Below are 60,948 nucleotides of genomic sequence, written 5' to 3'. Positions count from 1 at the left end.
GAGCTTGAATTTAACCCCTTCAAGCCAACGAATGAAGTGAACTGTGGATCTTGCAGTAGCAAGAGGCACCCGCAGTTCTTCAGCGCACGCATCGCCTCTTTCACTGCCTCCCGCGCCCCAGGCTTGGTTTTTCAAAAGTCGTACCAGTCGTCGTAACGGGCACTGAAAAACACTTTCAATAATCTCCGTTGATATTAACGGGAGAAATTCAAGGTGTCATTTACCGCTCTGTCTATCAGCACGTCCGAGAGCCCTGTTATTTGCACGGAAGCCGATCGAGTTCGGCGGGGACTCGATCGACTTGGAATCGAGCACTTCGGCCAAAGCGGGCCGGCTTGACGAAGAGCCGTTCTAAGGATGATGCCCAGCGGACAGTGCCGCGCTGCCACCAGCACCGGCCGAGGAAAGGGAACGTCTCGGCACCCGGTTGCTGCGTTGAAAAGCCTCGCCAACGTTTTCTCAAGACCGGGCGTAAGGAGGAGAGATCTGGAGAGCAATCGGCTTAAAGCAACGGGATATGGGAGGAGGAGGAGGAGAAGAGGGGTATTGCTTTCAACCCGATAGTCCCAGCCGCCCTTCGCCTCCGAAGTGTCTTTTTCCTCGGAGCAGCAGGAGAACTAAGGCAACCTAATCTGCAGCCGATCAGCCCGGTGGCCGAGGGACTGCTGCCTTTTCAACACTGCTCGCCTAGCTGCCGTCCCCTCCTGCGGTCGTTGCTCCCCCCCCCAGCAGCCCAGCAACACTTTGCCCAGACGCGCAGTCCCCGCGCTCGGTATCTCTCTCGTAAGCATGAGTGAGTTGCCCGTCTCCGTCTCGCTGGCTCCCGTTTTCCTGTCACGCACACGCACCCTTCGCTCCCCTGACGCCTTTCTCCCCCCCCCCGCAATAAAGCCCAACAATGGAAAGAAAGAGAGATGGAAAAGACGACGAGGGGGAAGAGGCGTCCCAGCAGCGACTCTGACTCCCGGCTATCTTGATCCCCTGCAGGGCATCAAGAGGGCTCCCCTGAGGTGGGAAGCCAAAAACTCCGCTCCAGAGCTGCTGTTGGCTGTAAATCCATCATCCGCTGAGACAGGTTGCGAACTCTGGAAGGGAGCTGGCCGAATGCATTCCTGCGCCAGTGCGCAGGCGCGGGCAGGTAGCACCCTGCTCTTTATGACCAGGTGAGCAGTTCCTCTGGCAGGTAAAAGAAGGATTTGCCTAAAGAGATCGCAGGAACGGCAAGCGGGCGGATCACGCATTCCATGACCAGCAGGGACCTGGCGATAGGCAGCCCGAAGCCAGAATGTCACTCCTTGCAAAAATGGGGGACTGGCAGGTAATACTATTTCCCCTCCCCCCGCTCAGTCTCTTTTCCTTTCTTCCTGATTTTGTTTGGAATTTATGAATGGGAAAAAAGGGGGGAGGGAGACCTGGATCCAACCCCAAGAGAGGAAGAGCAAGTTGTGGATTCTCTCAGGGCATTGCACCAAAAGGGGGGGAGGGAAGTCAAGTCAAACCAAGTCAAGTCAGACCATCTGATAGGAACAATTTACAGCACTTTAAGGGAGACTTTGGGTGACCGTTCAACAGGTTGGGGAAGAGCCTGCTTTCTAAAGAAAGGCCCGCTGAACTAGAATCGCCGCCACGGGCACTGGAAAAGAAACTTTCTGTGTAATAGCCAGAGCTGTTGATTTGAAACAACCAATGATCTGGCGGATCGCAAAGAGGCGGCGGCGGCGAGGCAAGGCTGTTCGGCGAAATAGTTCTTCTTCTGTTGATCGCCGGGGTTGGTTGGCAGGAAGGCCTGTTGCGAGAGCTGAGCCCGCGTTGCGTGGGCATCCTCAGCCTTTAAGGCGCGGCAGCAGCGAGCCTTGTGGCGTTTGGAAAGGCGACAGCCGTGCCCCCGAGGCCTAGGCCTGGAAGCGCCTTCCTTTCGAAAGCGGAGCCGAGTTGGGAAGCTCAGCAGCGGGCTTCCAGAGTCGATCTGCGGTCCGGAGCATCGAGGTCTCTCTGGCCTTTCTGTCGGATTGCGGGAAGCATTCTTCTGGGCCCCAGCAACACGAAAAGTGAACTTCGCACTCTGTGGGAAATAGGTGGCTTTTCTTTCTGGTGTAAACCAGCCGGAGGAAGCTTCGATAAATCTCGCTCTTTCCCTCGCCAAGTTCCTTTTGTTTCAGAAGCGGTCTGAACACCCCAAGCTCTAAACATCTCGGGCACCACCCCAAACAAAAGCCCCCCCACCCGATTTCCATGGGAGGGTTTATTGGGTGCTTAAATCTCTTCAACTGGAACCTCTCCAGGGGACTTCAAAGTGCTTAACTTTGGCTGAGGGAGCAACCCTACATCTCTGAGGCGGGGGGGAGGGGAACTGTCATTGGATTTAATGGAGCAAAATTTAACCTATAAAAAGGCTGACTCTTAAGTCTATGTGTGTAAATGAGGCTGGATCGGAGTCAAAAATAAAGCAACATTTTTATTTTTGCTGTTTTGTCCCTATTTAACGGAGTGACATCATTTTAAGAATACAGACATTGAGGAACTGATCGGGTTGCAAGTATGTATGGCAGTCTGAGCTCTATTTTTTCCCCGGGGGCTGGGGAAGTAGGGAGGTATTAAGGAACATCGCAATCCCAATCCCTGACTCGACCCAGGTTTAGCCGAATCCTGCCTCCCGCCGTAGCCTTCTAAACACAGTAACTAAGGGAACCGTCGCAGAAAGTGTGGTCTCTGCTCACTCCCCTCCCCGTCATTCGAGTACTGCTCTGGTTTAGAAGGAAAAAAGGAAGCCCCATAGATTTCAGCTGAAGGAGACATACGACCCAAGAAGATGGCTTAGGATCCGCGCTTTCCTTACATTCCTGGGCCGAATCGACATTCCACTTACTCCCGAGTAGTTGCATCGAAGTCAGGGCTACTGGTCTGTGGATCACAAGTCAGCTTGGGCTATTACGGCTGCTATAACGCGGGAAAGAATCTACCGGCAATATAAGGAAATCGGGAAGGGACGGACAACCGCGCTTCTCCTAGAGGCACCGGTCTTTATGTACAAGCCGCGGAGTGCGTGCGTCTTGACGCCGGTTTCCCAAGCTAGCTAGACATCATCTATGACCAGCCTCGGTTCCCGTACGTGCTTTAAGCTCCGCGCGAGGAAAGCAATTCCCGGTTCTTGCAAAATCTCCGCACCTTTATAACTCTGTCGGGTTTCGTAATTCCCGAAGGCTCCGTGGCCCATCCAAAGCTTTGCAAAGTTCCTCCTCAGCTCGGCCACCAGGGAGGCCGGTTTAGCCGAGAGAAAAACGAGCGTCCCCTTCACCTTCCCCGCAATTGTATCACTGAGCTGTGTGTGTGTGAAAAAGCTTCCACTCCCCTTAGAGCCTGGAAGCCTAGTGGCGCAATCGCCGCTGGAAGGCGCAGGGGGCGCGCGTGTTGATCTGCATCGGAAGGCTTCGGCATCAAAGTGGTGGGCGTTTAGACGAACCTGGAGCTGCTACGTGTTGGAGGGGTGACTGCGGGGGAAAGATCGCCTTAGGCGGAGTGGCCTCTTTCTTGCCACCTCCCCACAATTCCATTGGAATCTCGATGGGGATGACACCCCACCCGGAGGTGGGGAGGAAGCCAGGCGAGGGTGGTCCTCCAGAATCTGGGAAAGAACTCACCGTTCCTTGATCGTCCAGAATCTCTGGCTTCCTCGCGTGGACTTGTAGGGTTTTTTTTAAATTCTCTAACATCCCGATATACCAGCTGCTTAATCCGGAACAAACCTGGGTTGGTGCCAAGTAAACACTCAAATGGACTTTAGTCCAGTTTCATCCGGCTTCACTGGTTTATGCTTGGTTCTCAGGGAAACTTCATAGTCTTCCAGACGGGCGAATTGCAGTCAGTTTTCCCTGCAAAAGATGCTTCTGCCTTCTTGGACCTGTAGATCTCGCTGTGGTTCAACAATAGGAGCGCTTTACTGAAGATTGGTTCCATTCAGAAAGAAGCCTGCTCTCGAATTGCAGTTATAGGTAGCCTGTTTACCCAGAAATGTACTCCTTGAGAATGCACGCATGCCAGTTTAAGAAGCAGCGACATGCAGCGGTTCCCTAACAAACGGGCCAGCAAGTGCACCTGTCTTGACAGGACACCCGGTGCGTGTTCATCCCCTTAACTTGCAAAGGTGGAAGAAGGTGAAAGAAAGCGGTTTAAAGGGCGATCCGAAATTAATTCGGATTGAAATAAAAAGACGATGTCTCAACCGTGTAAAATAAATGGCTTTGAAGGACTGAATGAATCGAATCAGCGTTTGAGTTGTAGGCGGCAAATCTAAGAAAGGAATCAGCTGTGGCCATTGGGAGCTGGAGAGAAATGGGGTGCAACCCTTCCCATCATTAGAGCCCAAGAATGTAGTCCTCATTATCTTTAGGTGGAAGTGACTGCCATTCAAATATGTAACTGTGTCCCTGATCAAAAGAGCGAAACCGGGACTCAGGTGAAGCTAGCTGGAAATGCTTTGCTATCTCACGTTAAAAGCCCTGCGGCGTAATCCTGAGTGGACAGGGTACTGTTGAGAGAAAAGCACTCTGCACATGCTTAATACGGATTTTCCTTTCGATTTTTTACTTCACATGTTCTGTCGCACAAAAGGTGAGAGCAAGGGCAACTGAAGCTGGATCTCCCTGCCCACAGTTTAAGCCAAGATGCCATTGACTCTAATGGTACCCCTGACCACCTCATCCGGAAGCATTGCAGTCACTCGGACGTAAAACTTGATACTTGTATTCCTCTGAACGCGATCTGCTTAAGATCGCCTGCACTCCAAGCACTCCTGCCAAGAAATCCTTCCTAAATGCCTTTCGGGGGGGGATCGAGAGCCCCCCCAGACAGCAAGGCTGGCTTACCACATTTTAAGGTAAATGAAGTAATGACCCCTCACCCCGACCATTACGTCCAATTCCTACAGTTCCCAAAGTGCTCCACTGCTTTCTTTGGTGTTACAGATCCCCTTGATTTCGGCGGAACCCACTCCGAAGTCATTGCTCTCAAGATCCCACCCTTAGAGAATTGTGGAACAGACTTATTTCTCTCGGATTAGTTGCACAAGTATATCATTCAGCCCAAATGTCGCATGTTCTTGGACCAAACACAACCCCCCCCAATACAAATACGTAATAGACCACAAACTTTCGGTTGTCCCCACGGGTCTTTCGAAGAACTCTTATTTAAGAATTGGAGCCTGAGTTTTCTTTTTTCCTCTTTCCTCCCTGTCCCTTTCTCCTTGTGTGCGACGTATTTTAGATCGTAAGCTTCAGGGCAGGGACCTCTTGTGTTAACTGATTGTATGTAAGCCACTCTGAGAGGCTTTTGCCTGAAGACTGGGGTTCCATCAAAATAAATAAATAATTTCGTGTTCAAAACAGCAGGAAATGGGTCCTCTTGTTTTCGTCCCCTAAAAGGAGCCGATATTTCAATGCTTGGACACACGATGTAGGGCAATAGGCCTCTGCTTGGCAAAACAAATCACAAAAGGAGGAGAAAACAGCGTCCTTAAGTCAAAGAACGGGCCTTCCCTATTGCAATCCTATCCAAAGTGACTTGGAAAGGAATCCCATTGAACTCGGTAGGACAGGGCTCACTTCTGAGTAAACACGGGCCGGATAGGGCTGCGCGGCTAAAACCCTACCATAATTGTCAGTAAAGTCCCTTTGAAACTAGCGCTACTCCCCCCCTCCCCCAGTACACGTGCATAGGATCGGGTTGCACATTGCGATTCAGTCAAACGATGGGAATGCTCCTTTTGACTGGCACACTCACAGCGTTGCGTCGGTGGGGTTATTGCTTTGATTTCAATGTTATTTTCAAAAGAATGCCCCCGGGAAATAGCGCGGGAGGCGGAGAGGGCAAAAAACAGGCACAAGATAAAGAACAGGTGAGTGTGAGTTTTTGGGAAAGTAAAAGTAAATGGAATTAACGGAGAGGATCGCAAGGATCTTGACTTTAAAAAAACACAGCCTCACGCATTTCCATCATAATAAGCCCCTCCTCTTCTCTGCCCACCCCCGCCAGCCAAGAGTTTTAAAGTAGTTGAACCAAACCCGACCCAAGCCCCAAGGTAACGGGCGGCTTCTTGGCTACCCGTGTCCATTCGCGCGCAGGTTGCTGCGCTGCCGAGCAATTGGCTTATTGCTGCTATGCTAATGATGCGATTAGGCGGCTGGTGAAAGACTCGCCTGGAAAAGCGAAAAGTTTCGACCATTAGAGGGAGATCTCCGAGCGGGCACGGGAGATCTCCTCCTCTTCCTCCTCCTCCTCCTGCTGCTCTAGCACTCCAGCGGGCGCTCTCTGCATGCCAGAGGAGAGCGCAAGGCAGGCAGGCAGGCAGGGCAAAAGAGCCTCCTCTCTTCCTCTCTCTCTCTCTCTCTCTCTCTCTCTCTCTCTCTCTCTCTCTCTCTCTCTCTCACTCACTCTCGGTCTGTCTGTCTGTCTCTCTCTCTCGCCCCGCCAATCCATGAAAATGCTTTGGAAACTGACGGATAATATCAAGTATGAGGAATGTGAGGTAAGCGCTTTCCCGGGGCTGGGGCATACTTCAGAGAGGCTCTCCCCAGTCCACCCCACAACCCAAGCCACCCGGCCTCCCCCTCCCCCTCCCCTTCCCTCTCAAAAAGACCCCAAAGCCTAGCTGCCTTTGGGAAGCCCCTGGCGGCAGCCAGCCATGCTTCGGAAGCCCCACTTCGGCCCCAGGCTCTGTGGCACTTCTTCCTGCTGGAGACGACGGCGTGTGCGGGATTGTCCCGGGGGCCGGGCGGAGGCGACCCGATTTGTGGGCAGGAAGGGGTGTTTAGAAAACTCGGCGGATCCGAAGGCGAAGGAAACGAGCATTCCTGGCCAAACAGTTAGTGGGGAGGAGGGAAGAGGAGAAGGCGATGGAATGAATGAGTCGAAGGAGTGAATGAGAAGGAGAAAAGGCGACGACGAGGGTGCTGAGTCAGCAGAGGGATCCCCAAGCTGCCCTCAAGAGGTCTGCGCCACGGAGGTCTTGGAGCCAGAGGTCGGCTGAGCCACACAGAGGGACCTCCCTCTGGCTTGGACCATTGTCACTTCTGCGTCAAAGGTCGCTGGCTGCTGTTCTCCTGGCTCTTCTCAGCCACTTGACTGGAGTTTGAGGGCTTGCGGGGCTTGCAAGCACGCTTTTCAGCTCAAAAGCCGCCTCAGAGGCGCTGCTCTTGGGAGATGCTTCTTGGGCGGCGGAGAAGCAGGGACAGGACACTGTACACCGTGCCAGAGCAGATGCTTACTGGTCCACTCACTTACTGTCATCTTAGAGGTATATCATGCAATTATATAGGGTGTAAGGGGTTGATAAAAGAGATGGAGAGATACATGTATCTGATGTTAAGAGGCTGATTTTAGAAAGAAGGATAGGTACGTGCATAGATAGGCATGGATGGACCGCTAGGGTGAACTCAAGGATGCTTCTTAAATGAACGCATCTCATAGTTGTTGTGCGTAGGGGCTGTCCTGTTCAACACTTTAAAGGAGTTTCCGGCTGGTGGGATCTGGTGCTTCAAAACTCTGTTTTGTGCATCTTCCTTTCCCATCTCTGTCCAAAGGCTTGGTGTGCCACATAGTCTCTCCCTCTCATGAACACACAAACACACACTTCCTTAATGCTGTGCGCAGAATAGAATCCGACAAGCGCCGGTCTGGAAGGTTAATTAAGAAAACAAATGTGGGTTGGATTTATGGCTCCTTTGGAGAGGCAAGTCTGTCTTCAAACGTCAGAAACTGAGAGTAGGCGGCGTGCAGGACCAGATCACCTTCTCATTTACCCCAAAGAATGGGAAAAGACGCATGGTTCTCTCTCCCTCCCTCCCTCTTTTCCACCTACCCTCCGAAACAGTCGTTTTAGGGCGAAAGTCACTCATTTCTCCGTGTTGAGGCGTGGTACACGTGCGGCTGTGGATTTGCTTGCAAATGCCTTTTGTTGCTTTCTCGCTTTTGCGGCTTCACACCGAGTTGATAAACAAGCAAATCCAGCGGCGAGGGTTCCAAAGCCGGCTGCGTTGGTGTTTGGAGTGGTTTGTGTGCTTCGGCGCGATTTCTCCAGTTAAGGGAAGATATCGCTGCGGTTACGGTGGTTGCAGAACGCTTGAAACTGACGAGCAGATCTTGAAACTGACGAATAATACAATCCCATTCAGTTAAACCCAGATACGTGGGCACAGAATTGCAGTTTAAGACTGTAGTGCCATCCTCACACTTAAGTGGGAGTAATTTCCCTTGATCCTAATGGGATTTACTTCAAGTAAACATACATAATGTCTCAGTGCTCGAGAGCTTGGAGGATATTGCCTTTTATGAAACGTTTATTTCTAAAGTCTGACAGCTTTTAGAACTTGGATATTAGTGCTCTTGACTTGGAATGAATTCGCTTCAGCGTTTGCTTAATGAGACTGGCCTTGAATGGTAGCTTAAATCGCCCCCACTCTCAATATTTGCAACAGCTTCGGGATTTGGAGAGAGAGAGAGAATAATTCCGTGTTTCGGCAGTGAAGCTATAGTTCTCCTGCGTGTCTGTGAAAATACAAAGTCGGAAGGCAACCACTCTGCATAGCTGAAGGTGCTTGCTTCTCTCTCCGCCCCCCCCCACCCTTTTTCTTCTTCTCATTTGGTTAGGTGTGCTCTGGGAGTTTTGCAGGGACATGCTCGGTCGGCGGCAGAGCGCCTGTTGTTATGATAAGCCGGCAGGAGGAAAAGTGGAGCATGCCTGTCATCTCACAGGATTCGCTGGCTGCGAGTTGCCCAGCCAGTTGGACGGGTTGGGCCGAGTCTGGGAGCCCCAGCTTGTCAGGGCCAGCAAAGCGTCAGTCGCCTCCCTTTTTTACCCTTCCCTCCCCCCACATTCCTCGCCACCCCTTTCCCCGATCCTCAGCCCCAGAGGGGGGGAAAGGCTCCGCGGGGCTCCCGAGACGCGGAGAGTAGCTGCACAGCCCCGATCCCCTGGGGACTGAGCGCCGAGGGGCGACGGAGATCCCACGCGCCGAACAGGAAGGGCCCTTTTCCTCCAGCCCGGGGCTCCGGCGAGGCCCTGCCGCCGCCGCCGCCGCTGCCGGGCCCTCGAGTCATGGACGTGACGCAGCAGGACGCCGCTGGAGCCGAGCGGCCGGGCCCAGCCGAGCAGGGGCAGCGGAAAAGCGGGGGCCCCGAGCCTGGCGCTGAGAGGGCCTCCTCCGGGACCGAGAGGGGAGCCGGAGCCCAGCAACTCTTGGCCCTGCCTTTCGAGGCGCCTGCCTTCCCGCCGCCGGAGGTGCGCCCTTTGCTTCCCCCCGCGTCTCGGCCTTCGCCTGCCTTCCGGCTCCCAGTCGCCATCGCGCGCGCCTCAGCCGCCCCAGTCTCGGGCCCGGCTCTCTGTTTTGTCCCTCCGCCTCCCTCTGCGCCTCGGCTCGCCTCTCGGCCTTTTCCGCCTTTCCCTTCTTTCTCCCCCTTCCCCATTTTCTGTAGCGTTGCCTGGGACCCACCACAGCCTCCTTTCCCCCCTCTCTTCCCCTTCCCACATGCCCCCTCCCCTCCTTTGCCATTCCTGCCGTCTCCCCTCCCTCCTTCACACCTCTGCCCTTCTCTCCCCTGTCCATTTCTTCCTTCGCTCTCCGCGACCCCTCCCCGCCTGCCTGCCTGGGCTCGCTCCCACCCTCTCGCTTCTCCCTGGCTCTCTTTCTCTTTCACTTCTGCATGCCCTGCAACCTTTTAAAATGTTGCCCCTTCCCTGTGATTCGTCAGACGCAGCAGCGGCATGGCGCTCTCTCGCTCCCCCCCCAGCTCTCCCTCTCTCTTTTTGTCTCCCTCTCGCTTCCCCCCCCCGATTAGATACACTGGGTCTTCCTTCAATGGACGTCATTTAGAACAGGCTCTGCCTTGAGTTGCCTCCTCGCTTCACGCTCGATTTCCAGCCATTCTTCCCTTATTAAGTAGTCGTGTAATATTAACAGTCATGAATATCTGCTATTAGGATTCTCAAGGAAAGCGAGCCGCGGATCTCTCTCTCTCTCTCTTATTAGGAGCTCGCGTGAAGCAGTCAGAGGGAGGGGGAGAGAGAGAGAGGGGGGGGAGGGAGGGAGGGAGGGAGGTGGGGGCGACACACACACACGGATTAAGGAACACACACATACACATACAACTTTGAATCGTGATATCACGACCGGATCCGGTTCTCGCCGTTGCAGCTGCAGATCGTCGGGCGTTTGGTCAAGTTCTGATGGATTATAGGCGCGCTTCCCCAGAGCTCGCGGACCAGCCTGGGCGCTGGGGACTTGGTGTAGTCACAGTCTAGACCTCGGCTTCTCCTTTTGTGCGTGTGCGTGTGCGTGTGTGTGAGCGAGAGCGCTCGTGTGCAAGAGGGGGAGAGAGGCAGAGAAAGAGACAGACAGACAGAGCGAGAGCGAGAGCCAGCTAAAGAGCCTACTTTTCTCTGCCTTTTTTTTTTCCTGTGCCCTGACTTGGTCCCCGCGCATCCGCGCAGATGTTAGTTCACAGTTTCTCAGCGATGGTGAGTGGCTTTAGCATTCTCTACCAGGGGATTGAGGGGTGGGAGGATTGTGCCTGTTTATGCCTTTTCTCGGTCTTGCGGGGGGGGGGGGAGGGAGAAGGAGGTTCCCCATCCTGCGAGGATCTGTCCTCTCTCCCTTGCTTTCCCCTTTTTATTTTGAAGAAGAAGAAAAACTTCTTTATGATTGCGTGGGCTGCTTCAAGTTTCCTACAAAATCCTAGCTGGTGCTTCTACACCCGTCTATTGTTTTGTTTTGTCCGTTCCTGCTCCCTTTTTCTATTGGATTTAACATCTTTCCCCTCCTGTCCTTTCCGGGGGTAATAACGCTCATTGTGAGATTGAAGTCGAAGGCATTTAACGTCTTTCTTATAACCCCCCCCAACCTTCCATTTGTGTGGCTGTTAATTTCGTTTAGACGTACCTGTGGGCTATAATTTCATAACCTTCCAAGCCCCAATGGTACACCGGCAAAATCATTTACATTTTTGTTCCTCTTCCCCCGCACGCTTTATCTTTTATTTCTGCGTCTTAATAGTTCCATTATTTTATGAAGAATATGTGTGTGTGTGTGTGTGTGTGCGTGCGTGCACGCCTTGTGTGTGTCTGTGTATTTTGTTTTACAATATAGCACCGTTCCAACTAACAAAGCTGCACATTTTTAGGAGTCGTCAGGTTTTTTTGCTTGCCGGATTTGTAAATGACTGTCTTGCTCAAAAATCATATTTTGATCATATTTCTGGGCACGCTTTAAAATGAATAGCCGCTCTTTTTGGTGACGTTTTCCTGGAAATGTGTAGGACAAATGCAACGATGATGAGGTTTACTTCCTCACCCCTCCTTTTTTGGAGGGGAAAATGTTTATCTGCATTCATTCCCATTTAAAAGTTCAACCTAAAACGTGTGTCTTTTCCGTGAATCGTGCCAGCGCGTTCTCCTCCTTTTTAAAGAATGGCTGAGTTCAATTTTTGAAGGAAAAAACACATTCCCCGTAAGACTGACGGATCTGCCGTCAGTGTACTGATTATCTCCGTTTTTATATCTCAAATTTTGTTGTTAAAAGTTAGCAATACATTTCCATTTTGAAGATGCCGATGGCCTCTAGACAGGAATGTCTCGACGGCTGTTTCCCCCTTCTTTGCTTTGAACCAAATGTTTGCAAATTGCACAGGGTTTTTTGGGGGGTGGGGGTGGGAGCGATGTGCAAGGCCTGCCAAACGTCTCGATTTTGATCTTTCTTTCTCCCCCCCCTTCTTTTCTTATTCACCAGGACCGTCACGATGGTACCAGCAACGGGACAGCCCGGCTACCCCAGTTGGGGAGTGTAGGTCAATCCCCCTACACTAGCGCCCCTCCGCTCTCCCACACGCCCAACGCTGACTTCCAGCCCCCTTATTTCCCTCCGCCGTATCAGCCCATTTACCCTCAGTCCCAAGATCCCTATTCCCACGTCAACGACCCCTACAGCCTGAACCCTCTTCACGCCCAGCCCCAACCCCAACACCCAGGCTGGCCAGGACAGAGACAGAACCAGGACACGGGGCTTTTACACACACACCGAGGACTTCCCCATCAGCTCTCCGGCTTGGATCCACGAAGGGATTACCGGCGGCACGAAGATCTATTGCACGGACCTCACGGCTTGAGCTCAGGACTAGGAGACATCCCCATTCATTCGATACCTCACTCTCTAGAAGATGTACCGGTAAGGCGAACGTCTATGATCCGTTCAGGGACGGCCACCGACAGCCTGCCTTCTCTGCTACACTTCCACGACCCCCACCCCCCACCCCGGGCTGGTAGATGGGACCTGGCGATGGGCAGCCCAAGCCAAATGACCTCCAGCGTTCAGTGAAAGGTAGCGAGGCGATTGGCTCCATCCGCTGGCAACCAGGGGGCCCGAGCTTGTATAATCACACGCCACCCTGCAAAAACCCCAACACATCATGCCGGCTCTCTGCCTCTATTTCCTCCTCTGCATTAATGGGGAGTGGAGGGCGAGACCCACCAATAGGGAAATAAAGCCAACGAATGTCATTGTTCACAATGTCTTTTTCTTGCCGGGTGACAATGGGTGGTAACTACTGAGAAGGCCGTGTCGTCGTCCTCGTCGTCATCATACTAATACTAATATGGTCCGGAAGGCTTTGCTTTCTTCAGTAGGATCCTCGACCTATCGGGAAATGAAGCATTGGCCCTAAACATGCCTAAGGCTCAAGAAACGCCTTTCACCGTCTGGAGGAGGGGGAAGACAGGGAGCTAGCCAAAGGAGTTGCAAAGCAACCCCAAATCAAAGTAAATTAAAACAAATGTTATTCAGGACTGAACTGCTGGCATAGTGGGTATCGGAAGCGGGTTAGGATGGAAGGAGAATAATACATTTAAAAAAAATGAACATGGTTTATTGGAGGGGGGGAACTAGTCTGTAATAACTGATAGCCAATATTCTAGGTTGAAATTCTCACCAAGACCTTTTCAGCACCCGAAATGGTTCTTGTCTGGAGTTGAACTGTATTACTCCTGAACAGAGTGCGAAAAGGTTTCTAATGAAAGCATGGCCTTAGTGCAACCTGGGGGGGGGGCGTTGTCCACGGGGAAGCGCCTTATGTGCTTGAATCCAAAGGACAACTCGCCAGCAAAGGTCCCTCCTGTCCTTCTGGATTTCCTGCTCAAAACAGGATGCCAAGAGGCCAGGAAAGCCATGCAAGTGTTGGTTATCCCAGGAAGAAAGCATTTGGGGCGGTGGGGGGAGGAAGGGAGAGGTGGCTTGTGGTGCCTGGATGTCGTCGCGGTTGTCATTGTTGCTAAAACGCCATCCCAAATTACAGGATCAAATATTATCACCATGTATCGTTGACAGTTTGAATGGTTTACAGTTTCATGTTGCAAAGACAATGTTCCGATGGGTTGGCTTATTTGGGGGTCATTTTGAAGCCTTTTATTTCTTTCCCTTTTAGTAAATCATACTGGGGGTCGGGTGGGGTGGAAATAGGGGATAGCATTACATGCCGGCTCTGACTTTGTCCTGCCTACGAAATTGCTGCTCATGTTTAGTTGTTTTGCAACCAACGTTTGTATTAGTGTGGTGGGGAATTTAGGAAACAGTGGAAGGGAGCGAGGAGGCGGGTGAAAAGAAAAGAACAATATGCAAGCTATATTTAGGTCCAGTTGCGGTTCTAAACGCACTTATTTGGAAGAAAACTCCGTGTAAATGTTCGGGATCTACTTTCAAGCGAAAGTAATCCAGTTGAAACAACTGGGACTTCCCACAGCATGGGGTTAGGTATCATTTAAACGAATTTGATGCTAGCGGGGGGTTCGGTTACTGCAAGAAACCGGATCTAAAATATTCCTATTTATTGCAATTTCATTTTGGTAATGTGTATTGCAAGCACAAATTACCTTAGAATGATAAATACATCCCATTGTATTCCCTTCTCTGGCAACAATTGACTTATCACTGGTACCTTTTCAGAAAAATCAGCTGCCAGCTGGTTTAAATTTTTAAGCAACCCCCCCGTCCTCACGCTGGCCCTTCAACTAGGCCGGATCCACAACCCTGTTCAGCTGAAGCGCCCTGCTTTAAGGCGTTGTGGTGCCATTCCGTAGAGGCAACAGGCATGAAACGAGCAACTACCTTTTAAGAGTATTTTTTTTACGGGAGGAGTGTGAGGTTGGTAGTGAAGTTCCTTCTGAAGGAATTTGGGTCATGGAAAAGGGTCATTTTCAATGTTCCCCTTGCTGCCGCAGTTAACCTTTCATAGAAGCGACTCCTCGGTATTGAAGACATGCTAAGTCGAGGGCGAGAATTATTTAAGCATAAATATCTCGGCGGGATTTTAAAACGTAGCAGTCGGTGGTTGGCGTGGACTCTGTAGAGGTAGAGGAATCAGACAAATAAAAACGTTTCGCCCCACTACATTTACTTTATGGTTTGGGGGCCGCCTGCTTGAAGAGATCATGTTTCCCCTTATAGTTTTAAAAAAACCAAAGAAAACTGCAGCGGTAGTCATTTCTGAACATTTCTCAATTTAATTATGCTCAAATCCAGAAGCACTTTAGGCAAGTTACAAATGAGAGCATTGAGTACAATAAAACCTGTAATAAAGCAACTTCCTACCATCCACCCGGAATCATTGAGATCAGGCACAATTAACAGGAGCATAAATTCATGGCAGAATGGAAAATGTTAGACTCGGTATTATTGTTGGACAGAGACTAGAGAGGGAAGGGGGAAAGGGGGTTTGGGGGTATCTCTGTGCTTGAGCCTTCAACGGCGGTGGCCTGCATTTTGTAACGCAACTGCGAAATTTTCTATCACGGCAGCGCTGGTGCTAATTTGTAAACACAGACAGACACATTAGATCGACTCTCAGGTTGGGAATTAGAAGACGTGATCTTCATTTTACTTTCCAATCACGTTTGGAAGTCGAGGGCGCGCCTCGGGGGCGCGCGCAAGCACACTCACACACGTAACAAATCCATCTGCAGGAGAATTAAAACAGCAGCAACAGAACCTGCTAGGGAACAATAAACCTACGAGCAGGCCTTTAGGTTCAGTGGGTTTTTCAGCTAATATAAAGCCATTTTCCTCTCCCTCCAGTCCCTGTTTTCCCCACAAAAACGGGCAACTGGGTTGCCTTTTCCTCACCACTGTGCCTCCTTCTGAACGGATTATTCCTGCTTCTTCTCCTGTTACTCGCTCTGGCTTCCATTGTATTTTTCTCTGCTCTCCGTGCCCAGTGGAGGCACAAGATAATTATTCTGGACTCTCGTGATCACTTTAATCGTCTTTAAAAAAAAAGAAAAAAAGACGGAGGGACCGCCACACTAAGGCACTAGTCCTGTGTACACTTACTCGGGAGTAAATTCTACTGACATAATTGCGACTTGTTTTCGAGTAAACGTGGATAGGACAAAGTTGCAATGCTGATACTGTATATAGGCACATTTGCACGCAAAGGGTGTTACCTGTGAGTAAATACGTTCAGAATTGCCCTGCAGGGCTGTATTTCAATGCATGCTTTTTTGGAAGTCAGTTGTGTTGAAACAGATGGGACTTACTTCCGAGTAAACATAGCTAAGATTGAACTATTAACTGTGTGGCTCCAACAGGATTGCTACACCCCCCTCTCCTATTAGACCTGGGTGTGTAGCTAAAATATTGCCCCCCGTTGTTAAACCCGAGCATGTTAATACACCGAAAGGAAACATTTCCGCAATATGTGTATATGTTCCAAGTACGGCATGGCGGAAATAACAGACGGGAAAGAGAGAGAAAAGCAAGCAGCAGCTTTGTAACGTGTTTCTTGTGGTATGTTTAAATATTCACATCCCTATGTATTCCTTTTGTTGCAGCACGTAGAGGACCCGGGTATTAACATCCCAGATCAAACTGTAATTAAGAAAGGTAAGCCATTTCCTTTAGCATTCCAAGCATGTCCTCACAAGCTTGGTACTGTTGCGGAGAGAACTTGATAAAGCCATTGTTCCCCACCCCACCGGCCAATGTAATTTACAACAGGCTTGAAAGTGGACAATGAAATTGATAATCCGGGTTGAAAACACCCTTCTAGGTAATCCCAACCACTGTGATTTTGTATGCGCGCGATTATATTATCTAGCTAAATGGATACAGTCTTAATTTTTTCCTAATCCCATTCGGGGTTCGAAACGGACTTCTAATTTCTCCAGATGCCCTGAAATTATTTCTCATCACCAAAGAGAACACCAATCTCCTCCAGCTCCTAGTTCTCTCTCCTCCACCCCCGGTCACCGCCGATTTAGGTTTATGAGATTGTTCTGAACTGTTTGCATCAGTAGGCTTTGCTTTAATACGCGAGCAAGGATGGCGGAAGGGTCTTTGCTTGGGGTACTCTCGCTGGAGGTGGTTTCTGCTTGTTTCTCGAACAGTAGCGCCTGGGTTGTTGTTACTAGCTCCTAATGGTGCGCTGTAGTTGTGTGTCTAGAGGACAAAGTGTTCTCATTCCCATCCTCTTTCAAACGACTGTGCAAGGGGATTATGGAAAAACGCTACGCGGCTTCGGTATTTCTTCTTCTTCTTTTAGAGGTGGTTTCCGTGTTGGCAAGAGAACAAAACAATTGGTTCCCCCTTTGAGTTCTGCTCGGAGAACCGTTGTTGGAGTGAAGCTCGTTGGTTTGAGCGCTTGGCTATTATTCGCTGGGAAAGGGCGCGTGTTTGCATTCACTCTAGCGGAGTGTTTGGGTATTTTAGGCACCGCCAGGGTCTGATGCTCTACAAAGCTGTTCTTTGGAAACCTCAGCACTGCAGTGGGAAAGCTAAAGTTTCAACCATCCCCCTTCTCAATCTGGGGAGCTTTTGTCATGTCAAATTAGATGTGCAAGGAATAAATCTTAAAGAGATGCTCTTTCCGAGTCGACATGATAATTGGCTCTTTTATTAGTAATCTCAAGAGTTCGTTTAACTCCTATTGTCTCTATTAGCCTCCCCAGAGCTATTAATGTCACAAGTGATCTATCCAAAACCTAGATATCCCCCCTCCTCGCTCCACCCTTTAACATTTGGATTAGGCCCACTAAAATGAGAATGTGAAACGGGAGTGGGATTGGAACGAGGGGAATAAGCAGATGATGGCAAAAGAGTAAATATTTATAGTGTAGCCGGGCTGGAACGTGAACGTAGCGTTCATCGCATGCAAACAAGGCTGTCCTTATTTTATTCACTTATGTTTAGCCAAGTTGGGAAATGCAGAGAAGGGGGGTGGAGAGTTTTGTGCTGATCCTGGATATCTTCTAACAATGCCCTAGATCTTTCTGCCTTTTTGGGAAAGAGAAAGATTAAAGATATGAGGAATGGCAGGGACGAGTTCTTTTTTTTCCTTTCCATTTTGGGAAGCAGCTCTATGAGGAAGTATGCAAAGGCTTTTCGGTTTGCTTCCCTATTTTGTTTTGGGCGTGTGCTTCTTTTTAAAACAAAACACTTCACTGTCACTTTCTTTTGATGGTGAAAACTGTCTCCCTAATTTCACGCTCTCCAGTGTAAAAAGTTGTACACACAGAGAGTGCAACACTCGACCTAATTCTTCTGAAATACTTGAAGACACTGAGGCTACTCTAGAACAATTGTATCATGAAATTTTTCAGAACAGGCGAAGTTGCATTATTTGAACGCCTTCTTTTTAGCTCTAAAAATATTGTCAGGGAATAAATGGGTGTGTGATTTGTCTCTCTCTCTGCGTGTATGGGATATATTGAGTATGCTAAATGTTCCTAAGACTGCCAACTTGAGAACACTATTTTGGCTATACGTTCCAGAGAAATCAATAAGACTTAGTTGCCACTGGAACCGTTTAGGAACGAAGTGGCAGTTCCCTGTAAACTCCACCTCTTCTCCCCGCTTGACACAACCCGCGTTTTAGATTGGCTCTTCAACGGAAGGGGCGGGCGGGCGGAGAACAAATCAACCCAGACACCAGTCTTGTTTGTGTCTCTGCCTCATGCCAGCTTCTTTTGAAAAGCTTAATTTTGTTCAAGAAATAGTCAATATACATCTGGATAGATCAGACTTTTAAGAAAGAGATTGCAACCCCCTTGGGCTTTTACCTCCCCCCTCTCTCCTCCCGCAAAAAAAAAGGGGGGGGAAGAGCCATACAGAAACGTGATGTGTCCTGGAAACATCATCTTTGGCTGAATCATGTGGTACAGCTGTTTGTATGTTTATTTGGTGGCATTTAAGAACAGGAGGAGAGTCTGTGGTTCTGGGTCGTCCTCCCCCCCTTCCTTGTCGCCTTGGATTGGTGTCGATTTGCGGGAAAGGGGGGGGAGGAGAAAACTACAGTTTAAGCCTTGGGGAAAAGCCTCTCTCAGTCTTCGGCCTTCAAAACAAAATCTCGCCTGGGGGGGTGCGTTTGGAGCTGGGGGAGAAAGAAAGAAAGAAAGAAAGAAAGCCGCGGCTAGCCAGCCTGCCTTGGTTTAGCTAGGCTGTTCTTTGGCGCTGAGGAGTGCCCGGGGCGGTCCGCTTCTTGCCCGCCGGAGTTCTAGAATAAGCGCCCCCGCCTCCCTTCTCCTTTTCATCCCTGTTGTCTTCCATCTGCCAGCTTTCCTAGCTTGTTGTCCTCCCCTTCCCCCACTCCTGTCATCGCCGAGTCCCCTTCCCCCCTCCCTACTTTTATCCCAAGGCAGCCCCTCCCGCGACCCTCCCCCTTCCAGGCGTTCCCCCCGCAGACTGCCGGCAGCTGCTAATCCCCTCAGCATTTGTGCACTAACGCGGCTCTCCCTCCCCTCGCCCTCCCTCCCCGACTCTGCAGGCCCCGTGTCCCTCTCCAAGTCTAACGCCAACGCCGTCTCCTCCATCCCCATCAACAAGGACACGCTCTTCGGCGGCGTGGTGAACCCCAACGAGGTCTTCTGTTCTGTGCCCGGCCGCCTGTCCCTCCTCAGCTCCACCTCCAAATACAAGGTCACGGTGTCAGAAGTGCAGAGGCGCCTGTCCCCGCCGGAGTGCCTCAACGCGTCTCTGCTGGGCGGAGTGCTTCGGAGGTGAGAGGCGGGGCTTGTCAGCAACACTTTTGAAGGGGAACCGGGATGGCGAGGAGGTGGAATTCTCGGGTCTTTCCCTGGCTAGCGCCTGCTGACACCAAGGTGCATTGTGTGTGTGGGTGTGGAGGGAAGGGAGCCCATTGGAAGGGCCTGCGGGCGTGATTGAGGTGATAACGCTCAGCCAATCACTGGCTCCCGAAAAGGCGGCCACTTTCCCACAGTTCCACCTCCTGTCCAGTGTGCTTAATTTCTTATGCGTAAGACTTCAGAGGTCTGGCTATACTTTCCTGGGCTGGGACCCAGGGCAGTTCCTCCTCTCTGCTTGTGGTTAGGCAGAAGTGAAGGAAAATTAATTCTTGCATATACCCAAAGACAGTTTCCTTTTCATTATAATATACAAGGGCTCAGAGTTCAGAGCTACCATTAAAAACAGGTACTGCCACCCTGGTGATTTTAAGCCAACCTCCACAGTTATTTCAATCACAAGGAAACATTTCAGCACATTTGCTTGGTCTGCATTTCACTCTGCCTTTGTGGCCTGCTTTCATGCCTAGCTTTTCCTGAAGTGCAGCTTCACTCTTTCATAACAAGGAATTTTAATAGATTTTTGGAGGGAAATGTATTTATTTATTTTTCTCATATTTATGTCCCTCCGTTTTTCCAACATGGAGCCCAACCACCAATGTGGTTGCAAGGCAGTCACCCTATCCAGGCACTAACCAGACCCAGACTTGCATATTTTCAGCAAAGTGGTGGCCTCATCTGCCTTCAGACCACTGCAGACCTTATATGAGTAATGAGCGGTTTTATTTTCACCTCAGTGCAACTGCAAAGCCCAGTGTCTTATGTTATTATTTATTCAGGGTTAACAACTGTAAAAAGTTATCCCTTTTGAGTGTGCATGTAGGGGGTTTTGCATGGGAACATGAGGGGAGAATATTTAACTTCAGAACATTTTGAGATCAGAATCTTAGCCCAATAATGCCTTTTTAAAATAGTGAGCTGTGTCTTTAATGAGCTGGCTTCACTTGCTTTCAAGCCATTGAGCCTGGAAATTGTGAAGCAAGTCACAGTTCCTCAACCTTAGTTTTGCACCTGAAGAAAAGACAGTACAACACGAATCATCCGTCTTACAGAGTTAATAATGAGATAATGCTGCAGATCATTTTATAGGCTACAGATACAGAAGGGCTTACTGAAAGTACAGAGATATTTACCATAAATATTAATTAGCATTCATTATATCATTGTTATTATTTGTAGCATGTGTTGATGTTATTGTTATTTGTAGCCTGTGCTATCATCATACAACACAGAGTCACAGTTCTGCAACATTTAGGTTGCCACACTAATCAAATCACCCTTTGTGTCCTTATAATGCCAGTGCATTTAGTCAGCACCAGCAACCACAGCAAGGGACACTGTCCCTTCATCATAGAAAGGCACACATCACAGCAAGGCTTCTTGAAAGCTAACACACACCAGCTGAGGGCAGTGCCACCATTATTTACTGAGTAATGCTGCAGCAAGGGAATAATGCTGAGCTATGCTACAGGAAGGGATTTTAAAAAGATAATTTAAAAAAGAAAACCACACCTGAACATGAACAAACTAGTAGGTATCCTTTCAACTTAGTCTACTCTAGAGCAAATTGAATGCAATTTCCATAATAAAATACAAATGAAAACTCTTTACTGTTGTGAATTAGGCTTGTTAATAATGCAAAGAGGTTTGGCTTAAACAAGTCATCCTTGGATTGCTAATGTGTGAAAGCACTGATTGTGGTTATGACTTTGGTCAAGAACATGTTGTCCTTGTAAGGACCACCTAAGTGCCCATTTATGGCTTGCGGTAGATACAGTAAGAACGTAAAGGGCTTAACTTTGACTGTTTTATCTCCATAACTTCAGACACAAGGAAATATTGCAGGATATTTTCCTGTTTTGCGTTTAATTGTCCCTTCATGGCCTATCTTCCCACTTAACATTTCCTGGAATGAAACTTCGCTATATCCTTTATAATGAGGATTTGTAAAATAGCTTCAAAGGAAAATATTTGAAAGACTTATAATGCAATATGATGTGGTGGATATTAGTCATGTGTTAAGTGTTGCTTTTTTTAAAATGTGTGGAACAGGGCAAAATCAAAAAATGGAGGGAGATCTTTGAGAGAAAAACTGGACAAAATAGGATTAAATTTGCCAGCTGGGAGACGTAAAGCTGCTAATGTTACCCTGCTGACATCACTAGTAGAGGGTAAGTGACGGCTTTGGATCTGGCAATGGGAAGGACATTCTTGGGGAAATGTGTATTTTTTTATAATTTGTTTTTAATCACTGAACAAAACCAGAACCTTTTGGAGGTCTGTGCTGAAATGTTTATGGGTATTGTTTAATTTAAATCATTATGTCTGAGGAAAATGCTCATTTTGACCTTTTTGCTTTGCACTTTGTCAGAAGGTGAACTGAAACTGTCAGCCCAGTCCAAAACACATTTATGTAAAAAAAAAAAAAAAAATTGGAGGTGGGCTCCACTGAAATCTATTTGGACTTAAACCCTTGTATTACAGTTAGGATCTGGGTGCCATGTTTCAGTGAAATGAATGAAACAAAGTTGGCTTAAATGCTAAAAGTTCACTTTAACTGGGTTGCTCACTGTTCACTTGTATTAAAGTAGGGCTGAAAACATTAATTGAATAAGCATAATTAATGGATTAGTTTATTAATCACTGATTGACATGGTGGATTTTAATTGGATTTTCATCAGTGCAGTCTCCAGTGAAAAGGAATATAGTAGAGATGTGTACAGTCATTGTATATATTTTAATTCACACCACAGGGACTGAGGTTATGGTGATTTTCTAAACAATATATGACTTGGCTTAGTCAAAATAAGTTTGTTTTCAACAGAAAACTTACTATTGATTAATGAACTGGTTAATTATGCTAAAACAGATAATTGGATTGCAATTCACAAATCAGTAGAGCTAGAACATTTTGTTTTAAACTGATATGTAAAACTACAATCCAGTTGTAGTTAAGCCCATTTAGGTAATTTACTTCAGTAGAATGAAGGCTGGTCTATAAAGGTATTCCTCTATAAATGTGTTATTAAGATCTGTTTATTATTTTATTTATAACAGAATCATCCTGTGTATTTCTTCTCAGAAGTAAATCCCATTGAGTTCAATGAGATTTACTCCTAGGTAGATGTGTATATGATTGCAGCCTAAATGTGTTTGGGATCTGGGTATAAATTTGTTTAAAGCCCAATATTTCAGTTCATCTGTATTGTAGGGCCAGTTATAAGTCCTTGAATTCATTCTGTTTTAAAATCAGGTTAATATTCTGGTTTTGTTAGTTTGTGGATCAAGATGACAATCAAGTACAAATAATATTCATTGAAATATTGGGATGAAAGTATATTGGTATTACTGCTGAAGCCTGTGGTCCTGCTATGTTAATTCTGCTGAAGTGAATGGATCTTAAGACTCTCAAAATGACTCCTAATTGTTTAAGTGCTGTTTGTGTAAAGCTAGACCCATGTTACTGTTTGCTGCTTATATGAGTATATGCTTGTGAAAAGGGTGTTATAAGAAGTTATAAATGTTAATATGTTGCATTAATTGTTTGCCACTTCCAATCTCAAAGAAGTCTCATAATAAATGAAGATATTATAAACGGAACAAGTACAGAGCTGGACAGAATATTTATTTATCAGATTTTATATCCCACGTTTCTGCCAATGAGTTTAAGGTGGCATATATGTTCTCTCCAGCCCCATTTTATCCTCAGAGCAGCCCTGTGAGATAGGGTAGCCTGAGAGAGGGTGACAAGCCAGTGAGCTTTGTGGCTGAGAGAGGATTTGAACCTGGGTCTCCCTGGTCCTAGCCCAATGCTTTAACCGACATACCACACTGGCTCCAAGACATATACAAGAACATGGCAAACAATATTGGCCTATCCATCTGAGGGGGATTACCATTGCTCAGGGTGAAGTAACTTTTAAAAAGTTTTCTAGCAGGCCAGATCTCACATTCTATATAAATGTTCAGAATGCACTTCACTAGAAAGAGCCCATCATTGCTAGTTACCTTACAAAAAAATACCACCACCTGAGTAATTTTATGTCTCAAACCAACATTCTAATTTCTGTGAGGCTGGGTGGAAAAAGGAACTCTGTTTAGAAATGAGGCCAAGCATGTATTTATTTTTATTTGGCATTAACTAAAGTGCTACACTCATGCAATCTAACAGGTAGATAAGAACATAAGAACATAGGAACATAAGAAGAGCCTGCTGGATCAGGCCAGTGGCCCATCTAGTCCAGCATCCTGTTCTCACAGTGGCCAACCAGGTGCCTGGGGGAAGCCCGCAAGCAGGGCCCGAGTGCAAGAACACTCTCCCCTCCTGAGGCTTCCGGCAACTGGTTTTCAGAAGCATGCTGCCTCTGACTAGGGTGGCAGAGCACAGCCATCATGGCTAGTAGCCATTGATAGCCCTGTCCTCCATGAATTTGTCTAATCTTCTTTTAAAACCATCCAAGCTGGTGGCCATTACTGCATCTTGTGGGAGCAAATTCCATAGTTTAACTATGCGCTGAGTAAAGAAGTACTTCCTTTTGTCTGTCCTGAATCTTCCAACATTCAGCTTCTTTGAATGTCCACGAGTTCTAGTATTATGAGAGAGGGAGAAGAACTTTTCTCTATCCACTTTCTCAATGCCATGCATAATTTTATACACTTCTATCATGTCTCCTCTGACCCGCCTTTTCTCTAAACTAAAAAGCCCCAAATGCTGCAACCTTTCCTCATAAGGGAGTCGCTCCATCCCCTTGATCATTCTGGTTGCCCTCTTCTGAACCTTTTCCAACTCTATAATATCCTTTTTGAGATGAGGCGACCAGAACTGTACGCAGTATTCCAAATGCGGCCGCACCATAGATTTATACAACGGCATTATGATATCGGCTGTTTTATTTTCAATACCTTTCCTAATTATTGCTAGCATGGAATTTGCCTTTTTCACAGCTGCCGCACACTGGGTCGACATTTTCATCGTGCTGTCCAATACAACCCCGAGGTCTCTCTCCTGGTCGTTCACCGCCAGTTCAGACCCCATGAGCGTATATGTGAAATTAAGATTTTTTGCTCCAATATGCATAATTTTACACTTGTTTATATTGAATTGCATTTGCCATTTTTCCGCCCATTCACTCAGTTTGGAGAGGTCTTTTTGGAGCTCTTCGCAATCCCTTTTTGTTTTAACAACCCTGAACAATTTAGTGTCGTCAGCAAACTTGGCCACTTCACTGCTCACTCCTAATTCTAGGTCATTAATGAACAAGTTGAAAAGTACAGGTCCCAATACCGATCCTTGAGGGACTCCACTTTCTACAGCCCTCCATTGGGAGATCTATCTGAGCAGACCATCTTTTAACGCAGGTTTCCACCCTTCCTCCTTTCATTCTCAGTTCATCACTGAGCAGTTTTATATATTAGGTGCTGCAGCCACCTGAAGATAAGTAAGCCTCTGCTGCTTAAACTACATACGAGTAAATAATTTAAGTTATTCAGACATCTGCATTTGAGAAATGCGTGACCATTACTTCCTGAATTAGTTTGGGAATCCTTGACCTAAGTCATGATTTAATGGTGTCCTGAAAGCTTTGCCGCCAGCCTCTGAACTCCTCTTTGTTCCCAACTGCTGAAGCACCTTCTTTGATATCTTTTCCAGTTGTAAAGGGGAAAAGTGGATGCACTATTCTAACATTAAGAGGAGAGCAAGGAGTAGGAAGATTCATTTGACCACATACTTTGTAATGTGGAAAGAAATGTAATGGTCTGGCTTTAAAGGGGGTTAGTTTGTCACAGCTGTTGACACAAGCAAGTTGATTAGGGTTGATACTCGTTCAATCTTTCTTCTCCAGCTTTTAATTTTTGAAGTCTTTAACTCTGATTTTGATAACTGTCTGTAGCTTTTTAAACTGCTCTGGGCCTTCAGGTTAGCTTTCATTTTTGCTTACAATCAGCTAATAGTTGTCCTTTCTTTATGGCCTTTTTTAAAAATATTGAATGGTTCAGATAAGTGAAGCTAAAGCATTTTAAGAATGCCAGCCACAATTGAAAGAGTATCAAGGAGATTTTCATTGTCATTAGTAGCTAAAGTATATTTACATGGCATGAGTAACTGATGTGTAACCAAGCAAAGCAAAGTTTACAAGCAGCTGAAAATAAGATATTAAATATACACTAAAGAAAACAGCAAAACAGAAAACTTGCAGAAAGAATTAGAAAAAAAGCTGGCTAATGATATTGAGATGTTAAGTAACATGTAGAAGTTTTAATAGGGTCTATTTTCTGCCATATCTTTCTTTATAAACTGATTAGGGTTTGATCCACTTAAATTAGAGGAAAAACAAAGGACTCAGGGCTAATGTGTGGATAAACAGATAATAGTGGCTAGTTCCCCCCCCCTTGATATACAGTTGTTTCGGCTGTGGGTCCCTGTGCGATGAGGCAGTTTCTAAAGCACTGTTATTGTTTATTATCTGCTCCATTTTATGGAAACAAGCTCACTGGACTGAGGCTTTGAAGCTCTAATTGGCGCATGCGTTCTTCCGGACCTAGAGCTAATGGCAGGAAGCCCTGCAGTAAAAACCAACTGGTTCAGGAAATTAAAACCAAAGATTTGAAAATCAACAAAACAGACTCAGCAGAATGACCCTAAAATTCCTATGGTTAATCGTTTGAAGGCGAGGGGGAAGGGAAGTATGGATAATTGTATGCGATCAAGTTAAATTTTAAACACTTAACTGTTTAATGCAGTCCATTTAGGGGAGTTCTAGAAGTAATGATGATTAATAATCAATATTAATCTCTCGTATTTACTAAAAGAAAAGAAGAAATATATATTTAACATGTATTTTTGAATAGGCATTTTTTCTTTATATATGACATGAATGGATCATCTTCAGTGCACAAATACAAGCTCACTATTAACTTTACTCAGTATTCATTTTAGAGAAAATAAGTATTCTAGAAAATGTTGTGCATTTTAGAACAAATATATATTATTGCATTTATTTAGGACTGAAAGCATTTAGTTGATTAATCAGTAGTTAGATCAATGTGTGTGTTAATCACAGTCCTCTCATCCAGCAAATTTTAACATGTTTTAATCTGATCTGTGAAGAGATAGTGTTTAGTGCTGATGTTCATCATGTAAATAATGCCCATTGCTTGATTTTAAAACAATGTGTTAAAAAGCCACATTCTCCATCTGCCTCCAGCAACTAACAAGAAGCTGATGGTTACCTTTTGGAAACCCTCACAAAATATCTCTTTCACTGAAATTTTACATTTATAGCAATCAGTGTTCTTTTTTTTAAAATTAATCTTATACTAAGATACTCATAGCACTTTTTCTAAACCAGCCTTTTACTTATGAATTAATGATATGCAAATTTTAGTAGATTGGAGTCTGCATTGTCTGGAGTGTATGTTAAAAGTCTAGAGATGCAATTCTGCACCTACTGAAGTCAAATAGGAAGCTCCCATTGATTGTAATGGAGTGGGTTACTTGCTCAACCATGTTACCAAGTTCTCCCTCTTACCCCTGCTTGAGCTTTGTGTATTGATTAGTTTTGTCTTCCCACTCCACCCATCCCTCATTTCAGGAGAAGCAGTTCATCTAGCTAGAGATTTTGGTTACGTCTGTGAAACAGAATTTCCTGCCAAAGCAGTAGCTGAATTTCTCAACCGACAACATTCCGATCCAAATGAGCAAGTCACAAGAAAAAACATGCTTCTAGCTACAAAGTAAGACATTTACCTTTGTGGAACATAACTGAACTGTAAGGAAGGGTTTTGTTTGCTTGTTTGTTTTGATATTGTGTGACAATTAGCTTTTAAATTTATTAATTGTGGAGTTTTTGCCATACATACAAGATTTCCCTTGGATGATGAACCTTAACGAGCATGTATTAATTGTAGAGGAGAAGGATATGATCACCATTACTATCAAAACCATGTTTATGCAAAGGAATAAGAAGGATCCTTCCTTTTCCCCAATGAAAGTAGATCTTGATGGCTGCAAAACATTTATTTTATTTAAGGACAACATTTGTGGGTGGATCTCAGCTTATAAATTCAAAGAGGAGGGACTGTCCATCTTTTAGCAGTGTGGTAAAAATTAAGACTGTAAGCCTGCGTATATTTACCTGGAAGAAAGCCCCTTCAAGACAGTGGGACTTACTCCCAAATAAGCATGCACAGAATTGTACTGCACAACTGCAGTCCTATGCTCACTTGGAAGTAAATAGAATTAATCAATGGCATATTGAATAAACATGTGCAAATCAGGCTGCAACATTTCCCACCTTTTCCATGAGTTTATTTAGTCCATGAATATTGAAACATATTTTAACCTGTAAGCAGCAAAAATGGCAGTCGGTTGTTTTAGAAGGATGTGTGTCTGTCTGTGTGTTTAAGAGTGGATAGGGAAAGCAACTAGACTTTCAGGTTGGCTGGAGGGTGGTGGGAGGAAGAGAGAGAAGCTCTGACTGTTGTGAATGATGTGTTTTCTGGAAATTAAAAGACTTGTTTAGTAGCCCTTACTTACTGGTGGCAATGTCACCAAAGGGCACTATGCCAGAGGGCACCCACCCACTAAAGATGAAGACAGTTTACAGCTGGGAGATGTTTAATATTGCTCTTTAGAGAGCCAAGTGTTTCAATATGCCACTTATTTTTTTGCAATATTCCCCTCCCACCCAACCCCAAATTGCTCAGATATTGTTCTGACTGTAACTTCTGTGCAGCCCCACTCCTAATTTCACCTCCAGACAGAGCAACTCTTTCAGAGGGGAAGTCCTAGGATTGACAGGTGTAGCAGAAATCTCAAATTATTCAATCTCTTAAAAATCCAGCTTCCATACTAGAGTGTAAGTGCTACTGCAATCAATGCAACTTACTTCCAACAAATAATGGTTTATGATCATGCTACAAGCTAACCGTTGACTTACACCAGAGGGCTACTTGGAGAGAGATAGAATATGTTTAAAAATGTTTGTAAGAGATGTATATCTATGTGGTATGTGTGTGAGAGAGGGGGAGGGGGAGGGGGAGGGGGAGAGGACACAGGGAGGAAGTGAAGGAGAAATGAATGTGTCTGTATGATTTCTACTGTATTTCACTGAAGTCTTTGGTGTGCTTATAAAGATATCCATGTGGGTGTATGAAAGTGAGGGACTGTGTTAAAGGGAGAGAGTCATGTATTGTGTGTGAGAGGTCTTGTGTATTTAAAGTCAACCTGAATGACCGAAGATGGAGGAATAAATGCCAGAGAGGTTATATTTTACAGTTGCGGGGGAGAAGAGTTAAGATTATTTTAGTTATTCATTTATTTATTTACAATGAAATAAAGGCACAGGACCTGCCTGCAGGCATACACCCTAAGAGACTAATAGAAACACAAAGGAAGAGGAGTAAAGGAGGAAGACAGTGTGTGTATATTTCATATATATATATATATATATATTAAAAAATTCTTCAGTTTAAAAATGCATTGATGTGGTAGAAAGAATGGAAAATATTGCTCCTAGAAAATATATGTGTACCTGGAGGCATGTGTGTGTGTGTGTGTGTGTGTGTCTACTGGTCTCTGCTCTGAAGGCTTGGCTTCTCTGCTTGCTGACAAGGCTGGTTCATTTTCCTCCTCTTCGCCTTCTCTCTGCTCCATTTGTGCTGCAGACAGATCTGCAAGGAGTTCACCGACCTGCTGGCTCAGGACCGATCTCCTCTGGGGAACTCTCGGCCCACCCCTATTCTGGAGCCAGGCATTCAGAGCTGCCTGACGCACTTCAACCTCATCTCACACGGCTTCGGCAGCCCTGCTGTGTGTGCTGCAGTCACCGCCCTGCAGAACTATCTCACCGAGGCACTCAAGGCCATGGACAAAATGTACCTCAGCAACAATCCTAATAGCCACACAGACAACAGCACCAAAAGTGGAGACAAAGAAGAGAAGCACAGAAAATGAGGATTTTCCTTCTCCACCCCCTGCCCAACTAGCCAGCCTAGCTCTCTCTTCATTTCTCTTTCCCTCCTTCCCTCCCACATCACCTCAAGGCTACAGCAACAGAAGCCCACAGATCTTCTACCCCAGCCTATTAACACAGTAGGACTGGAAACCTACGTACCCCACCCCCACCCACAAGCTCTCCTCCTTTCCTCCCTCCGGCACTTCCCAGTTCACCCTCAGTTGCTGCCCAGTCTGGAGCCTAAGAAAATGAACAAGGCAATGGAGCCAGCCTAGGATTTTTATTTTTATTTTTGGTCATCTCAGTTTGTGTGAACTTTTCATTTTTTAAAAAAGATAAAAACAAATAACGACAAAAAAAAATAAAAAATAGAACTTTTTTCTAAAAAAAAGAGAAAGTACTAAAATAAAAGATTAATAAACAATTAAATAAATGTGGAGAAAATAAATGAGCTTCATCGGACTGAATCACCACCTCCCCTTACACAAACCTCCGTTTAAGATTGTAGCCATATTTAAAAGAGAGAGAGAGAGAGTAAAAAAAGGATGATGATGACATTTTATCAGTATTGTGAATAAACTTGAACACAAACCACATGCAGTTCCATGTCATGTCTTCAGTTGTAGAACCTTTCTTCTGCCCAAGGTAAAGCAACCAATTTGAACTTTCTTATGGTGACACCAATTCACAGTTCTTCTATAAGGGGATCAGTGTTCATGTATGTATATATTTATTTATGTGTAATTTAATGGGAATTGTAAATATGGTGAGTCTGTTTGAAACTTTTTTTATTTATCTGGTGATCTCGTTTACCTCTTGTTTAGTGGGTTTTTAAATCTTCCCCTTTCTTAGTTCCATCACTGTGGTTCATGGTTACTTATTTAGAAATTGGGGGAGGAGTTTTTTGGAGGGAGGGGGTGGTATTTTTCTGGGATTCATCACTTCAGCCCTGTTGTAGCATGTTTTTAAAAGGCAACAATAAAGCAGCTAAACAAATAAAATAACCTGGATTTTAATAATATATTATTAGTATGACCTTTAGCTTTTCATTGATAAAGGGACCCCTCCCCCTGCACCACCACCACCTGAAATGATGTTTGATCCCCTTCAGGAGAGATCCCCACCCCCAAGTATTAGTAGTTTCTAACAATCCCTTACATTTTGTGGCTTAAAAAAGGAAGAAAAGAAACAAAAAGTGTATATCCAGTGTCCTACTGAAAGCATCATCAGAGCAATAAATTGGTATTGTCTATTCAGATAAAGGATTAGGGATCTTCTCCCCCCCCCCTTCATTTTGCTTTCCCCCCAAAGAACTTCCTTACATTTGGGACCACCTGGTATCCACTATTTCCACTGGCCATATTGGAAGCAGTTATAGTTGTATTGTATTGAGTTGTGCTGGCAGTAGTTTCCATGCCTGTCAATGTATCATAGTCCTTTGTTGCCCAGATAAATAAATATTTGATACGCTTTATGTCGATTTTTTTTTATTCAGTGGCTGTCTTTACCCAGGCGTATTTTTGTTCTTGGCAGTATTTTTTATTCAGTATGGTTACAGTAATTGAGTTTAACTCTCCCTTGACAATTGCTCCTTGCAATAAGCAGCTGAACCCATTGTTTCCCTCAAGTATAATAAAAACTTACTTTCAAGTTGGAGTTCAGAGCAGGGTATCATTTAGATATTCCACTGAGTCTGTATTCAGACAAATTACACAATAAAACACAATGTACTCTTTTGGATAAAAAAAAATGTACTGTTAAAGAAATGGCATACTTTTCTTTAACTGAAAGGTACTTTTATTTTTTTAAAAATAAAGTTTTATTTTATTTATTTGATCTTTAGGTTTTTATTCCTGCTTCATAATTAATTGTCAGTATTACTGATCATAAATGTCTTTCATAATCTTAATTTGCATTGCTTTTTTAATCCCTATTAGTCATTTGGGGAGTGGAGGGAAATTTATACCTAGTTAAGGATAACTGCAAGTATATACATGCAAATGCTCACACAAAACTTTTAAATAATTGATTTTGTGTGTATCTATAAGTATGCTCACTGTGGAAAGAGGTGATCTATGGGTGATTGATATATAGATATACTAATGTTTTATTATAAGTATTTGATAATTGTATTTCTGTGAATATATCAAAACCAACGTATATATTATTCTTAGCATATTTTTTCAATATTTTGGATGAGGGAGAATGAGAAAGTTATGATGTGCCAGTAATAAATGTTTTAAATTATGACCAGTGCAAAGTAACTATTGAATATAGAACATTCTCATATTGTTCATATCTCAGATCCAGTAAAAATAGGTATTCAGTTGAAACAGATACTTGTTTGTTTTTGACAACTAAAATTGACTCAAAATGTATTGTAAAAATTGCATTAAGCCTCATTGTTTCAGTTCCTCTGTGGTGTTTTGTGGTGCAGGGCTGGCTTATGCAAAGGTGGCTTTAATAGAAAAGAAGTGGGGAGGGTACTCTAGAATTGACCTTAAGATGTTCTCCCTGTGGAAACTTTAAAAAACAACAAAGCAATTTGCTTACAACGCTTATTTGGAATGCTAAACCTGAAGCATCTGAGGAAAACATTGTGAAATTTACTTCCAGTGCATTCTGGTTGGCTCCAGTACAGATTAATTGGCTCCATCTTGTATTCTGTTAACTATTGCAAAATAGGTGAATATATGATTGTGTTTCTGAGGAGACTTTATACAGTGTTTTGAAGATTTTATATTTCTAAGGCAGAAAGGAAAGAGGTTAAAAAGCTTGATATATTTTCAGTGAATCTTCAAAGAGAATTAGGCCTGCTGCTTCTGTGATTTTATTGTTGGTAGATGTGTGAAGCAAATGTATAATAAGAAAGGGCCCAAGATGTTCCATTTCCCCTGTGTGGCTATCTCCTTAGGGAAGGCAATAGAAAACCAGTGTGGCCAGGCAGAGGAGAGGTGGTGGATCTGTTTGTAAAATGGTGTGTGTGTGTGTGTGTGTGTGAGAGAGAGAGATTGAAAGTAGATCTTCTGCATGTGAAGATGGCATCATTTTGAAAATGTTTATTCATTTTTCCTCCCCAAGATACATTGGTTAACTGTAAAGTGGATGTAACAAAATAATGAGGTGAATGAACCCTAACTGTACATGCAGCCTTGACATAAATGAAATGCATAGCATTGTAGCAGGTGAAGTGAAGCATTGTCTATCTGGGCTGTTTTTGTTGGCTGCATCACAGATTGTGGGGGGGATCCTAACCTCAGGCACAATGGCATTCATAAACAGCAATGCACACACTGCTGCTCTTTCTCCAGCAATGCATACATACTCATTTTAAATGAAAAACAATCTTATTAAATACAATTCATTCTGGATTTACAGATGCTTGTTACTTTTTTTAAAAAAAAAAACCTTTTGCCCAATCATTTTAGGTTATAACTGGGCAATGTATAAAACAGGTCTAGTCTTGGAACACAAGGAAGTCCTAATAATTTTAAGGGTGCGAATAAGGTATTTTTGATGTAAACTTCAATTTAAGACATTTAATGCAATGAGTAATATTGCATATTTCATATATTACAAAAATGTTTTTAAGATGTTTTCATGTTCAGGGCCTTGTAATATTCTAATACTAAACCCATGTAAGGAACAACAAACATTTATATACAGCCCAGATATTATATTAATATATTATGTATTATATATAATTAACCAATTGATTTTAGAATTCTATATTTTTGACTGCATTCTAGGTCTAGTGAAATCAGAGATTTGCCATTGTCTTCTATGCCTCCCTGACAATCCAATATTAAATGCCTTTACTTCAATGTAAAGTCAATTAAAATCAGTGGGTCTACTTTGAAGTAAGTGAACAATAGAATTCAGTTGCTATTTATTAGTTTAGTTGAAATTTAGTATTGAGTGTTTTTTTTACTGACATCCTATCTTGCACTCCAAATAAAGTAAACCTCAGATATATTTGCAGTGTAATGTAGTTGCTTGGATTCTTAGTTGAGCATAATCCCATTCATTTGCATTGTTTTCAGTTGAATGTACTTCCAAGTAACCTAAGAACAGTGGTGTTGATAATTATTAGTAAAGTATCCTGAAAATTTCTCTTTAGAGAAATGGAGTGAGATTACTGAGCTATTTCTATCACTCTGTTATTTTGAGTTTTCTGTTTTTGATTTTGTTTTTAAAAGGAATAACTCTGAAGGAGATAATAATGGAAATGCTGCTCATTGCATTTTGGGGCTCATCTGTTGTGACCAAAGTGCAGCTACCAAATCGTGCTAATTACTTTCACATTCTTTTGTTGTTGTTGTTGTTGTTGTTGTTGAAGAGGGGGTATTTTACACATTGTAATCAATCATTGTTTCAGTCTTTCAAATTCTAGGACATGCTTTTAGCTGCTAACCCTAAATGGTTTTTTTTGCTCTCTAGATTAAGTGAAATTAGGATGAATGGTTAAATGTTAATGAGTTATAGCTCAGTTCCTTCATGCTATGCTAATTTATGCATTTTTTAAAATATAGCACAATGCTCCTTCAAGCTGAATGGTTACCACCCTTCTCTGTAATAAATCATCATCTATCCCTCCTCCCTTCCAACCTCCAAAATCGAATATTAATATAATTTGAGATTTAACTGGTGGAACAGCCATCAGGACAGCAATGCCCCGCAGCTGAAATAATATTTAAAATAGAAGAGATTTGACATTTGATAAGTCAGTGGCTTGAAATACCCAGTTGTACTTAGCTAATTCAGTCCTTAACCTCTGGTTTCAAATAAATCAATTACAGTCGATTCCACTTCAGTTCAGAAGTGCACGAGGTTTTGAGATAATTGAATACATTTTATTCACTTGCTAGGAATATTCATTTATCCAAATCTTTACATATAAAGGGGATTTCTTTGATTGCCCATGTTAAATCTAAGTGCATAATCAGATCAAGCCTTTGCTTGTTTGCTTGGAATCTCTCTAAATTCCACAATGAGTATGTCTTATTTTCTCTCTAACACACATATATACGATTTCGCTGGAGCTTGACTTAAAAAAACTATGAAGCTAGATCACATAATGTGGATTCAGTTCCATTGAAACAGGTGAAACTTACTCTTAAGTAAATGTATTTAGGGCTAACATTCTAAAATACCTTTCAGAGGAAGCAGAAAATGAGCATGATTTGGTATATCTGATTTGTTAACTGGGCTGTCACTCAACATAGCCAAAATCAGGCTCAGAATAATGTATGAAAATTAATGAAAAAATGTCATCGCAATCCATAGTCCTCTTAAATTGTACTATTAAGGCTTGAAGGCTTTGCCATGAACTATTAAGGCTGCAATCCTATCGACATTTTCCTGGAACGTTGAACTGAGTGAGGCTTACTTCTGAGCAGGCAAGTTCAGGATTGGGTTGTAAGGATGCAATCCTATCTATCTGAAATGAAATGCACTGGAAGACGGTGGGATTTATTTCCTGATCAGCATACATAGGATTGGGCTGCGTGGTTGTCATTCAGCTCTTCTTGAAGCCAAAGAAACAAAACGAATGAACGGATCTCATTGGTTTTAGTGGAGCAAATTGACAGCCTAAATAAACAGGTGAATATGTATGCTTCAAAAGAGTTTTTAGAAGAAAACCAGACACCCTGTTTTTGTTGTAGCAGCTTACCTAATGGAGTTAAAGGTGCAGGAAATCACAGGTTTCTTGAAAGACCATCGTTTTGCCACTTCAGTTTTTGGTACTCAGCACTCCGCGAGGAAGCCTGTATCGCTAATCGTCTCCCTTATCTAGATCTACTGTATCCAAAACCCGTTAGTAATGGGAATGTTGCCATTGCCTTCAGTGGGCTGTGGACTGCATTCCTCTACATACAATTTAGGCAATGGTGAGCTTATATTATACTACTACTACTACTAAATAGCAGTATTTGCTTAGTACAATTTGAGCGTCCAGAGAGCTTCACATACATTATGTGAGTGATACAACAAGTCTGCAAGGCAGGTCGCTATTTTTATCGCCATATTACAACTAAGGTAGTAGCCTGCCTAAGGCTTTCTAGTGAATTAATGGCGGAGTCGACATTTGGACCGGACACTTCCTGGTTCACAACTCAACCACAGCTCTACATTAGTTTGGTTTTGTGTAGTCATATAATTACGGGCATTGCTTATATTTTGCAGCAGCCACAACAGTTCCACAATCTTTGATCATGCCAAGATACATCACCCATTAAAAACAAAGCAGCCTCCACCCCCGCATCTTCTGCATGTTTGGTGTATGCTCTTGTGCTTGCAGATCCATCATTACCAGCCAGTCTGCAGGATTTCTACTACCAGTGGTGGATTATGTATTTTCTGAATCCAAATGATCTCCACCTCTATGTTGTCATCTGCTCAGCAACCCTGCCGGCCGCGATTCCGCTCTTTTGGAATGGAGGGGGCTTGATTAGCGTCATGATCAATCACCACTGCTTGCCTAACGTGTCCAAAGAATAATCACGGCAGACAAGTGTTTGAATCCAACATCTGCTCCCCTTCCCACACCACCCCAATTGCAACCCCTTTCCCTTCATCGGCCTATTATTGGGGAAGCAGGCAAGTCTTGGGCAGGGGTCAGGGCCATAAAGCAGAGGCAGATCGTTAGATCACGACTGGAGGGGAAAGAGCACTAGAAATGACAAAGGACTTTTCATCGTCGTCCTTGCCGCCGCCGCTGGAGTTGCAAGTGTGGGTGAAAGGTTCGGGATTGCTAATCGCTCTCCTTTCTTTTCTTCCCACGCCACAACTCCGAACATTCTTTCCACCATACAGACAGAGAAGGCGAGATATTTTTTCGCTGCCGCACTGTATGCTTTCGCGGAAAAGGAACATGACAGCCCTTCAGCATCCATCCCCTTCCCTCACACCTGATTACTTACTACAAGCGAAGAGGAAGAGGACCTCTTTCTGGATTGTTCAGTAAATCATGCTCGGTGGCTACCGGATAAAGAATGTAAAACAGCCTCCACTGAAGAGAAGAGTGGATCGCTTCTACTGAGAGTGTGTGTGTATGGTTCTAGTCGCACTCATAAACATATCGCATAAGTGAACAACTGGCGATTCTTCAGACTCAGCATGCTTCACCCGGATTAGCAACCGCTTAAACGTTCAGACATGCTCAGAAAGAAGTCCCCCCCCCCCCGCATGGAGGATTCCCCGCTTCACCTCATTTTACAGAAGGTTTACGATGGAATACATATTCTAATCCGCATTCGAGATTTTTAGTACAGAAATCAATTAATTTGGGTAAACGAATCCGGAGTCACAAAGCGTACATGCAGAAAAATCGTCGGGATCAGTTTAGGTAGGATTCGTACACGTAGCTGTATAAATGGCGTGATTTGTTTCTTTCGCGAGACCAGTGGAACCAGCGTGGAAAGGGAAGTTTGAAACGTTGTTTCTTCCGTGTACACATTAAATTAAATAATCATGTTGATTATTTTACGCCATTCCTCCCTCCTCCAATATGCAATTGCTTACGGCAGCAGTCATCGCAACCCACCGCCCAGTTAAACCGAAGTTAAACTCGGTTTGAACCTCTTCTCAACATTCATTCCTAGGGCTGCAATCCTTAGCGCGCATATGGAGTGGGATAATCTACTTCAGAGTAAACATGCACAGGATGAGGATGCCTATCGTTTTCAGTTCCAGCCTTTGGTTTAAAACAAAACAGCCCCTCCTAATCAGAAGTGTAGTGGCAAATTCAGAAGTGCAGGATCCCTTCATGATAGTCAAGCCACACCCCCTCACAACCACCACACCCTTTCCACTTCCCCTCCTCTTTCTTGCTTTCCCTGTCCTCTGGCGAGTCCCCACTCCACTACAACAGATGTCCCTTAGGTGCCAATTATGCTGATTGATTCATACATAGGGACGTAGCTGGAACCCTGCTCCCCAAAAAGTAAGAGGTCAACAACCCCTCCACCCGGTCGACTACACTCCTGCAATATGCTGGAGCTGACAATTTTGTCCCAACCTCTCTCAAAAAGTAGATAATCTGAATTGGTGGTTAATAGCATAAAATCTCTGAAGACAACAAGATTAGATAACAGCAGATCAGGAACGTTAGGTTATATTTAATGGACAATATGCCTCTTGGTTCAGATTGCTTCTGCTCCATAGCGGATCTTAACTTCAAAGCACTCTGCATCCCGCTCTCTAGGATACCACTACTCAGTGGACGAACACCTGCCTTGCATGCAGAACTCCCCAGATTCAGTCCTTGGCATCTCCAGTTAAAAGGACCAGGCGATGTCAAAGAGCCTTACCTGAGACTCTGGAGAACTGCTCCACTTAAAGTAGGCTTAGCTATACAGATGAACAGTTTGACCTAGTATAAAGCAGGGGAATGTTCCAAAGGACTTTGGGCTCCAGCGCCATTATTTAGTGGAATCTACTGACGGACAGAGAACAGCCCAGAAACAATGCACGACTAATTCATGCCAAAAAGTAAAATAAAAACCCAACTCCATTCTTACCTGAGGAAACAGGACTTTTTGCAAGGTTCAAGGCAAGCCTGTTCCATTATTTTTGTGCTGTCTCTGGGGGAAAAAAATCATTCTGAACAGGGATGGCCTTTATAGAACAGTTTCCTTAGGGTCTCTCTTGGAGAAAAACAAGGTCTGGAAAATAGCTGGGCTGCAGATACTTTAAAAAAGGTGTTTTATATGTTTAATCAAGAGCTGTAGCAGAAGAAAGTCCTTCAGAGATCCTCTGCTTAGAATCGCAGGATCTCTTAGCATTGCAGCCTATTCTTTTTAAAATGATCTCTGTATTACATCAAACCTTTCATTACATTAATATTATATACATTAAGAATGAAATAAGTGGAATCTTTTTTTATTTATATTTTCGGATTTTTAAGGAGGAAAAAAGTAGCCCACTCACACACATGACTTAAATCATTGTGACACCTGCGTTTGTAAACTAGTTATAATGCTAATGCATCCGAACTTTGGATATCCCTCTCTTATTCTAAGTGATCAAGTATAGTAGAAAGCAAGCCTAAGCATGAAGGAAATTGAGCTGAGTTTAATGAGGCAGTTCTGGCAGCCCCTTTGGCCAACAATCCAGCCAAAGTAACGTGCTTAAAAGCCTCATTGTTTTTCATGGGAGAGTAAAATTTCTGCCATTGAAATAAGTGGGACTTTTAGGTTGCGATCCTATACACATTTTCCTGGAACTTCTGAGTACACATACAGAGGATTGCTCTGAAAGTGATTAACTTTGGCTCGATTGTGCCCTTTCTTTCATATCCTTTTATTATTACAGCAGACGCTCATTAATTCTAGAAAGTTATGCCTTAACAAATCTTCCTGGGTCAGGTTACATCGACCACACTTTAATCATACTGCATTCTTCTTACATCCAACTGTTGGAAAAGGCACAATCCAGCCAAAATTAAACACTTTTTAAAAAAGAGCCAATGCAACATAGACGTTCTCTGTGTCTCTTTGGACTTCGATTCTAGCCTATTTTTCGCCCCTTCCCTTCCCTGGAGCACACATTTCACCTTTTTTTTGCCTGGCTGTTAGGCAGTTGTGGGAGGAAGGCACACAACTTCTTTAACAAAACTCGGCGTCATATTCATTAATTTTAACCCACAGTCTTCCATACGATCCTAAAAAGGATGAGCACACTGTTGCAAAACGGTACCAATTGGCAAGTCTTTGGGGAATAATTTCACTGAGGTCCCGTAGAAGACATTCGAGTCTTTTCTGGGATTAATTTCCACAGGTGATCCCAAGCAGTTTATGGAGGTTTCCATGAACAGCACATTCTCACAGACCTCTTGATGAATGCTCATTAAAGTCCCACTGAATGCGACCAAGTGAGTGTGCTCATGACTGCAGTCGCAACGCCTGAAATATTTTCTTTTGGCGTAATTCTGTTCACTTCAACTACACTTTCCCAAGTAGTATATAGTTTTTATTCCTAGTGTAACTTCACTGGTAATTCATCTGGAACATTCCTCTCTGCTTCGTCGATTCTTGGGTGGGTGTAAAATGATTCTCGATTGCGTATAGCAAGTAGTGTTTTGGTTTAGTAACGTGTAGGTTATCGGGCTATTTCACTCTACCCAGGGAAAACCATAATCTGCTCTAGATTCAGAAAAGTGTTCTCTGTACCCAGGACGCTGTTGGAATATGTAGATTCTCGGCAGGTTCTTAATCATATGTGTCAGTTGCCAATTTGTTTTGGCTTAGGTGGAACTCCATCGGGTTGTTTGTTTGTTTATATGTAAGTTCTCAAGGAGGTGGAGGGGGGCGGGGACGGGGACAGGGGAGAGATGATTTCAACGACTACTTCCGGCCCAAGAATTCAGAAATGTTTTACACCTTATCCTTCAGTTGCTCACACTCATTCTCCCGAGATATATACATCTCGGCTACCGGTATCAGCAGGTGATCATGATGACTGTAGTATGGCTGCTGTTGTTATTGCTGTTATCGCTGTTGTTAGTCTTGTTAGTGTCAATGAACTTCCTCTCTTTAGTATCCTTCCTGATCCATCAAGCTCAACTGGAGCTGTACTATTGACCACAGCAGGACCAGGATAACACCAGCCTGTACCTGAGCTAAAGTGATAACTGACTTCAACTTGGCACCTTGGCAAGTTTCATTTGTGGAAAGCGTCTTCTCTGATTTCAACTATCCTCATAGTACGGGGTATTTTTTTAGCAAGCCCCTCTCAGGAGATACTTGAGTGAGCGACAGGAAATAGATTAGGAGAGACTGGTTCACACGACAACGCACTGCACGTCATTCGTTGACTGGGGCATCGCAAGTTGCACTTGGAAATCAGCTGTCACTGCCGCGAGAACTTTCATATCGCGCGATGTCGTCTCACTTCTGCGGAGAGGACAGTTTAGTTCGTTCATCGTCCATTGTCAGTCGACGGAACACCTACCCCCAAATTAGTGGGAAAGCTGCAGAAATCTGCATGTAGCATTCGAATGTGGATCAGCCCGCTGGCTTCAAGCTTCATCGCAGGCAGAAAGGAGAAGGTGGGAGAGAGAAGACGTTCTCAAAAGGCCATTTCCCACCTGGTGGATGTGGATCTGTAAAATAAACAGCCCGAATGTGACAGCCGAAAGAACCCTCTCGAGAGTCTCGCCTTGGTGTCTGACACCCTTCGTGAATGTTGAATTCGGCAGAATGCAACAGAATGTTGACGATTTTGCAGGATTTTGAAAGCCCACCCAGGGGAGGGCATGCAGAAACCAGATCTCAACCAGATTCAGGAAAACGCCTCCAAAGAATAAGTAAAGCTAGCCAACTAATACTAATACATTTAAAGCACATCCCCCCCTGCCCGAATCCTGGTAACTGTTGTTTACCCTTCACAGAGCTACAATTCCCAACCCTCTTAACAAATTACTGTTCCCAGGATTCCCTGGGGGAGGTGAATGTGCGTTAAATGTAAGGTGAATACGGAGCCTTACTGGGAGGGATCACACGTGTGTTCTTTGCCTAAGCGGTATACAACACTTAAAAGAGTCATTTGACCGTCCACGGTGCGTTTTAGCCAAGGTTTCCCTCCCCACTGCGGAAATGCAATCAGCAACAAACCCAGCCCAACCCTGATATAACTGATCTACATCGAAAAAGGGCAAGTTTCGTAGTGGTTGTTGATGAGGATGATGGTGGAGAACCAGACATGGGTCGGGACACAGACTGTGCCTGATCTTCTCGATTTGGACAGCATCATGGAGGGAGGGTGAGACTGCCCCTCCCCCCCTCCCCCCTCCCCTCCCCCCTCCCCCTCCCCCGCCCCAATGACGTTCCTGATCAATGGGACCAAATTAGAGGACTTCTGCATGGTGCTTGGACAGGTGCGGGCGACCACTTCTGCTCTGGATCCTTGCCCCTCATGGCTAATAAAAGCTAGCAGGAATGGAACAGCTGGCTGGGCCAAGGAGGTGATTAATGCCTCTTTAGGAGAGGGAGTGGTCCCACCCTGCCTGAAACAGGCGGTGGTGAGACCGCTCCTAAAAAAATCCTCCTTGGACCCTGAAAATCTTGACAACTATAGACCGGTAGCAAATGTCCCATTCCTGGGCAAGGTTTTAGAGCGTGTGGTCGCTCGCCAACTCCAGGCTCTCTTGGATGAAACTGATTATCTAGACCCATTTCAATCGGGCTTTCGGCCGGGGTTTGGTACAGAAACGGCCTTGGTCGCCCTGTATGATGACCTCTGTCGGGAGAAAGACAGAGGGAGTGTAACTCTGTTGGTTCTCCTTGATCTCTCAGCGGCGTTTGATACCATCGACCATGGTATCCTTCTGGAGCGACTTACGGATTTAGGAGTGGGAGGCACTGCTTGGCGGTGGCTCTGCTCCTATCTCGGGAATCGTCTCCAGAAGGTGATGCTGGGGGAACATTACTCGAGTCCCTGGGTACTCCAATATGGGGTCCCGCAGGGTTCAGTTCTGTCCCCCATGCTTTTTAATATCTATATGAAGCCGCTGGGTGAGGTCATCAGGAGTTTTGGAGTGCGTTTCCAGCAATATGCTGATGATACGCAGCTCTACTACTCCTTTTCATCTTCGTCAGGTGAGGCTGTTGATGTACTAGACCGCTGCCTGGCCGCGATAATGGGCTGGATGAGAGCTAATAAACTGAAACTCAATCCTAACAAGACTGAGATGCTGTTGGTGGGAGGACCCTCTGCCCAGATGGTTGACGTTCAACCTGTCCTAGATGGGGTTACACTCCCCCTAAAGGAACAGGTACGTAGTTTGGGGGTCTTATTAGATCCGCTCCTGTCACTTGAGGCTCAGGTAGCCTCGGTGGCACGGAATGCATTCTACCAGCTCCGGCTGGTAGCCCAACTACGACCCTATCTGAGCAAGGAGCATCTTGCCTCAGTTATCCATGCTATGGTAACCTCTAGATTGGACTACTGTAATGCACTCTACGTGGGGCTACCTATGAAGACGGTTCGGAAACTTCAGCTAGTGCAAAATGCTGCGGCCAGAGTTCTCACTGGGACAAAGAAATTTGACCATATAACACCTGTCCTGGCGCAGCTGCACTGGCTACCGATATGTTTCCGGGCCAGATTCAAAGTGTTGGTTCTTACCTATAAAGCCCTAAACGGCATCGGACCGCAATACCTAATGGAGCGCCTCTCTCGCTATGTACCTACCCGTTCACTACGCTCGACGTCGAAGGCCCTTCTCCGGGTCCCAACCCATAAAGAGGCCCGGAGATCAACAACTAGATCTAGGGCCTTCTCGGTGGTGGCCCCCGAACTATGGAATGCCCTCCCAGACGAGATACGCCTGGCGCCTTCTCTGTTATCTTTTCGGCGCCAGGTAAAAACTTACCTTTTTGCCCAGGCTTTTTAAATTTTGTAAATTTTTAAATATTTTAATTTAACATTCTAAACTTAATATGATCTTAATTTAAATCTCAATGGCAATTTTATTAATGTTTTATAATTGTACTATATATATATATATTTTTCCACACTTGCTCATATTTTAATTGTGATTTTATTTGTTGTACACCGCCCTGAGAGCTTTCTGCTATAGGGCGGTCTAGAAATGTAATTAAATAAATAAATAAATAAATAATTTAGAATCTGCTTCTGGGGGAAAGAGATTTGGAGGCCGGCTGCTTATTTGTTCCCATTGTCATTTTCAGGGCGACGGTCACCTCTGGCCCCTCTTTCCCTCCTCCGCCCCTCCAGCGTCGGCTGGGGCTGCCAGTGCGCTTGCCTGGCTTTCTCCTGCTATGGTTTGATATTCCAGGTTCAGTCCTTTTCCTCGGCGCTCATTCTCTAAAGCCAGCCAGGGGGAGAGTCGCCGCAGGCCAAACATATGCTTCTTTCCATAGCACTAATCCACCTTTAGCGTGGAGGAATAATTGCTCGAGTGGCCATGGATTCTGGGCGCTTTTGTCCCTCGCTGGCTCCCATCCGCTTGGCACACGCCATTTCAATCAAATTCTTTCTCTAATACTGTCTGCTTTTATCAAATCCCAGCCTTTGCAAATGAGGAGAGGAGGGAGGGGGGGAGAGAGAGAGAGAGAAGAAAAACCACACACCCACATAGAGGCGATATCCAGCAGCATGCTAACATGCACGTGTCATAGGACCACAGCAGGGTGAAGGACACAATTTATGGCAGCTTCAGTCTAACACAAAATGGATCTCTCTTTCTCAATATACCCCAGCAAAAAACGAGCCTATCTCAAGCAGTACAAGGTTGTCAGCAGTTCAAAAGAGGAACATACAGAGAATATTTTCCTTCCATTCACTGCAAGATCCATAACTCAATTAAGCAGAAGTCCTCTAATTTGGTCCCATTGATCAGGAACGTCATTGGGGCGGGGGAGGGGGAGGGGGGGAGGGGGAGGGGGGAGGGGCAGTCTCACCCTCCCTCCATGATTCAAAGCATATGCGGTTCTGCCATTATTCTTTAGGAGCATCTATATCTCTGGCTGGGTTTTCCCCCCCAAATGAGATATAAAATGTAACCACAGCAAATGTTCTTAAAATACCCTGGGCTTGTGTCAGGTAGGGTTAGATAGGATGCAACTGAATAGATCCAAGAGCAGGATTTTAAATCTTCCTGTGAATCTTGTGTCTCCTACCCTGACTGGAAAATCTTTCTCCCTATCAAAACACTAAAGTGGCACTCCTGCTCACAGGGCATCTATTATTATTAAACAATTATATTGTTCTATGTTCTATATAACTATGTCAAAGGCACAAATCCTTTTCCTTAAAAAGGAAAAAGAGAGAAGGTGATTGCTTGATTTGCATTTATGACATTGTTATGGTTATTAAGAGAGATAGAAAGTAAGGACCAGAAATGCACTTACAACACATTGCTTCTGTGCTGTTGAATCTTAGGTATATCTAAGAGTGGGCCCTTAGATCATTTTTAGAACCTTGCATCCCTCTGCTGAAATCTCTTTGTACTTTGTGCCTACTGAAATTTGAAATGACATCCCTGCCAGTGACAGGGAAGAATCTTAGTTCCACCATTGGGTACCTGCTTAGAAGGCTGCTTAAAAGGACCACATAACCCATTTTATATGGAGCATTTTGATTCAAAATTATGTTACTTGCATAGGCATCAGGGTAACTAACAGTGCAATCCTATAGATGTTTACTCAAGTATAATGGGTCTTGCTCCTAAGTAAGTGGGTATAGGATTGCAGTCTTAAATAGTTTTTAGTCTAGCACTCAAGTACTTTCATTTGACTAGCCCATGTATAGACTGGAGCAAGGAATCATCCTTTAATTCATCATTTTCAAAGTACCATTTTCTGTTTCATAGGAAAACAGCTTTTGAGTGGTGAGGAAACCCTCACCCCATGCAAATGTACATCCTGAGCACATTAGGTGGAAGTAAGATGAGTTCCATTAATTTGAATTATTTTTTTTTATTACATTGGTAGTCTACCTTTCCTCCAAAAAGCTCAAGGTAGCAAACGTAGCCTTCCCCTCCCTATTTTATCCTTGCAACAATCCTGTGAGATAAATTAGTATGAGAGGTAGTGACTGGCCCAGTGGGGATTTGAACCTGTCCTACTTTGGCACCCTAACTACTCTGGCACTTTTGCTACAACACACAATGTGCTGAAGATCAGGGCTTCAGTTCATGAAGTCGATCACTGTGCTCTGTAGGGGAAGGCCTCCTGCAGATACCATCTTATCAGGAGGTCCATTCTGCACAACATAGGAAATGGACCTTTAGTGTAGTGGCACCAACCCTTTGGAATCCCCTCCCCTTAAATATTAGACAGGCGCTGTCTCTGTTATCTTTTTGGTGCCTACTGAAGACCTTCCTCTTTCAACAAGCCATTTAAGTAGAGACCTTATCCCAGTCTGCATCTGTGTTGGAATTGCTTTTTAATATATTTTAAAACATCTCTTTAAATGTTTTTAAAGCTTTTAAAAATGTTTTTAAAGATGTTTTGTTTTAATATGTTTTTAATGGTTGTTGTGTTTTAATATATTTTAAAGTCCTTTTTAATGATGTTTTAAAGTGTTTTTAGTTATTTTGTTTGCCACTCTGGCTCCTGGAAGAAAGGGTGGAATATAAATCAAATAATAAATAAATAAAATAAGGTATGAAACTATATTTATAACTGGACCTGGGTCTTTAGGCTAAAATCTGAGCCTCACATCCAGTTCCTACAAATAATAGATGAGATGGTAAAGCTGTGCCTAGAATGTACTTTTCAAGATTGCAGGGGGCTGCTCACATGGTGGAATATTTCCCTACAATAATGTACCTGTGCATAAAAAAAACCCTATTGTGTCAAGACAGAATTCTAGACTAGACTCTGTCTCCCTGATGCCTACTTTTCAATGTGCAGGGAACTTTTGTGGAATGTTCAGCTGAATGCCCCTTCAGTTTGAAATGGTACAGTCCAGGCACAGGGTTACAACCCCATTTGCTGTTTGCAAGGATGAGGCCTTCCTTGTGAGTAGATTCTGGTATGTTTGTTGGTTTGCTTATTTAAAAAATAACAAACCACTCTTCCTCCAAAAATGCATTTCAGGGTGGTTTAAAATCAACAAATATAAAGCATCACAAAAATACAATAAAACTAATAAATAAAACTGTTCAACCAGCTAACACACACTATATTATATATACACAATCTTTAGAGTATGAGTTCCTTGTCTTTTCTACTGTGGGCCAAGAAAGACTTGAGTAGGGTTCCCCCCTCCTTCTCAGTGCTTCTGATGTTTGCTTTTAGCATTGCTAAAATATTTGAGGGACAGAGGGAGTGTCATCCTTTTATTTCTCCAGGACTCCTGCAGCAATGTCTAAGGGTTGTTGTTTTGGGAATCTGTTTTTAAAGCCTTCTGTGAGTGGCATCAAGTTCATTTGCATAGTGAACTTTGTCACCCAGCCAAAAAGGGAGAGATAAAACTCCAGAAGTAGCCCCTTCAAGTTGCTTTAAAAATGCATCTTTCTCCCCATCCCCACTCCCACTTTGGGGAAAGCCTATTACCTTGCCCTATGAACTCAGTCCTGAATCCATTAATTTGTGCATAATCCTGTCCTGAGGCTTCTGGGGGGAGGGGGAGGAGCAGAACTCAAAGGAAGACAATGCTCAGGAGCCAGGAACCCCATCAATCCCAATATCAGGTCTCTCACCTTTACACAGTCACTCTCTGGGCTTCCCTTGCTCTTTATTTTACATTTTTTTACTCTGCTCTTCAGTTGACAAGGCTCCCAGTGCAGCTTTGTTGTTGTTGTTATGTGCCTTCAAGTCGATTACGACTTATGGCAACCGTATGAATCAGCAACCTCCAGTAGCATCTGTCATGAACTGCTCTGTTCAGATCTTGTAAGCTCAGGGCTGTGGCTTCCTTTATGGAATCAAGTGCAGCTTATATACTTCCAATACCAGCAATCAAAACTCTTTAACAATCAACAAAGCAATCAAACCAAGCCAATACTCATAACATTAAGCAGCATTAAAATCAAGATTTTTTAAAAAAAATAGTTTTAGAGTCCAGCATAAAATATATAAGGTATTAGAATTTGGGGGCAAATGAAAAAGTTCTCAACAAGCACTGAAAATAAAATAAAGATGGTGCCAGGTAAATTTCTTGGAAAGGAAGTTCCATAAATGGGGTGCTGCAACTGAAAAAGCCCCATCTCTCAACCACTAATGATCAAGAAAGCACATTTGCCACTACAGTTATTGTGGTTCATCTGAGACAAATGTCTTATTCCAGGTCAGACCGTTCCCCCTTCTAGCCTGGTATTCTGACTGGCAGCAGGGTTTCAGGCACAGGAATTTCATTTCCGATCGCTTGCTACTCAACCTTTTTATAAAAAAATGGGCGATACCCGGGGGTTGAATCTGGACCCAGCCCAGTTCTGATGGAAGGAAGTTATCAGTAGTTTGTGTTCAGCTCTGTCTTCTCTGCAATTTAGAGCAGTGATGGCCAACTGGTGGTCTGTGGTGGTCTCATACAATGACTCCCCCAAAAAGAAAATGTATTTGCCTCCTGGAAGGTGCTTTTTGTTTGTTGTTATGTGCCTTCAAGTCGATTACGACTTATGGCGACCCTGTGAATCAGTGACCTCCAACAGCATCTGTTGTAAAACACCCTGTTCAGATCTTGCAAGTTCAGGTCTGTGGCTTCCTTTATGGAATCAATTCATCTCTTGTTTGGCCTTCCTCTTTTTCTACTCCCTTCTATTTTTCCAAGCATTATCGTCTTTTCTAGAGAATCATGTCTTCTCATTATGTGTCCAAAGTATGATAACCTCAGTTTCATCACTTTAGCTTCTAGTGATAGTTCTGGTTTAATTTGTTCTAACACCCAATTATTTGTCTTTTTGGTGGTCCATGGTATCTGCAAAGCTCTCCTCCAACACCACATTTCAAATGAGTTGATTTTTCTCTTATCCACTTTTTTCACTGTCCAACTTTCACATCCATACATAGAAATCAGGAATATCATGGTCTGAATGATCCTGACTTTAGTGTTCAGTGATATACATCTTTGCATTTGAGGACCTTTTCTAGTTCTCTCATAGCTGCCCTCCCCAGTCCTAGCCTTCTTCTAATTGCTTGACTATTGTCTCCATTTTGGTTAAGGACTGTGAGTATTGATAATCCTTGACAAATTCAATGTCCTCGTCAGCTTTAAAATTACATAAATCTTCTGTTGTCATTACTTTAGTCTTCTTGGCATTCAGCTGTAGTCCTGCTTTTGTGCTTTCCTCTTTAACTTTCAACAGCATTTGTTTCAAATAATTACTAGTTTCTGCTAGTAGTATTTTAAATTCTTAAATTATTGATATTTCTCTCTCCAGTTTTCACACCTCCTTCATTTTGGTCCAATCCCACTTTCCAACATCCTATGCATATCAGTCTAGCAGGAAGGGAGAGACAGCAGGAGATCAAAGGATAGGTATTAGCCTAGCAATCAGGAGGTCTCCTCTCTAGCTACCCTTTTTTAATCCCATGATGCCTCAACCCACAAGTTGGAGTTGAACCACATATTCCAACAGTGGAGTCCAACAATGTTTTACTTGCAGGGCCTCAGGTTCCCCATCCCTGTCATAGACACTCCCACTCTCAGGTGGGACATCGCAACATTTTGCAGAACTCATGGAGGGGGGCAGGCTGCTCATGGGATTCTGGGTGAAAAATGATTTGGAGCAGGGATGGCCAGACTGCAGGTTGTCGGACCTATTTAGCTTTTTTTCTAGAACCTCAAGATCTGTCAACAAGTGCCACTTGCAAAAGAACAACTTAATGAATAGTTGTAATTCAGGGGAAAAAAACAACAGGGTACCTCTGAGCACATTCTGAGCCTAGGAATTTGTTTTCAGGACCAGAAATGAACTGAGAATATAGTCCTTTCAATAAAAAGTCCACTGGTTAGCTTTCTTCATTTCAGCAGTCTAACAGGGGAAAGTCATTTTGTTGTTGCTATTGTTACATAATTTGAAATCAGAAACCTTTGCTGATCTACTGCAAATAACCCAGAGATCTACTTGTAGTTCCCGGTCTACTACCTGCCTATCCCTGCTCTAGAGAGAATACAAGTGGCCCCTAAGAAACCAGATGTAGCAGATTAGACAACAGACAAGTATCAACTCAGCTATCTGTAACTGTGCTCTGTAAAGTTGTTATTCAGACTAAAAATTGCAAAATTTTATTTAACAAAGAATGAATCAAGCTGCAGAACATAACATCATGTTGGATTACTTTGAATCACACCGATACTTTATAGATTATAAATTTTAATCCCAATAATAGACTGTTTGTTTGAATGGAAGACAACAACACTTGTAGTTAGTTACCTGAACTGTGGGGGATGCTAGGCAGAAAGAGTAATGTTTGTGTTCCCCTGACTGACTCTCTTGTGACTTTGGGCTCATCCTTATATCCATATAATCTGCAATGCAAGTTCCTTGTGCCTCCATTAATTTACCCTCATCCATATGACTTTCTTTTCCAATCACTGCCTTCCCACACTTTTCCCTCCCTTGATCCAGGGTTTTCAGTACCAAGCATACACTGAAAAGGAGACAAAGGATGATTGCAAACAGTTGCTGAGGAGAGAGGCCTGTTGCTTTGACTTGCACTTTCCTGTGTGGGTGGTTCTAACTCCACCTCCTTCCATGCCTCCTGCTTCTGTTGGGTTCCCATTGGCTCCCTCACCTCCCTTCTGGTCTGAGCCAATCAGCAACACAAAAAGACAAGACGGAGGGAGGGGAGTTTGTAAACAAAAAAGGTTATGTCTACAAGTATGGATGAGGAAAAAAATTGACTCAAGTACAAAGAAAGTGCAAAACAATCAGGTTTGGACTACCAGTGGGCAATTCCAATAAGGAAAATGTGGATTTTTAGTATGGTCCGGATGAGCCCTTGTTTGTTTGTTTTTTAGCCTCTCTTCTTCCTTCTTCTCAGACCACATCCCTCCTTTGCTCTCCCTTCATGAGGACCTGCCACCCCAAGCTCTCACTAAGAGAGATGGCTATGCATGCTAAAAGTAAATAAACCTTAAGTAACTTTCTCACCTTTGCCAGCAGTCTGATTTGTTGCAAATTGCTGTATATTGTGCTGACTTCCAGTACCATTACAATATATCACTTCAACATTCTGTTTTTTACATATTACGTTGCTTCACTCTAAATACACAGTTCGACTACAGGACAGATCACTGACAAATCCGAACATAACAAGAGCCCTCCTGGATCAGGTCAATGGCCCACCTAGTCCATCAGCCTGTTTTTACGGTGGCCAACCAGATGCACATGGGAAGCCCACAAGCAGGACCTGAGTTTAGATCACTCGCCCTCCTGTGGCTTCCGGCAACTAGTTTTCAGAAGCATACTGCCTCTGACTATGGAGACAGAGCGCAGCCATTATGGCTAGTAGCCACTGATATCCTCCATTAATTTGTCTAATCTTCTTTTAAAGCCATCCAAGTTGGTGTCCATTATTTGCTCTTGTGGGAGTGAATTCCACAGTTTAACTATGTTCTGCATGAAGTACTTTCTTTTGTCTGTCCTGAATCTTCCAACATTCAGCTTCATTGGATAAGGTTTATAAATAAAAGTAGCAACAGGGAACCATGTACATAGAATGATAGTGCTGGAAGAAATCTTGGAGGCCAACTAAACCAACCCTCTGTTCATTGTAGGATCTGAAATGCAAGGTGCAAATTGACTTCCAAAAGTAACATTGAGATGATTGATGGACACCTGCTTGGCTAAAGGATCCAAAACTCAACTGTGGACCCAACATCTCGTGAAATGCTAATGATACTATCCTACCATCTCGGTGTATTGCACATACATTCTAACGTTGGGCATCCTTTGCAATGTACCCCTCTGAAGTCAGAGTGTGCAATCAGACAACAGTGGATGATTTGCCTTTGAACCTTCAGAAAACAAACTTCAGTTTCCCTAGCAAAGGCTGAAGAAACTGCAGTAACAAATAATTTGATAACCTGGATGGCTCCACAGAGCAGTATAAACTCAGCAATGGTACAGATCAGGTTCCTCACTCAGAACACTTCTGGGCTAGACTAGTGCTTCCCACTGAGTTTCCATCTCAATATAAGCTTCAGGATCATCCTGGTCCCAAGGACAATTTCCCTCTCTAATATTTTGTTTCCTCTTTTTGTACTGAGGGCAGCTTTGGATGCTTTAAGAAAGTACTTACAGGAACATCCAGAGCTTGCAAGCCTGCTGTGACCTGTATGGTGCAAATTGCACCCTTCTTGACCTCTAGATGACTCCACAGTGTAGCAGGGATGACCCTACACACACACACACACACACACACCCCATGCAGGCTACAACAGGCACTGAGGCCTTTCAGCCCTTGCATGCCCCAGTAATAGCATTGGCATGTTAAGGTCACAAAGTAGTCCTAGTATGACAAGGATACTGATTGTGTTATATAAACATGCTGTTTTGGAATCTACTCCCATGGATTGATCCCCCTCAAGAACCTGATGGCATAAATTGTTTTTAGCAGAGATTAGTGAACTAACTCAGAATTTTCTCTACTAAAAAGTGCCAACAGCATTGCTGCACTTCTCAAGAGATGGTTCCTGAACTCAACCAAACATTTATTCATTTTTGCCAATGGGAAGGGGCCTAAATAGCTCTGATAATTTGGACAGGATGAATTCTGCCTCCCCTCAGTATTGGAGGAATAGTCAAATCCTGCAAAGATAAAGGCCTGCCAGTGTGCTAGATGTAGCAAAAGGTCACCTGAACTGCCCATACATGAGGCAATGATTGTGTAGCAATTGGTGACGGCAATTTTGCAAAATGATCTTGGTTAGAGCTGCACTTATCACTTCTGTGTGAAGCAAGCCAACTGCACTCTACCAAGTAGCTAAGCATGGCAACTCAAAGAGGACTCAGTAAATGTCCTGGTTTGGGATTCTTGGACAGCAAAAACAGTATGGAAAGTCATCAAACACCTGGCAGGCCACAATACATGGCTGGTGAGGAGAAACTGGCTTGGTGAGTCACAGATTGTTACAAGCCTGCCTTAGCATACTTGGCTGCCATCTCTTATCCAGGCATCACTGCTATGCCTTTAACAAGTGCACAGCAGGCAGAAACTTAACAGTGTATCCTTTCTCTAGTCCACACATAAAGTGATGAAGAAAGCTTCTCTGGCTTAATTTCTTCCCATTATACAGCTGTTAAGAACAGAGGAGCATAGCCAAGAAATAAAGCTGGCAGCCTTGTTAGTATATCTTTCCTGTATCACTATAGCCCATTTTTGCTAAAATGAGGTCTTTTCCTATGGCTGTTAAGAAAACTCTACTTTTAAAAAAACTCCTCAAGATTTAAGTGTAACCACAACTCCCACACAAGCTGCCTTATGAAAACCAGACTTTTCTATGAAAAGAGTCTTCTGGCAGCAATTAGTCTGGCTTTCTTTAACAAAAATCTTTGTAATGTCATTCAGAATAGATGGGGGTGGGGAAATCTCCAGGATAATTTTGATTATCCAGTGTTTGGTGTGTGTGTTTTTAAGGAAAACAAAATAAAAAATGTTACCATGCTATTTTTGAGCTGGAAAGGACTCTAATTTCCCCATTGACTAGGGACCTGCTGAAATATCTCGATGAAGACATAGTTTCAATGAGAGCAAGCTTGTTCATTTAATATAGGAGGAATGGCATTAAAAGGCATTAACATACATACACAGTCCTAAAAGTATTTAATGTGGTTTACCAAAGTCATTTAGCCTAACCCTGACTGTATTGAATAAATTGGAAAGAGGCATAAATATAGAACATCTGAACTGAAAAGACTCCTAGTGGCAAATACATTTGAACAGGGTAGCTTTTTAGATAGCTTTATGGCACTTCCTTTTGTTGAGAAGTACAAAATGGGGAAGAGGGGAGTAGGGAATACAGATCATTTTCTTGTTTTTATGAAGCTCTTTTTTGGGTAAAATAACAAAAACCCATTCAACACAAACTTGAATATTTTAGCCCCCATCCATCACATATGGTGGGTAGGGTTGCTAGCTTTCCAACTGGTGATGGTAGCTGTGTCTTTATCAACAATGTGTGCATCAGGAATTAGCAGATGAAGCTATTCACACATGGATAAATATTTTCTCCTGATAAGTACTGTGGATCAAGCTGCTGTTAGAGGCATAGTTGTTGGAGCCAGTTAAAATTTTCCAACCCTAGCAACTAATGACCTCTAACAATTAAGGGGCCTTGTGGGGAGGTAGATCCTTAACTACATGAAAAGACAGATTTGGAAGGTTCATTGGCTACACTCTCACCCTTGATCATGATGTGGATGTGAAAGCATGAGGATACTTATATCCACATTGCACTAGTGTATGGAAATACGTGGATATGTCTTACTGGATCACAGCATCTATTTTTTACTTCTTCATTTCTGTATCCTGTAGATATGGAAGATACATAAAAGGCAGGATCCCCTATGCACAAATTTCTTACCCTCCTGGATACTGCAGACCCCAGAAGATCCTGTATTTGTCATCCCAGTAACCTTCCTTGCCAATAAGATTAACTCAATCACTGGGAACTCCTCTTCCAAAAAACCTTTCTGCCTAAGGGCTCAGAGTCCCTGTGTCGATTGAGGAATACTTCTGGATTCGGTTAAACTTGACCATTTGGGTGGCATGATCCACTATTAGGCAAATAGGGCCCATCTTCTTTAGCAGGGACGGGGGACCTGTGGCTCTCCATATGTTCTTAGACTATAATTCCCACCATCCCTGATTTTTCGCCATGCTAGCTGGGACTGGACTGATGAGGGCTGCAGTGCGAACAACATCTGGAGAGCCAAAGGTTAGCTCTTCCCATCCTACAGGTAGATAGAGCTGGTTTGGTGTGGTGGTTAGAATGTTGGACTAGGATCTGAGAGACCAGAGTTCAAATCCCTACTCAGCCATGAGGCTGATGCAGTGACCTTGGGCCAGTCACTGTCTCTCAGCCTAACCTCCCTGACAGGGTTGTTGTGAGGATAAAATGGGGAAGGGGAGAACCATGTACACCACCTTGAGCTCCTTGGAGAAAAGGTGGGATATAAAAGCAATTAAGTAAATGAATGAATAATAAAATGAATCAGTCATCTGGACTAAATGTGGAGATCTACCCCCAATTACAGTCTTGCCCTAGACACCACATGAATCCAAAATGGAAAGACCAAACCCAACTCAAGAACTTCATCTCCTCTCCAGTTTTCCCTCTCCATGGGGTTTCTCCTAGTACATTTCCACTGCCAAACTGGGTGTGTCAGCAGCATAATTCAGTCTGCTGTTCCCTACCTTTGTCCCAATCTATTCTTAGCTACCAAATGAACCTGGCTTTTGAACATGCTGGTCTTTCTTGGCAGGGTCAGGAAAGAGTCAGAGCTAAGGAAAGTGCAGAGTGACATATATAGTCCTGTCTTTGAGCCACCATGTGGATGGCAGGGCCATGACACATTCATTTATTCATTTTCTTACATTGACATATCTCACCTTGTTTCTTTAGTGGGGTACACGTGGTTCCCAGGCAGTCACTCATCCAGGCATTGACCAGACCCAGATTTGCTTAGCTTCAGCAAGGTGATGGCCTCCTGTGCCTTCACATCATGACATTGCTGTGTCCTACATCCCATAGCAGGGATGGGGAACCTCTGGCCCTCCAGATGTTGCTGGACTCCAGCTCCTATCTGTTGGAAGAACTCCTGTCTGGTTTTCTTTACATACCTGAGAGGAGATAGGGAGAGGGTCCTCCAGCTGGCTAGGCTATCTATCCTGACCTGTGCTCCTTTACCTGCCTTCCCTTTCTATTGTGAACTCATACTCTCAAGGAGCTGACCTCACTTCCATCCTCTCCTTCATTCATCTCCATCCAGCTGATGGGGAGGAGACTTTTTATCTTTGTTCCTCTCCCCTGACATGGGGCAAATGACCAAGCCTGGCCATTGCACCTCCAACTTAGTTAGTTAGCTAGGCTGCAATCCAATACACTCTTAACTAGGAGTAAGTCTCATTGAGCCCAAGGGAGCTTACTTCTGGGTAGACATGTGTTGGATTGCACCCTTAGTTAGTTAGAACTTGTTATGCCTTTCCTATCAACTGTGTATTTCTATAAATAAAGAAGCATTTTCTTATTTTACCAAGTCTAAAGTCTCAGTGATTTGAATGCAGGGTAAAAGCCTGCTCCTTTCAGGTAAATGGGACACAGCACAAATAGCTTAATGCCACTGCATCTTAAATTCTCTGCCAATGCATAACCCTATCAGCTCCAGCCACATGGTTAGGGATGATGGGAGTTGTAGTCTAACAGCATCTGAGGGGTCACAGGTTCCCCCCATCCCTGCTTTAATTGAAGCTTTCTCCACTGGTGCTGTGGAACAGACTCTTCTTTTGCTCCAGTTTTTTGAGCAATGAAGGAGTATCAAGTTCAATTAAAGAAAACTTTCACCAGAACTGTCACTAGAAGCTAAAATGATGAAAGTGAGGTTATCATAGTTTGGACACATAATGAGAAGACATGATTCACTAGAAAAGAAAATAATGCTGGGAAAAACAGAAGGGAGCAGAAAAAGAGGAAGGCCAAACAAGAGATGGATTGATTCCATAAAGGAAGCCACAGATCTGAACTTACAAGATCTGAACAGGGTGGTTTACAACAGATGCTCTTGGAGGTCACTGATTCATAGGGTCGTCATAAGTCGCAATCGACTTGAAGGCACATAACAACAACAAACCCCTGTCTTATGACTAGAGTTGCCAACTTTTTGTTCCTGGCCCTGCTCCTGTACCATTAACAGCAGACTGACAACATAGTACTTAACATGCAGAGCTTTCCCCCTGGCAGCAAAAGCTTTAGGTGCCTCCATTCTCTGGATCAGGCATGGGAGGTGGGGAGGGAATGGGAGTGGCAACCTTTTTGCAAAAGCTTGTTCGACTCTTACCTTGTAGTCTTGTAGGAAAAAGTCTCTGCCCCCTGCCAGTATTGACTGGCTGAGTCGTTTGAATTCATGACGAACAGTGCAGTCCTAACCATGACTCCTCAGAAATAAGTCCTACTGAATTCATAGAGGCTTGTTTCTGAGTAGACATATATTGCTGGGGTGGGAAACCTTTTTCAGCTTGAGGATCACATTCCCTTTTGGGCAACTTTCCAGGGGCCACATATCATTGGTGGGTGGGGCCAGAGGCAAAAGTGGGTGGAGCCATTAATGTAAATTTTAGCTTTGTAGGGTAGGCTAGTTTCTTCACTCACTCCCCCTCCCCCTCCATCTAGGCAGGCAAGAAGCATCAGCAGAGTTTAAGGGCACATTGCAGCCAGGCAAAAACATTCAAGGAGCGTGTGAAGGAAGGTCGGTGAGGGGTGTGGCTTGAGAGAGTCCCAAGGGCCAGCCAGAGATGCCTGGAGGGCTGCATTTGGCCCCAGGGCCTGAAGTATAGGAGTGAACTGTAAGGAAGGCTAGTTGATGGGTCATGTAGATGGCCAGAGTAAGTAAGCATCGTCAGCTTCTAGCGACTCAAGGCTCGGCAGCCCCCTGGCCCAAAGACCCAGCACCTAGGTTGCGCCACACCAGACAAATAATAATAATAATAATAATAATAATAATAATAATAATAATAAAGAGCGTTCCAAAACAGAAGCTTTCATGCTTAGCAGAAACGATCCTTTTAATTTCCCATCCAAATCAGAACCTTGCTTAAAAATGTTCTCATGTCATCCGTGTGTGCAGTGTAACTGATTAGTAACTAGTCGGTTACAAACGACTTGCTTATATGGGGGAGAGCGCTTAAACGCCTGTGATCAAACACACACAACTCCCCCCCACACACACAAGCGGCGGGAGGAACTTGGAAACCAGCGGCGGCGGCAAACCTCTCTTCCCTCCTCCCCTCCGTTTACCCCCTTTGGCTTGAGCTCAAGAGCAACAAAATCTGCGAAGAAAGTGATTTTTCTTTTGGTCCCCCAGGGTTAAATTGCGTGCTAAACAAGGAAAGAAAAGAAAAAGCATATGAAGATTTCAGATCTTGGCTTTAATTAGGCGAACTACAAGTATTACTGGCCCAGAAACACGCACAGCAGTGAGCTCGTAATAACCAGCTTAATTGCAAGGAGCGAGAGAGGAAACTTCAGCCTTAGAACAGGCGCGCTTCGCCACCTTGGCCCTCCTCCTCCTCCAGAGTCTAGCGTTCTTTCGGTCGGACTTGCTATCTTCCCGCTCCGCCGAGCCGGAATCCCAGGCTTCGAGCAAGGAAGGGGAGAAAAGCGATGGGAAGGTCCAAGGGACTAGTAACACTAGTTGGGAATCCCCCACAGTTCCTCCAGTCACAGGTAGGAGGGATCGTTGCTGTGGACAGTACTCACTGTACCACTTTTTTTTAATTGGGGTGTAAGCACCATTTAACCCTACTTCCGAGTAAACACAGCACGCGCACACACAAAATACACTTACTTGGTAGTAACCCCCACTCCCCCATCCCACCCAGGGAGCTCTCCGTCTTGGTCAACGTGCATAGGCTCCGGCTGCACTGTTGTCAGCGATCCTCCGTTGCGCACTTACTGGGGAGTTAAACGTGGTTGAAGGCAGTGGGGCTGCCTTCGGAGTAAACGCTCACAGGCTCGCATGACCCGGCTGGGACCCTGGGGAGGCTTTCCTGGGAGAAGAGCGGGACTGGCAGCCCGGGCCTTCGTGCCTATTTACCCCGAAGTAAATATTTTACTCCCCTAGGGGATCCGAATGCAGCGCTATGTCCTAAGAAAGCCGCCGGCATAGACTCGGGCTGCCTTTGACCGCGAAGACAGACGGCTCGGCGTTTGGACCTCTAAGCCATATATCTATGAAGGGGACCTTACAGACGAGAGTATCTCTGTGTGTTCTGCAGGCGACAATCCCTTACGGAGACTGACTCGAGAGCAAGCTCCTGGAACTCTGTGGGACCTCCTTCCCACTCGACATGCATCCGGATTGGGCTGAGCTGTGAATTAATTACATTTCACTCGATTCAGGAAGCTGGCAAGGATCCCAAGTAGTCAGTTCCGCTGAAATAAAGAGGAATTATCAAGGCTGTCTACTTTCTCTTATCTCTACACCCCGTCCCGTCCCCGAGCGCTCCTGTATCTTTAAGGGCAGCATGCTAGGAAAAGCATTTTCACAGAAGGAAAATGGACTCTTAAGCCTGCAGCCCTCCACCCATTTTCCTGGGAGGAAGTCATTGGGACTTAGGTGACTTCCACACCCTACTTTTAAAGCACTATTATACCTCTTTAACAGTCATGGAGATTCCTGGGACCCGTAGTTTGTTAAGGGTGCTGGAAAGTTGAAATTTGTGAGGTCAGCACCCTAAAAAACGACACGTCCCAGGCAGTAGCGTAATGGCAAGTTCAGAAGTGCAGGGTCCCTTTATGATAGTCACACCCATGCCACCTTATAGCCATACCCCTTTCTAAAATTATACAACCTTCTATAAGCATGAAAGGGGAGTGTATTAGCTACTCAGAAGAGCCTTCTCAGTGGCTGACTCACCTCCTTTCATTCTGATTGGCTCCAATCAGCAGGAAAGGACAAGGAAGCATGTTCTAACTTTTCAGTGACCAAGACACTCCCTTTTCCTTCTTATTGGCTCACAGGATGCTGGAGATAAAAGGACTCTGCTGGGACCCTGCTCTCAAAAAAAGTAAGGGGTCTAAGACCGCCCAGACCCTTGACGACTGCACTCCTGATCCCAGGATTCAAAATGACGGTTAAAGTGGTAAAACAGTGCTTTAAATGTAGAGTGTGGATGTGATCTTGCTCCTGAGTAGACATGTTAAGGATTGCGCTGTTCATTTATTTGCATGTCACTGTATTTCAGGCATAGAGGTAAAGGAACTTTGCTAAGGACGCTTTCTTGGAAGGAAGTTCACGTTAACATCCATTGGGCTGACTTTCGAGTAAATATGATTGGGCCGAGAGAGTAAGCACCCTTACTAGAAAGGAAATTCAAGGGAAGTCAGTGTACTGGACTGGAATAATAAAAAAAACAGGCCAGGCTGAGGCTTACCCTAGAGTAATCCAATTTCAGTCAGTGTGCTATCCGCGAAGGTCTGCAGCTGATCTGCATTTAGGATTTGCGGTCCAAATAACCTTAAATATTTTGGCTGGAATTGCTTGTGAATGCGACTGTCTGCGCTATAGATGGACATGGGGATATATATCTGCCAGACAGCTATAATTCATTGTCCTGTGGTAAAAGACTTCTACGGATCTGCTCTAAACTTTAGCTGCCTGTAGCTTGGATATAAAAGTGTACTTATATACCAGCCATTTGTTATCTCAGCTGTAAATGGCTCTACATTTAAAACCCTTCCTTAAATATAAATAAATGCATAGGGTGTGTGTGTATCGTTTGGGTATGTGAGAAAGACAGCTACTTGATAAACGGGCATCTTTTAAAACGAGTGCAGCACGTTCATACAGAGTCACAGCTTCAAATAGCTTAGACACACGTCGACGAGTCAGTGCTTCCATCTTGCCCAGAACCCAGTAAGATCAAGTATGTCCATATTGAACCCCCTATCCTCAACATAGAACGAAACGATTCCAAGGAAGACAGGATGACTCATCTGTACCGTTAAGGTCGAATAAAAAGACGGAAACTCAGCTAGTTCCCTCCTCCTCCCCGCTTCTGTGTTTGCCAAGTTCTCATGCTCTCTGCAACTGATAAAGGCAACAAGAGCCTCGCCTGCCAGTCTAGAGTCTCCTGATTTCCTGCTCGTTAGACATCTGAATCCTAAACCCGTTTCCTATTAGAGTGGACCCACTTCCTCCCCACCCCCGATAATCGCTCCTCTGCCTTATAGTCATTCCACAGGCGAAGCCTCTCCCGGCCTGAGGGTGCAGCCAGGAGAAAAGCTTCACCTGACACATGCCTGCTTATGTTGCTAGAGCTGCGAAATGTGCAGGATGGATGCGGATGCAGAAGTAAGTTGGCAACCTGACTTTCCTGGCTCCTTCGGAAGGAAGGGAGGGATATAAATTCAATTAATAATGAAAACAAATCAGTTTCGTTGGTTTCTTTTTTAAAAAACATTTCTTTAGCTGTAGCCCGCCTTCTCCCCAAAGGCTAGGGCCGGTAACAATTTAAAACACACAATAAGGATCCTACTCAACCACGAACCTCACTAAATGACCTTCGGCCGGTCATGATCATTGAGCCTAACCTACCTCACAGGGTTGTTGTGACTGGGTAAGTTGTTCAGAGGCAGAGCCATGTACACCACCTTGAGCTCCTGGGAGGAAATATGGGAGACAAATATATTCACTAACAAAATTTATTTATTTATTTATTGCACTTGTATACCGCCCCATAGCCGAAGCTCTCTGGGCGGTTTACAGCAATAAAACTTAAAAAAAAAACACTCAGTGGCATAACTGAGTAGCAGACAATCGGCTTTGCATGCAGAAGAGCCCGGCATCTCCAGGTAAGGCTGGGAGAGACTCCCTGCCTAAAATTCTCGGAGAGTCGCTGCCTGTCAGTGCAGACAATACTGAGCTAGATGGACCAATCGTAAGAGGCAGCTTCTTATGTTTCTCCTTCGAGGGCTCCTCCTCTCAAGATAAAGTGCCCAAATAAAACCGACTGACCAGGCCTTAGTTCGCCAGGAACGACCCGAAGTGTCCTTTTTATAAGGGAACTTCAAAGAGGGCGACGAGACGCCAAGTGATATTGACAGGATCCTTGTCCCTTTCAACAATTGGCAAAGAAGGTTTGGCCCGCGCGGCTCGTCCAGCAGGAGGGAGAAAAGCGGCGCCCGCGGGGCTTCCCTCTCCTGCGCAATTCCTAAAGGTACAGGAGACCAGCTCTCCCCCCCCTCAACCTGATTTGACGGGAAAGACTTGTTTTTTTAAACAAAACTACTATTTTGTGGGGAGCGCAGGTCTGCTTCTCTGATCTGTTGTGGCTGGGAAAGAAACGGGGGTGGGGGGTCGAAACGGGAAAGGCTCATAATGTGTTGCTCAATTAATAAACATGGCAGTTTCACACCCAGAAGAGAAGGCCATTATCCCCCTCCCCAGTGCTTATCTGCTCCATCACAAAAAGGGTCACGGCGCAGCTGTGGCAATCCCCGGTGCTATTATGGAAAAGGCTGAGGGGAGCCCGTTTGCCATCCCCAGCTCATACCTCCAGGCAAACTTTTGCTGCGGGCGCAGCCGGTGCCACCCCGTGATAAAGGGCTTACTCACCGTGGAAAGGAAGGCGAGGAGGAGGAGGAGGGGCTTTCCTAAAGAAAATAATCGGGTTGCGCGCACACGCACACACCGATCTATGCAATCCCTTCCTCGCTTTCTTTTGTTGCTCCCCCCAACCCAAATGTCTC

General features: G+C 44.6%; 1 protein-coding gene across 5 annotated transcripts; it reads left to right on the top strand.

Moving 5' to 3' along the window:
- The first annotated feature begins 1,214 nt into the window (after nt 1–1,214).
- On the top strand, nt 1,215–30,538 carry TFAP2A (transcription factor AP-2 alpha). 5 transcript variants are annotated; one of them, XM_061591776.1, is made up of 8 exons: nt 1,215–1,318; nt 10,481–10,507; nt 11,775–12,209; nt 15,863–15,914; nt 18,793–19,024; nt 21,161–21,279; nt 26,701–26,842; nt 28,775–30,538. In XM_061591776.1, the coding sequence occupies exons 1-8, from the start codon at nt 1,286–1,288 to the stop codon at nt 29,061–29,063; spliced, it is 1,329 nt and encodes a 442-aa protein (XP_061447760.1). In that variant the 5' UTR covers nt 1,215–1,285; the 3' UTR covers nt 29,064–30,538. The 5 variants fall into 5 exon arrangements, with proteins under 5 accessions (XP_061447760.1, XP_061447767.1, XP_061447740.1 ...); XM_061591756.1 differs by lacking the exon at nt 1,215–1,318 and adding an exon at nt 6,238–6,520; XM_061591783.1 differs by lacking the exon at nt 10,481–10,507.
- The last annotated feature ends 30,410 nt before the right edge of the window (nt 30,539–60,948 follow it).

The sequence above is a fragment of the Rhineura floridana genome, chromosome 1 (assembly GCF_030035675.1).
Source record: "Rhineura floridana isolate rRhiFlo1 chromosome 1, rRhiFlo1.hap2, whole genome shotgun sequence".
Taxonomy (NCBI): domain Eukaryota; kingdom Metazoa; phylum Chordata; class Lepidosauria; order Squamata; family Rhineuridae; genus Rhineura; species Rhineura floridana.
The sequence above is the reverse complement of the archived record's forward strand: the minus strand, read 5'-3'. Positions and strand labels throughout refer to the sequence as shown.

Excerpts from the sequence above, each read along its gene's own strand:
- TFAP2A (XM_061591756.1), top strand. The coding sequence starts at position 6,308 with ATGCCAGAGGAGAGCGCAAGGCAGGCAGGCAGGCAGGGCAAAAGAGCC. Across the intron at positions 12,210-15,862 it reads ACTCTCTAGAAGATGTACCG|CACGTAGAGGACCCGGGTAT; the intron begins GTAAGGCGAACG and ends CTTTTGTTGCAG. Across the intron at positions 21,280-26,700 it reads GCTGACATCACTAGTAGAGG|GAGAAGCAGTTCATCTAGCT; the intron begins GTAAGTGACGGC and ends CCCTCATTTCAG.